This window comes from Carassius carassius, chromosome 10, assembly GCF_963082965.1.
Source record: "Carassius carassius chromosome 10, fCarCar2.1, whole genome shotgun sequence".
Classification (NCBI taxonomy): Eukaryota; Metazoa; Chordata; class Actinopteri; order Cypriniformes; family Cyprinidae; genus Carassius; species Carassius carassius.
Genome location: NC_081764.1, coordinates 14,318,593 through 14,379,540, shown reverse-complemented (window position 1 = coordinate 14,379,540; position 60,948 = coordinate 14,318,593). Strand labels below are relative to the sequence as shown.

Genomic DNA, 60,948 nt, shown 5'->3' with positions numbered 1-60,948 from the left:
GCCACTCTTAGCTATACCTTATCACTTTTGACAGTTTACAGTTCTTTCTTTTTCTTTTGTTAGAAGATGTTAAATTATTAAGCAGTGTCTCATGTAGGTTTTTCCCCTTGTATTTTATGTGGTGACCACTGGGAGGTATAAATATATATATATATATATTTATTTATTTTTATTTATTTTTTTCCTGACCTGATGTATGTTGCAAATTTGAAAGTAAAAGTTTCACGCAAGTTCTGAAAAGGTTCCATGTCTTTATTTAAAAAGAAAACTTGTTTTATAAAGAACACTGCTTTCTCATATAACGCAGTGAAGTGGCCCGTGCATAGAATTAATAATCGATTCTCGAGCCATCGATATCAATTCAGCACCACCGCCATGGACAGCACCTGGTAACGTCGCACGTAAGCGATTATTTTAATGATTAACGTTAAACAAGTTTAAAACTTACGTACAGCAGTGATATCGTGAGTGATATCTGAGTAAAGAGGTTAGGAGAACTTCCTGAGAACCTTTTAACGTTCCCTGTTGATTAGTTAAGAACGTTTTCTTAGAACGTTTGAGGCTCCCAGAACGTTCCCCCAACCTAAAGGGAACATTCTCTTTATGTTAAGAAAACTTTCCTGGCTAACCACCAGGGAACGGTCCCAGAACGTTCTGGGAACTAAAAATTTGTTAGCTCGGATAGGCAATGGGAACACGGAGACTCTACACCTGTGTAGCGCGGTGAGCAGGTGGATCCACAAAGGTAAAAGCGTTGTTTAGTTTACCCAGAAATGTGTCCGATCACTTGTCACTTTCAAAATGCTCAGCAAGGGGTTTTCCTTTGTATTTCACACGCCAAGGAACATAAAAAGTTCCCAAAAACAGTTGTTGTTAAACGTCTTAAGTCTGTTAAATGTTACGCGACCGAACTTGAATGAATTGCATACTTCTCAAGATACTGTTGCTGAAACAAAATGGCATGACTGTTCTTATTGAACAACAGTTAAATGATCACTGACATTCATAATTGTTAAATCTGGCGTAAGGTGTCTTTTATTGTGATTTTTATTTATTTATTTTTGTATAGGCCTAATAGCAAATATGCCTATCAAAGGCTCGCTATTAGGCATAAAGCAGTATGCGTTGTAATCTTACATTCGTTAAAGAGTCAACTCTCTCCCACCAGCCGTCCTATAGATAGATCCCTCATTAAAACCCGTTGAATCTGAACAATTTCACAGTATCTCTAGTCCAAAACAAATAACATCCAACAGCTCCACGTGCGCGACCGTGACCCTTAAGACAGATGCAAAGAAGCACGTTTATTTTAGAGATATGACCACGGTAACTGTAGCCTAGATGCATCGAAATTGTGCACCCATTAGCAAAAGCAGTCGTGTCATGTAATTTATTCCTGAAAACGTGAAAACGCCATCTAGTGATAGACTTAAGACATCATTATCATCATCATCATCATCTGATGTGCAATAGGCTAATTATAGAATGCGATCATAGCCTATTTATTTTCTTAATCATCTCCTCGGTGTCTTTTCAGATGTTAGCCTTCGAATGTTTTTTTCAATTAATATTATGTTATTATAATATTAATGTTATAGCTAATTATTTTTGAATGTCCAATTTTCGGTTTAGCTTTATCGTTGATAAATACATTATAGATCAAACTGAATTATCTGAAAAAGATTTTACATACCCTATGAGTGCTATTACAAATGCGTTTGTATATATAACCATTGAGAGAACAACACCTAAAACAGCAACGACCTAATTTGGGCAAATTAGATTAAGGCTTTATTTCTAACAGTGAAATGCAGCAATAAATTACTGAATGTGCTGTCGAATTCCACTGTGACAGAAGGCATCAAAACAATGTGCTTACAAACATTTACTTTAAGGAATACGAAAAGTTGTGAAGGCCCTGTTAGTGCTTTTCAGGAGGTCAGTCTCAGCAGCGTCTTTAGCCTGAAAGTGAATTCAAGAAGCGGCTCCTTTTCTTTTCCCATGGGTATAACTTAAATATAGCCCCAGCTCTTGTGCACACACCATCTACCATTTGCTGTTTGAGTAGAACTGATTAGCTAGACACAACTGTGTAAGAGGGTTGCTTTAATAAGAACAACTTCCCAAACATTTTAGGTCGCAGTGCATTTTCACGTGTAAATGCTTCTCGACGGCTGTTGACCTTTTTATTTGGAAATAATGCTGATATTTTTTGTAACCTACATTGTCGAAATTGTAGAATTAAGTAAGCTTAGTTTAATTTGCAATTAATATTCTGATTTTGGTAATGGTTAGAATAGCCATTTGTCTTTAATGCAAATTTAAGGAGGGATGGCTGAAACCGTTAGTGATGGTTGTTTTGTTTTGCAGCCTGAAACTGAGATGCTGTTCTGATGAAATTATTGCCTAGAGTTGAATTTACATAGAGATAAAAGAACATTTTCGTATGTAGGCCTACAGTGTTTTTTATAACCTAAAGAGAACCTAAAAAAACATAAAAATGTCATGTTATTAATTGTATAAAGGACCGTTGATATAATAAACCATTTCAAAATGCCTTAATCGCAAATTAACCGTCTCAAAATATAATCATGATATTTCGTTTATTTTTTTCATTTTAGCTAGCCAATAACACTCATAAATGAAAACATTTATTGTTTTAACATTTCTTCTATTTTGAGATGAAAACTGTATCGCATACTTGAATATTTAAACCCATAATATGACTCGGCTAATATACGTATGAATATAATTTATAGCCCACATTTCTTGTGTCTGATTACATTCCTGTAATTGAAAACATATATTTGATTTATTAAAGTCGATTGTGCCTGAGATGCATTGGATTGTTTTCAAATTTATTAACAAATGAAGTTGATTTACAACACAATATAGCTACGTAGAATACATATATTTAATTTTTTATAAACATAGCCTACTTTTTCAGTCTTTCAATAAGAACAGTTTAATATTTCATATTGGAAAACAAGGGGGGGGGGGTCATTTTAAAATCGCTTTCAAAATGATAAGAAAATACGGGAAAAATAAGGCTTACTCAGCTATAGCTAACTTTAAGCAACGAAATGAAACAGGAAAGAAAAAAAAACATGTAAAATAATTTCTTTGTACAAATATTTACAAACATTACCTGTACTGAAAGCATTCTTTTTGATTATGAATTTTCTTTTTTTTCCTCAAAAGTCTTTACATGGCTACATTGATGCGGACGAATTGTCCAGTGCTGCCTATAGTTCGTGCTGTATCGTCTTTAAAATATATATGTCTAAAAAAATAGTTTGATTTATCATTGAGAAGGCCATTTAGATACCGCTGCTGTGGACACTGTCGGTAAAAATTGTCCGGAGATGATATTTGACGGGACGCTGAAAATTGGTGCAATGGCAGATGTCCGGGTTAAAGACAGGGACTGTGCGCTCAGTAAGGCAGACTGTACCGTCACGGGCGGGCGCAGGAAAGTCTGTGCGCTCGTGGAGCTGCTGGAGACCCCGATAATGTTTTCTATGCTGAACGATGGTCGACTGGATGGCTCGGATTTGATTATTGACGCCGTGCTCAGGCTGTTTAGTTGTAACTGGAGACTTGGGCTTAGTTGAGAGTTAAATGCTTTTCTGTTCAGTTCTGCGGAGGACAAGAGAGGCACTGCCGGAGGGAGCATCGGACCCACCGGGGGAATGTACGGGTACTGCAGAGCAGCTGCAGGGTGCGAGTAGGCGGCCGGGTGAATTCCATAGTGGCGTCCGTAGGGATTCCCAATACTATATGCCCCAAAACTCTGCATCATGAGGGCGGTCTGCTCCCTGAAAATGTCCTGCTGGTGTCTCTTGAAGCGTTTCCTCCTCCTCAGAAAGCTGCCGTTGTCGAACATATCTTCCGATTGGGGGTCGAGCGTCCAGTAGTTACCTTTGCCCGGGTTGCCTGGTTCCCGTGGGATCTTGACGAAGCAGTCGTTGAGGGACAAGTTATGGCGAATGGAGTTTTGCCAGGCCGGGAACTTCTCCCGGTAGTAAGGGAAGCGGTTGCTGATGAACTCGCAGATTCCGCTGAGAGTCAACTTCTTCTGCGGGCTCTGGAGGATGGCCATGGTGATAAGGGCGATGTACGAGTAGGGCGGCTTCACCAGGCTGTTCTTGGGCTTGCTCTGCACGGGACCGGGGGAGCTTTCCTGAATATCCCCCTTAGACTCTCCCTCACCGGCACTCTCGCAAGGACTGTCGCTGCGCTCCTTCACCTCGATCTCCTCCACCTCATCTCCCCGGTCCTGCATGCATTGGCTCTCGCAGTCGCTGTCTCGCTCCATCCCCTCGTCGCCCTCCCCGACCACGTCGATATCCACATCGTCAGCTGTGAGCACGGTCTGACCGGACATGTTGCTGGCACTGGTGCCTCCAGACAGGGTCATCACCGCTCACTTTACTTCTGGAACAACCCAAGGTAAGAGCACGGTCCGATCAGATGACGACCGGTGGCTATAAATGCAGGTCAGTCCCGGCCTGCCAGGAAAACTTAAATTTTAGAAAATATTTCTTCAGTCCAAAGGCTTCTTTACACCTCTTCTCCTTTCCACTGTATTTCCTCGAAACCTAAGCGTGGTTTTGCACCGAGGAATCAAGATGACACATGCTTTGAAAAGCAGGCTTTAAGGACTGTCTGATAGATTACTTTTCACTTAAAGATATACTATCAGCCGCGTCACGTGATCCGCCGACGTCAGAGGTCGAGCTGTTATACCGCTGAGCTGAAGTTGTTTCATGGATTTGTCAACAAAGGGAACAACAGTAACATCGCCTCTGTTCGTCCGTCATAGACCATTTAGCGGTGGTGGAGGGGAGAAAATCGGCCTGCGTGATTGAAATCATCTCCAGAGCTGACGTGCTTTCACTCGCCCGCGCTAAACGCAAACTTAACTTTTCTTAGGTCAATTATATTGAAAGCTGCTGAACGAAAACGTCTACAGCTAAGTTAATTGAATCTCTTGCCATTTATATTGTGTGCTCGAATACTGCATGGTTAAACGAACAATTTTAAATATTTTACTTGTATTACAGTTCTTTATAGAATTCAGTTTGGGAAAAAAGGGCTACACTATTGTTTCTGTAGATGTAGCAACACTGATTTTGTTACGGTTGAAATAAGTACAAAAACAATGGAAATCTCTAAATAAAGATCTTTGTAAAGGTGCTAACGACCCTCATCATGGCTCGTGTTAACATATGAATTAAGTAGGAAATGAGCGCGCGGGTAAATGCATAGAATCCATTCACACGCGCACAGGTGAGCGACGCATGTGGGATATTCCCAAGAAAAAGAAAGCGGAGAGGGAATATGTAAACTCTTATAACATTTCCTGGATCGTTTGAGAAAACGCTTCTCAGTGTGCTTCATGGGAACTGCAAGGTTTAATTAGCCTATACCGTTTTATTTGTTATTTGTACTTGGTCGCTTTTGTTTCTTGTAACATCTGAGAGATTAAACATTCTATGTGATTGTCCCGTTTTCGTCAGTGTACAGAAAAAAAGTTCCTTGTTTAGTTTCATCACGTATTTAACCACATATTTAACCACATATAGTCTTATCGATCTACAGCTTGGAATATCTGCCCAGCTGTAATGAAAATAAAGGCTGATGTAATTGACGCTCGAATCAATTATTCTCACCACCATTCTATTAGAGCTTACAAAATAGACTAGCCTATATCAATTTCGTAATGGAGAAAACTGCTAGAACTGTTAGAAAGCAAATTGTAAAGCTCCATATCTTCAGTGAATCGCTTATCTCTGTATTTTGGTGCAGGTTTTGCAGCACTGCTCTCAAAATAGCCAACTGTGCTGCTATATATGTTTCTACTGAATCCAACTATTAATTATTGTCAATAAAATAATCATAATAATTATAATGGTGATAACAATAATACAAATTATTATTATTACTTAGTATAAAAATTATATGCTTTTTTGGTATAAAGTAGCCTATAGGGAATTAAATACTGGTTATATTATATTTTCAGTAGCTATATATATATTTCACTTGTTTTTGTTTAAATTTAATCTGCAAATAGGCCACCACCTTTCACCTCGACCTTTCCTTGTACTACATCTTTGAAGCGTTTTTTTTTTTTTTTTGCATGGTGAATGAATGAGATTAATTGAATCATGTCTTATTAACGGTGTTAAAGAGCTCAGACAAGCATACAGTGGCCCGTGTGATGTCCCGTTTATCAATACGGGCTACTTAGAAGATGAAGTCGGAGCACCCTAAAACCAATATTTGCTAATAATTGTTTAATAGTTTAGGGCCTATACACATTTCGTTGTTACTGTAGTAGATACATATTTTGAATAATATTATAGGAGTCGACTTAGTTCAACAAACTCCAAACATCTGCTGATTAATTGCTTTAGATTGTAGCCTAATTGTGATTGTAATTGTGCTATTGTTTAATTCAAAATAGAAAAGCATGCTTAGGTCGGTTGTTCGCTTGCGTTGTAGCGCTGCATGTTGCAGAATGATGAAGGGTTTTGTCAGCGGCTTAAAATGTAAAAGGCCATATATCTCGAGTCGGTGCGCACTGAAAGACATTGTGGATGATATCGCCCAAAAGGAGATCAAATTCGTCCTCTCTGTGATCTTTTGAAGCTCTGTAAATCCGGCTTTATACCTTCGCAGTTTGTTAATGAAATGCACATTTAAGCACACATGCACGGCTTAACCCGACAAAACCTTTTAGAATAATAAGCTAACTCTTTCCAGCATGAACCTATTAGGGAGACGCAGGCATAGCAGGTGACGGTGCGGATACAGTGGCTGAATGTGATTACCCAGCAAGGTCAGAAACAAATAGCTTACAAATAGCAAAGCAGGATCGAATTTATGCCTAATTAAATCGCTGAAATAAAAGAGATAGAATGGAAAATTGAAGGGCGTAATGGGGAATGTGTCCATTCAGGGGAGAAGGGATCTGCTGAGCAGAGGAGGAAAGGATGTATAACCCAGATGAACACTGAACTTGAACTACGATTGTGCCTCGCATTTGAAGGGTATATGAATGATGCACGGACTCAATAAAATAAATGGTTTAATACATTAATAAATAGGACATTTCACGATTTTAATAAATTAAACATAGGATAATTCTTGTCAATATTGTTTTAAATCCCTTTAAAGGTTTTTGTTGTTGTTGTTGTTGTTGTTGTTGTTTTGGAAAATGTCTATTATCAGCATTTTGTCCTGACTCGTACTTTATCTAAATCGACATATGGTACTGGGTGTTTGATTTGACATGCTGTTTGTATGCACAGCAAACTACACTGTTCAGTCATAAACGTGTCATATAATTTTGATAATAATACTAATAAAAAGATTGTTAAAGAATAAATGATTCTGTACTTCGTTGTAATGCAATTTATTTCGTTAGCGTCTCATCTTTTGCAAAACTGGTAGTGTAAAAATTAGTTTCTTTAGTATATAAGCACAGTTGGGGGTAAGCTTGTACAACTGTAATAAATTAATTGCTTTGTTAGCGAGCTATTATCCCGGTGTAACCAGGTGTGGTGTTCATATTTTTGTTACCCCATAGGTCTGGTGGACCCGCTGCAGTTTTGGGTTTTTCATTCAACACAATCAAAAATTATATGTTAAAATACTCAGCAGATGTTTAACAACATGTGCCCTTTACCTTTGTTAGATCACATTTTATTAATTAAATGGCGACAATCTTGTGCAGAAATGGAAGGGGCAGAAACACAAACTCAAACTCTCTCTCTTATTAGCTCGACCCGAAGATCCTATGTAATATAAATGTGAAGGGGGTGTACAGTGAGTGGTCATTGAACATTTGTTCTGATCTAAGTTCTTCACAGTAAATGAAAAAAGGCAAATGAGTCTGAGTTTGAAAAATACAAATAATTAATAGTATAATTTTTCTTTTGATAAAAAAGTCAAAACGGGTTCCACAGACCCGAACGCAAGGGTTAATTACGGTTATTGTGCCAGTTATTTTACGTCAGCTCCGCATTATCAGCATGTCAGATTTAATAAAAAGGAACAATTTGCAGGAAAACTGTTCCTCTCATCTAGAAAGGGAAGTGTCCACGTCATACTCTGGTTAAAAAATGACTTTTAATTTAAATGCAATCCTTAATTGGATTTTCTACGGTCGACACCGTGATTCCCCAAGGCTATACCCACCAGAAGGCAAGGTCTCCGTTTTTCTCTCTGAATTCACCATTTTCCCCCTCTTGAAGAATCCACTCTATCACCCTGCAACTTTCTGTCAAACAATATGATCCAGCTCATTTTTAACATGCTCCTTTGTAGTAACATCCTGCAGGTTCCTATCATTACAGCCAAACAAAAAAATCTGTGTTATGCTCCGCAAATTCAGTTGAACATAACATAATTCTACAAAATGGTAAATGACAACGGTATCAAAACACTTTTTTAATGAGCAGGTGAAAATCAATGGACGAATAACTAAGATTTGAGCTATCATCAATGGGGAATAATAAAAAGGGTGTCAAAACAATAAGGACCATGCATTTGAAAATTAATATGAAATCATTAATATTGGTAATCTAATTGTATTTAACACCGGACTGCTGTATGATTTTTTGTGATGTAAAATATTCCATTTTATAATTACATTTCCTGAACAAATGTTTTCCACACAAAATACAGAATTCCATAAAATGTCTTGATGAATTCAAATGTATCATTTAATGAATAGCCTAATGCTAATTTTATTGTTCTGAAGATTATAATTTTTCTCTTTCTGCAGCTGGAAGTAGAATTAAAAGGGTTGCACGTAAGTAACTGCCACAATTTCCTAACTGATTTCCTCAAACCTAATTAAAGAATTCTGGTATCAGTTGCCTATCAGTACGGAGGATCTCTGGAATAAAACTCATTCCCCTGTATGATAATTACATTTCTGCTAGTTTGTTGTTTTAGATTAATGTGAAGCCTATAATAATCCTTAATGCATATGTAATTTAATTAACGTAGTGCATTTTATAGTTTATTTTACAAAATTATCTTTTGATATCGCTTTATGTTTGATATGGTGGGATCTGGCCCATGATGTCGAGGATGGGTGCAAAGATGACGCCTTCAGACAGATTAACATGCCAATGCGCATATAGTTAAGTATGTGTGATGTTACTCGGTTTGTAGGCTACGTGTCATTGTTATTTAGATGAAGACTGAAGTAGCACATTAGCACGATGAGAGGGTGTTATTTAGGTCTTGTCTTAATAAAACTAGTACGAACTTCCTACTTAACGCAAGTTCGTTTCCTTTTTCACGTCTAAATTGTATTCTTTTTTTCTGATAACCGCGTTATTCTCTCACCGAGAGGAACACACAATATTCCCAATTTCCATTCGTTACAGTAATGGTATCTTTTCATATTCAAAACATATTAACCTGTACCTATTAATATAAAATCTAGTCAGTCAATTTTTCACGTTAATTTAAAAGACAGTCAGGGCTTGCCCTTGTAGAGTTGGTTTTAAATAATATTTTTTTTTCTGTAGGCTACTTACTATAGGAAAACAACTGTGAACTTCGATAAAAGATTTATAATTATTTATTTGTTATAAATTTAATTGTTATATCTTCCTGACTCCTGATCTCAATCAGACTTTCCAATAGTGATGCTTCAATCACTTTACCCATAGCTTTAGAGCTAATTACCTTGCTTGTTATTCAGTCAGAATCCGCGGTTAAGAAAATCACCGCCACCACGCGAAATGACGGAGTTATTGAGTGGTGTCACATGGGACTCTTCTAAGACACATTGATAACTGTGGGGAGCTCCATATTCATATAATCTCGCGAGAGTAATTCGCTATAATTAGCTATGGACTGAAGTTACACATTATCGCTGTAGTCATGTCCTATTCCCCTTTCTATTAGTAGTAAAAAAAATATTCGAATTCTCACATCATAAATTTGGCACACTGTAAATATTTTTTATCAGTAGATTATTCTGTTATTTCTATTGAATGTTGGCTAATTCAATTCAAAGTAGTCTAAAAAGTGGGATGAACTCATCACTGCAGGTTGTCCCTTTTCCATTACTTTGGCTTTAGGCTACTTTTAAGTAACTCTTAAATTGTCAATTTTTTATATATATATTTAAATTTTAACTGTTTCCATCCTGATCCTCCAAGATTTTGATTCCATTGATGCAGCATTGTTGTGTATTATGATGTTCACTGAACACTGTTTCCAGAAGGAATAGATGTCCAGAGTCGATGCAATCAATGGCTTCAATTCATTAAGTCTACTCAAGTGTATGTCTTAGGTGGGCTATGGCCCTTGTCATTAGCTAATAATTCTTCCATTTGAGTCTCACAACTTCTCTTTTCAACAAATGCCTCGGGCAATAAATACTAATGAAATATCTTTGTCTAATCTGATTTTGCTGGTACACTTGCAGTTATGGCTGAAGTTTCCCACGAGATGGGCTGATTGAAGGGTCTCAGATCCTATAACTGAAGGGGGAAAACATTCAGAGCATTTCCATAATTACCCAATTGGCAGCCTAATGACCTTCCAGAACAATAAAAAGATCTCTTGTTAATTCCATCTTTCATGCTGATATTCACTAGATTCCTATCTTATATATTGAGAGTTCACAAGATAACAAGTGTACTTTCTTTTTTTGTGGCCAGAGAATGGTCCATTCAATTATCCCCTGCACATCTCTAGCCAGCAAATGAAAGAGATCTGCTTGTCGCCTTCATCTCAAAGTTAGGTAATTTATAGCCTTCTGGGGTTATAAAGATGGGGTTTCGAGCATTTTGAATGGTGAGACAGAAATGAAGAGCAGAATAATTAAAAAGATCACACGTCCCCTGCCAATGTAATTATGACCGCCTTGCAGAGTCTGCGTTCAAAAAAGTAGTCTTCTGTTCTTTGGGTTTTTCATATGTAGGCTACAGTTTATATATTTAGTTATTGAAATATTTTAAGACATTCCTAAATATTGCACGTAATGTCTGAAGAAGTTTTCTCAGCGTGGTATAGCCTACGTAATTAATGTGATTCTCATAACTATAACATTAATATTTGTGTGCTCCTAAAACACGCCAGATTGTCAGCGCCACAGGGAATGCTTCACAAGAGCAGTTAATGTTGGTGCATTTGCAGGGAAACTGTGCTACTGCTAATGATCTTGAGGTTACGATATTATTTTCTGATAAGACATTCAGCCATCTACAGTTGTATATATTATAAAGATCAACAAAGAATATAGAACCAATGTATTATGTAACTGTAAACTACAAATGTCTGTTGACAGGAGGGGCAAAATAGCTCATGTTTTTTGCTGACTGACAGCTATTCACCTGATATTTGTAGAGCAATATGATTTAGACAATTATTGATAGAGCATTATATGATTTTAAAAAACATTTTTTTTTTTTTTTTTTTGCTGATTGATTACCATTTGTTTAAATATTAATATAAACCATGATTAATATGTGCCTACCATATGGTTGAACTACAATAACTTTTTTTACTTAAACTTTTTTTTGGTTATATTTGTAGTAAAACCATGGTTAATATTCCTAATGGTTTTTAAACTTGACATAAATAAATCCTGCTAACTGCATTGTTTTTAATGGCTTTGTTTGCAGTTTTAGTGGCCCATTATATGTCACACCCGATTAACAAGAAGTCTTAAAAAGGATCTTTCTCAGCTCAGACAAGGTGGATGTATTGGATTGTACTGGATTGAGAACTCCTTGTATACAATGCTAAATCTGAGGAAAATAACTTGTTCTTTCTAAATTTACACCCTTGGGGTGGGATAAATAAAGAAAATTAAAGAAAACAATTATTCTTTGAATAATTTTTTTAGGTGGATGGAAATTGTATGGAACAGACTGCTGATATTAAATGCAAATACCACACCAGCAGTTCATGGCAACACTGGACTGATTCACTATAATGTGCCATCTGTTGGTCAAAATGGGAAATAAGAACAAAAATGATCTAAAGGTTTGTATAAATCTTATACATTTGTAGGTCTTTATTTAGTAATCTTTCTAATTTGACAAAACAAAATTCAATTCAAGTTTATTAAAGCAACTTTACAGAAAATTAAGTTTCTACAATATTTAGTAGTCCTGTAGCTTATCAGTGGTGACTGTCAGTTTATGTACATATGGCAGAAATATACAGAATAATAAATTAAAAGACTATCAAACAGACGATGAACAATATTAACAGCAATTATTATATGATACAATCAAACTTATGTTGTTTCAGGGTTAGCATCATCTGGGGTCCTCTGAGGGGTTCGCATCATCTCTTCTCAAGTGTTCTGGATCCAGATTGGAGCTTGTGTAAATCCTGGTTTTCACAGGATGTCAATCCCATGACAAAAACAGAGAAACAGATAGAGACATAATTAGCATAGCTGCTGTTCCAACCAAGTAAAATTAATTTGTTTAACCCAAGCTTAAGAACAATAATGCGCATTTGATCAGATATAACCAATGTCCAAGATTATGAGATGCATTATTCAAATGCTTGAACAAAGAGATGTGTCTTTAATCTAGATTTAAACAGAGAGAGTGTGTCTGAACCCTGAATGTCATCAGGAAGGCTATTCCAGAGTTTGGGAGCCAAATGCGCAAAGCTCTACCTCCTTTAGTGGACTTTATTTTCCTAGGTACTACCAAAAGTCCAGCGTTTTGTGACCTTAGGGAGCGTGATGGATTATACCGTGGTAGAAGACTAGTTAGGTGCGCAGGAGCTAAACCAGGGCCTTATAGGTAAGTAATTATATTTTTGTAACAAAACAGAAAACACATTTTTAAATTTCAATGTGCATGTTTCTTGTATTATCCTACACTGCTGCACATATTTCTCATAAACACTAATTTCTTAAAGCAAACTTTGCTTCACTCTCAAACCTCAGTATGAAAAACTAGTGTAACTTTGTGAATGGCTGCTAATGGCCTTGTGCTGGTTGCTTTTTATGTTGTTAGCAGTTGAGTGGTCTTCTGTTTAGTGCAGGAACTTGTAGGGAATCAGGCTATTTGTATTATTTAAACACATAATAAAATCATCAAAGCACGGTGGCAAATTGTCATTTGGAAGTCAGGAACCTTGCCCTGGAATCCCGCGGCTCTCAATATCCCAGCTAATTGCTAAATGACTAAAGGGACCATGTGACTTCACTTGAGATGGGGCTCAGAACAGCAGATTTAATTATCATGTTAGAATTCTGCATGAAAACAATCTATACTAGAAATTAGAACTATTCCTGTCAGATGACTTGCATCTGTGAGTAATTCTATTTGGGACAACCGATCCCCTTCTTTGAATGTTATCAAATGTTTACAAAGTGCTTAATCTGGTAAATGGAATCAGTGAGGCCTGCAGTAATTGTGTGCCGGCGTCAGCACCCAGGATTCACCGCCCTGGATCCCTTGATCTTTATGAAGGGCCCAAAAAGGCAGATCAATACATGCATTGATAAATAAATCTAGGCTTTAAAGAACCAAAATGCCATTTTTTGTTTTCTATGTGTGGGCTTCTTTTTTGTAGAATCATCACTTTTCTGTGTCACCCACAGGTAAGTGGTCTTTTCTGCCTGCTAGGGATATATGTGAACTGATGGTTTGTGTCCCATAATAGAATTTCATCACTATTTTGAATTGTGTTAGTTGTTCTTTTGAGCTTCTTCTATATGTCATGATTATGTATATCACAGATAGGCTATGTTCTGAACATATATGTGCAAGCTCAGTTAAAAGATGAGTAGTTTCTGTAATAAGTGCGCTTTTTGGTCTTTAAAATTTTTGCTCTACAAAGCTTTCATTCTTTCCCCAGTGTTGCTCTTCTTTATCATCCTGCCTTGGGGCAACAATGTAGAGACCCCCTTCTTCTACCACTTTAGTCTGTGAAAACTTAATTAAAAATTTGCCTGGCATAAGTCAGTTCAGTTAGTGCTTACCTAAATTCCTCACTGGGCCATTCTTCCATTCTATGGACAACCATCTCACACAAAGAAAGCTAGTGAAGCATAACTTTGAGGAAGTTACATATATTTTGGCAATGTAATGCTGTTTTGTTCCAATTTATGTGCCAGATGTTCCTTTTTTTTTCTTTTTGGCACTTGATGCTTCACGGATCTCTGGTTATCGCATAATCTCCTTATGCTTCTAGCTTTCCACCGATCAATTCAATTTCAAAAGCAAAAATGATTATTTGATTATAAGTGCATGTAAATATTTTCTATTAATTATTAATTATAAAAAAAACTGATTTGATATGAACTCAACTAGGTGAATGTAACACTGTGAATAAGAGAAGGAACTATTGCACACTTGTTTATTGTACACATCACAGAGTCACAAGGTCATTAGAGTGTGAACAGAGTGAAACAAAACAACAGAGGTGTCATTGTTTCTCACTGAACTCTATCACTATTTAGATTTGACACCGAGATTTTCACAGTTTGCTTGTAGCCGTATTTAGTGTTATTCATAGTTTGAGCATCTACAGCATTTATTTTTCATTTAGATACGCATATAAGAATGTATCTTACAGTAGCTTCTGTTTCGAAGTAGAAAGTTCCACAGCTCTGAAAAAAGGTGTAAACTTGACCATAAGGACAGTGTCCGCTTTATAAATTGTAAAACTTTATTTAAGTTTGCTTGTAAAATTTCATGAGGTGCTGTGGCTTTTTTGACACGGTCCTTTTCCTGACCTGAGACTGCAGTTGGATTACTCTCTCTGTTACACTTTGAAAATATTCATTACAAAACCATCAGGTCTGTCAGCGATGTTTGTGTTCCTCCACGGAAGGTATTTGCTTGATATTTCCAGGGCTCCACATGGGGCTGACATAGAGCTCTAGTTTCACATTAAAATTAGGATGAGATCAGGGGAACAAGTTACAGAGGTCACCACTACAACTGACAAGCAATGCTTCTGGGCAGCAAATATCCAAAAACACTGCATCGCAGAAAACTGTAGGCATTTAAATTGGCTCATATTTGAGGAGTCTATGTGTAAGTTTAAGAGCACTGAATTCTGACTACACGCATGCTAAATGACAAACAGAAATGAAACCATGAAATATCAGACAAGTATATATGGGTAGAGATAGAGAAGAGGTATTCTGTTTAGTTGGCTGTCACATTTGTAAAAATATTGAAGCAATAGACTAGATTTAGTGACCAAGACCTTGTATGTTGTGTATTCATAAAAGGTTAATTAATTTTCTGATTATTATGATACATGGACACAGATGCATTTTAGTTCACATGATCATATTTTTAAATTTGATTGAATGCCCTTTTTATTTACATGTACAGTATGCATGTTTTTACTCTAAAAAAACAGTAGTACTGTTGAAAAGTGGGCACACTCATTCAAAAGTGTCTTTCTGGTGACATGCAAGACTTCAAACCTCATCCTCTGCAAGCTGGCGTTCATCTACCCCCATTTTTGAGTGCAGGCCCCACATCTCATCCCACAACAACAAATGCATAGAATTGCAAAAGTACACCCTACTTTTTATTTCTGTTTCAGTAATCCTCTTGATCTAAGTCAAAATAAAGAAAATATTGCTACTTCTTTCATTCTTATTTTTAACAAGCACTATATACTAATATTGTGCTATAGTGTAGTATGTTTTATCAGTGCCCACATTTTTAAATGAAAGATAGTTTCTAGTAAGACGTTTTGGGGAAAAAAGTGGACATTGTATGTTCTTCTGATGCCATCATTCTTTTAGATAAAATTTCCTGAAACTCCAAATTAATTAGTAAATGGCATTTAGAAGTTTTTGTGGCCCATGAGAAAAGATGGCAAATTTTAAATTGTGTACTACTTTGGGGGTCCTAGGTACTATTTCCACTAGGTGCAATGTGTTTTTTTTGTTTTTGTGGACACACATGGCTCAATCACAGAAAGATGGCCGACGTGTGTTAAGATTGGAATTGTTGACTGTGAGTTGTTTCCCATTCCTAGTGGGATCATTTGTTTTATCTGTTGAAGGTCTTTGTTTCCCCAGTGCTAGCAGGACCAGATTAAGAGGTGCACACTGGATGGATGACTGCCGGCTGAATGAAAGATTGGCGTAGCTGTCTGCTTATTTACTCTTAGCCTGTCAGAGCAATAAACCCATTGGAGGTTTTATGTGCTTGTTGTGATGTTTTCCCTTTGTTTTTGTGTCTCAGTGTTGCTCCCCAGTGAAATTGATTAGTGAAATTTCAATGATATTATTTGTAAGAAAATGTATTTAATTCATTTGTTAAACACTTGGAATTTTGTCTATGTACAAAGAGCATCTTAGTCAACTTGTCAGATATCAGACTGAGGCAGAAAAATGTTCATATTTGTAGAACTTATTGATATATGCATATTCATAATGACTATTCATAATATTGTGGGAGCTTTGGTGCAGTGGTTAAAGCATTGTGCAGGTTTGAATCTGCCCTACATGTTTTCATTCCATTTTCTATTCATCTACTCATTAGTCTAACTATCCAATAAAGCGGCCCAAGAAGAAGCAAAATGTGTAATTTTAGTTCTTTGTAACCTCCTTGATCACTCCTCAAACATGTCCCTGATTATCTTCACTTCACCAAAATTACAAGCATTAAAAAGTTCTGAATGTTTAATACCTTTCTGGTTGTTTTATGAGTATGTTTAAGAAAATATCACGATAATGTTGGCCATTATTTGAAACTGGATACATAGTTTTAAAATGTATTTCATATAATAATATTAATTCATTACATGCAAGTTTTAATTTCATATAAATATAGCTGGCTGATATGGCTCAAGTTACCCCTAACATGGGGTAAGTTCGGCCACTGGACCATCTTAGTTTAAGAAGTCATATTTCTATGGCCCTATATTTATATTCTATATTTCTATATTTCTATGAGGTTCTGTTGTTTTCTGAAAAGCTGAGATGGAGAGCAAACAAGAGCCTGGAAGAAATCGAGACAGACAATTCAGAGGGGGTCGGTTGCCACCAACATTGTGACAAGTGTGAAACAACTTCCCAGCCTTGTTTATCGCTGGAGAGCAGCATGCCTTTAGGACGGAGAGGTCCGTGTTTTGGACAGGTCAGGGGGCAGGACTGTGCCAGATTAAATACTTCAAACAGCTTTAGATTGCCTGCTTTGACATACACATACACAGGGGTTAGGTCAGTAAATAGATATTGATCCATGTAGGTACTTTTTGAGAAGTTGTTGTGTGTGACATCTGAGAAAGATAAAAATAAATGATTGGAAGGGTGATCTTTTCTTTCACCCTGTCTTGACTTGACCCTTGCAGCCTAAGGCCTGCAGAGAAGGACTGAACAATAAATTAAAAGAGAAACAGTATTTATGGTATGAATTTGATGTTTGATTGGTTTTCTACTGTTGAAAAGTTTGTGATGAAATTATATTTTCCTTCAGCACGGATGAGTAAAATTAAATAAAAATAACAGTAACATTTATTATGTTGCAAAATATTTTTATTTCAAACAAATGCATTATTTCTAACTTTCTGTTAATCAAAGAATCCCGAAAAAGACAGGGTCACAATTTCCACACATCATTAAGAAGGCACAACATTTTCTTTTTAGCTATGATATGAAATCAGTATATTAGAATGACTTCTGAAGGATCATGAGACACTGAAGACTGGAGTAATGGCTGCTGAAAATTCATCTTTACCATCACGGGAATAAAATAATAAAACTATATTAAAATATTTAAATATTCTTTTTAAATATTACTATATATTTTGTACTTTTTGACTGTATTTGTGTTCAAAAAGATGCAGCTTTTTTCATTACTGACTTGAGATTTATTTCCCAGAAGATGAATCACTACATGTTCTGTCAGTGGTTGTGGTCATTATACATCCACCACACTGCAGTCATCTCTTACTCACACAAACACTCAATTCTTGTGCCTGTGAGCTGGTGTTTATCAAGTCTAAATGAAAAGAGACCAGTTATGTCATGCCTATATGACAACCGTTTGACATGATATGGAGTTGGCAACAAGCAGCAAACTCTTCAGACTCTATTCTAAGTTCATTTTGAACAATTAATCCAGGCTATGAGGGATCTTAAGTGGTAACAGCAGATAGGTTATTAAACTCTTTGTATTATGCTTTGAGAAATACATATATTCTTGATTCTAAAGAATTCTTGGGGTGAAGAATGCACTAATGATTTTAATAAATAGCATGTTTAAAATACGGCATTTAATTAGTTCCTATATACATTTTACTTATAGGTTTTCATTATGGTAAGTTTAATTACTTTTCCATTTAATTCCATTTATGCTTTTTAGACTTTAAATGTACTGTTTGGGACACTGTTAATTGGTTATATTTAATGGAACGTTCTTACAGTTGAGCCAAACCCTTTTGAGAAGATTTGTTGCATGATGAGGAATAAAATTCTGGCCATTTTAACTAAGGTGGTGCAGAAAGGAAATTACAGACAGCATGTTATAGGTCACCATTAAGGTTTTTTATTCTTTAGTTGGTAGTTCTTTAACATTTGATGGCATTTGAAATCTTAATCACGTGTTAAGTTGAGGCCATTTGTATGTTAATGGTTCAGTGGCATGCAGTCCATGGATGTGTGTGGATGAGCAACTTTTGAATTGTCACACTGGGTCATTGACTGCCGGAGAGTGAGTGAGTGAGGGTGGCGTGGGTGTGTGATCTCACAAAGACCTATAGAGCTTTCTGTCACCTCTCTACAGGGCTGCTGTTAATTCTTGTAAATTATACTTATCAGGAAACAGTTAGCAGAATATTGTTTTTCTAATGGCTTCCATTGTGTTTCATTGTGTTTCTTCATTCTTCATTCATAGCTGCCTTAAAAGAGTAAAAAGACTGTTATGCTATAAGTAGGCAAAACTCCTCACTGCAAATCTCTTAATTGTCTTGTTTTCCAGTTTTAAAAAAAACCCTAATTGATACATTAATGGTAAAAGGGGGAAGTCATGGCCTAATGGTTAGAGAGTTTGACTCCTAACCCTAAAGCTGTTGGTTCGAGTCTCGGGCTGGCAATACCATGACCGAGGTGCCCTTGAGCAAGGCACCGAACCCCCAACTGCTCCCTGGGCGCAGCAGCATAAATGGCTTCCTACTGCTCCAGGTGTGTGTTCACGGTGTGTGTGTGTTCGCTGCTGTGTGTGTGCACTGTGGATGGGTTAATAGCAGAGCTTGAATTCTCTGTCACCATACTTGGCTGAATGTCAAGTCAATAAAAAAAAAAACAATTTGACAGTTAGGAAAAATAATTTCTTAATCTATTTTCTCACATCACATCATCATCATAAGCAGCATTTCTCTTAACCCACTGACATTTTTTGTTTATAACAAAAATTATTGTAATTGCAGTATTCTAAAATTTTTGACATTGACATTGTGTATTATTATTGTTTTTATTATTATTATTATTATTAGAAGTAGTAGTATAATTATTTTGTAGTGTATCACTTTACTTCCAACAAAATCCTGCAAATGTAATTGCACACAGCACCTTGAAAAGAAAAGGTGGAAGCTGGGCATGTTTTGTACAAATGTTTAGCGTATTAGCATACACAACTGTAATTAAACCATAATTAGGGAGAAAAATTAGAGTCTGATGCAATGAGCCTCAGTGTGCTTGCCTGTTTTTCGGCATCTTCTTGTTTATCTGGGGAATAGAGGTTATGAAATAAACATTACTGAGTGGTGAATTGTTATCATTACCTTGGAAAGCAAATAGGTGCTGTGCGATTAGGGGTGGCGGGATTCAGTGTGTGTGTGTGTGGGGGGGGGGGGGGCATGGTACAGAGCTGAAGGGGGAGTTGGGATAAATGAGTGTGAGAAATGAGAGTGGAAATTAGAGGGGGATTAGTGTTGATGCTAATGAAGCAATTAAAGAGTAAAGCACTTCACTTGGGTGCCAGGTCCCACTATCTACTCACCACCTGATATCAGATCCTGCTTCACAGATATGGTTTAATGGAGAAATTAGGGGAAACAAATGTGTTTGCGTGTGTCTATTAGTGAGCCACTTTTCACCTTCGCACTACACACCGCATTTAGGAGAGAAAAAGAAATGGAGAGACTCCTCCTCGGATTGTAGTGATTGGGAAAAAGTAAGGAAGGATGAAAGGGGGAAAAAAGGAGAGTGAGACCGGGTCTTCTGTGCTGACCCGTCGGCTGTGTCTTAATGAAGACTCTCTCAAAGTCAACAGTTCAGAAAGTCCTTTGTCCTCCTAAAATAGTCTTTAATTTTTAACACAAACTTGCACTTAGGTATGCATGAACTTTGCTAAAACCCAAAGACATGTGTATAACCCAGGGGTGTAATGGATGGCGGCCATGTGCTCTGTCTAATGTTGTCAGGTTTTTCTGCTGGGTCCCTGATTGTGGAGGGCCTGATGTAAATTTAATTTGGACTGATGTATGGGGGGGAGGGGGTTACGAGATGGCCTTGTTGTGGCAGTATGGATGGGCGTGTGTGTGTATGTGCGAAGAAAAGGTTCAGTGAGGCCCAATGGACTCTTTTGGAAGCAGCTGGATCCTTGTTTCCCTGCCCTGTCAACAGAACCTCCTTAACCAGGATTGATAACGTTGGTCAGCTTGCTAATCCACAAAAACCCTCTCTACGCAACGTTTACCCCACACAATGTGGAGGGGAGGGACTGTTGCATTTGGTTACCAATAGGAGAGCAAGGTTTTACTGCTATGAGGCAAATCACACCCTTTTATTCTGTTCCCAGGTCCCTCGCTCTCCTCTGCCACTTATCCTCCTCCTTTTCTTTACAAATGAACTGAAGTCAATGTTTCTGTTCTGCTTATTACCATCGTTATTATTCCTTTTATATGCTTTTGTTATATCCATTGGAATCTGATTGTCTTGATCATTTATCTATCTATCTATCTATCTATCTATCTATCTATCTATCTATCTATCTATCTATCTATCTATCTATCTATCTATCTATCTATCTATCTATCTATTCTTTCTATCTATCTATCTATCTATCTATCTATCTATCTATCTATCTATCTATCTATCTATCTATCTATCTATCTATCTATCTATCTATCTATCTATCTATCTATCTATCTATCTATCTATCTATCCATCTATCAGAGCGTCCTTTTAGTAATATTTAACCTAAAAATAGAAATAATTTTAGTTGTATCTGGTTCGTTATTATTATTGTTATTAATATTTTTCAATCAGACAGCTTACTGAGGTGTCAGTAAACATCTATTCTTCACAATTGTGCTTCTCCTATCTTTTCAGGGATGTTTATTTATATATATATATGTACACACACACACACACACACACACACACACACACACACACACACACACACACACACACACACACACACACATATATATATATATATATATATATATATATATATATATATACACACACACACATATATATATATATATATATATATATATATATATATATATATATATATATAGTCACGATTTGCTACTGTGAAGAGCACCGAGCGAGGAATGAGAAATAAATAAATAAATGAACAAAAAAAAAAAACAATTAAATAAAGCAAAATCATGAACACAAATAGGTAGGCTATTTTTCCATAATTCGATTTTTCAATATCTAATGACATCACTGTCACACTAAAGTACCATTTTAGTGAACCTGTGAGATGGCAGTGAGCCCGGAGCTTTCACCCTTAGATTCCATTTTATTATCCTTTGTGTTTAACTAAGCATTGAATGAACACTGGAGCTAATTCCAAATTCCCTGTCATCATCATTTTTAGCGATAGATGTAATAGATTCTCAGAAGAGGCTCATAGCAGGCCAAAATGAATCGTGAACATTATTCATCAGTTGGAAAGGCAAGCGTCCCTAGATCCAATTATATATATTCATTAAGTGATAATGATATCATGGTCTTTTAACTGGGAAGAAAAGAGTGTAATTGAATAATAACAGTTGTACAGTCCCAAGGGAGAGGCCTCGGCGGTGCTCGAGGGACTGACCCCGCGGGGCGGAGTAGTTGAAGAGGGGGATTGATGGAATTCTATTACCCTGCTGATAGATTTATTATGAAGAGCTGAGTGGACTTGCTGCTCCACTTTGTCACTCACACTAATCAGCCACTGAAGGTTTGGAGTGAGGGATGAGAGCGTGTGCACACGTGTTCTGACTCTCCCGCTTCTGACAAAGACAAGGTTAGGAGAGGATGACAGACATGCTGTCGTCCCCCATCTCCCCTCCCCAGGTTTGTCCTCTTGTCCTCTGGTCCTGTCACAAATGGGCCAGCTGAGCTTCTCGACCTCCTGGGTGAGCCCTCATTTGTCTATTAATGGTCGACATGTGAACCAGCATAAGGACATATGTCAAGTAGAGCAACAGTCTGCCGGCGAGACGCTGTGTCGGCGAAGGACAATTTTAAATGCTCGAGAAAAAGTTTAAGTATTGGGACAACAGAGACATTGGCTGTGCACACACTTACACTGACTTACACAATATGTACGATGACTGTCGTCCCACAATCAACATTTAGATTGCTCAGATCAATTTGTTGATTGCTTTTGTGGTCTTCAGCTTGAAAATGTTTTGTTGTAATCTCTTTTGTTCCCCCCAAATTTTTGAATGAATGATCTCAATGCTAAATATAGGTCCAAACCATTCCATATGTGTTTATTTTTCAGTATTTTAAAATTTTGAATTTTAAACTTTTCCCTTTGCATTTTTTATAAAAATGATAACTTTTTTTAGTTTTTAGTCTGTGTCATTATTCGGTGTATATTATAATTTCTAATTTATATCTATGTTTATAGTGTATTATTTATTCATTTATTTGTTTGTTTTAATTTGTATTTGATTATAAAATAGGTATCAATATTGCAATTATATTTATATAATTAATATAATATCATGTGTGTGTGTGTGTGTGTGTGTGTGTGTGTGTGTATTGTGACACGTGTCCCGAGCTCTCATCAGCGTCGCCCTGGAAACCGAGCAGTCACCCCCGCTCCATCAAGTGCTGCCTTCTTAAGCACCCGTCTCCATCTCGAGTCCACTATACGATTAACCGAATAAGTCGGTTCCCCATCCACAAGACGCGGCGGCAGGGGAACCGGAGTAGGCGGATTAATACGTGCATAAAACACGGGTTTAATTTTGGACACATGAAAGGCGGGATGTATCCTCCTATACGCTGGAGGTAGTTTGATGCGGACTGTCACCGGACTAATGATTTTGGTGATAGTAAACGGGCCAATAAATTTGGGAGCTAATTTATTAGAGAAGGAACGCAGAGGAATGTTACTGGTAGAAAGCCACACCTTTTGACCCACGACGTAAACGGGAGGCTTTGACCGGTGGCGATCGGCCTTGGCCTTAGTGCGCACCTCTGGACAAATGCGTGAGCGGAGGGGACCGCGACTTCAGATTCCAAACTGGGAAAAACTGGTGGCTGGTAACCTAAACTGCACTGAAACGGAGAAAGGCCTGTAGCTGACACTGGCAACGAATTGTGGGCCTGATCTAGGACAGTGACCGCTGTCTCCTTGGCTGTAGGTAATTTGGGCAAGGGAATGAAATGTGCCGCTTTCGAGAATCGGTCCACTACAGTCAAAACAACCGTCATGCCATTAGAGGGCGAGAGGGCGGTAACAAAATCTAGTGCGATGTGGGACCAGGGTCTCGAAGGGACAGACAGCGGCTGAAGAAGCACATCAGGAGGCCGCTTAGATGACTTACCACTGGCACAAACTGAGCAAGCCCAAACAAAATCACGGACGTCACGAGCCATATGTGGCCACCAGAATCGTTGTTTAACCAACCCATTAGTTCTACTTATCCCTGGGTGACAAGCTACATTAGAACAATGACCCCACTGGACAACCTCGGACCTTAACTCCTCCGGCACAAATAAATGGTTCGGTGGACAACCAGACGGAGGCGTTACCCCTTGTAAGGCCGTCTTGACTTTCGACTCGACCTCCCATACGAGTGCTGAGACCACTAACTTCTCAGGTAAAATACACTCGGGAGTCACCGGGCGGGCGGAGGGATCAAAAAGACGTGATAAAGAGTCGGGTTTGACATTTTTGGAACCCGGGCGGTACGATAAAGTAAACTCAAAGCGACCGAAAAAAAGTGCCCACTGAGCCTGCATGGAATTGAGTCTTTTGGCAGTTCTAATGTACTCTAAATTCTTATGATCAGTCCAAACAATAAAAGGTACCCCTGAACCTTCCAGCCAGTGACGCCACTCCTCTAATGCTAATTTGACAGCCAACAACTCTCTATTGCCAATGTCATAATTACGTTCAGCAGGAGATAATCGATGAGAGAAAAACGCGCAAGGATATACCTTATCGTCCGAAGCAGCATGTTGGGACAACACTGCTCCTACCCCCACCTCTGACGCGTCGACCTCCACCACGAACTGCCATGTGGGATCAGGGGCCACAAGGATGGGAGCCGAAACGAAGTGGCTTTTGAGGTTAGTGAACGCAGCCTCAGCTGCGTCCGACCACCTGAATGGAGTACTGGGAGAGGTCAAGGCTGTCAGAGGTGAGGCTAGTTGGCTGAAATTGCGAATGAAACGCAGATAGAAATTGGAGAACCCCAGAAACCGCTGTAGGGCCTTACGGGAATCTGGAGATGGCCAATCTATCACAGCCTTAACCTTGTCAGGGTCCATACGTATTCCCTCGGACGAGACGATATATCCTAGGAAGGGGACAGACTGTGCATGGAATAAGCATTTCTCTGCCTTGACAAAAAGCCCATTCTCAAGTAACCTCTGGAGCACTCGTCTGACGTGTTGAACGTGTTCCTGGAGAGATGAAGAAAAAATCAGTATGTCATCCAGGTAAACATATATAAACTGATCTACCATATCTCTCAACACGTCATTAATGAGTGCTTGGAAAACCCCGGGCGAGTTGGAGAGCCCGAACGGCATCACCAAGTATTCAAAATGCCCTCTAGGGGTATTAAAGGTGATTTTCCATTCATCCCCCTTCCTGATGCAGACCAAATGATAAGCATTACGTAAATCCAATTTTGTGAATACGGATGCTCCCTGCAACCTCTCGAAAGCTGAAGACATGAGTGGTAAAGGATAGATGTTCTTTATCGTAATGTTGTTCAGCTCTCGGTAATCAATGCAAGGTCGCAGAGAACCATCCATCTTATGCACAAAAAAGAATCCCGCCCCCGCTGGAGAAGAGGAAGGACAGATGAACCCAGATGCTAAGGAATCAGAAATGTATTTCTCCATGGCCTCCCTCTCAAGAATCGAAAGAGAGTATAACTTGCCCTTAGGCGGAGACTTACCTGACACTAAATCTATGGCACAGTCGTAGGGACGATACGGAGGAAGAGAAGCAGCACGGGACTTATTGAACACTTCCTTCAGGTCCAGATACTCTACGGGCACGTTTGGCAAAACCATGTTCTCCTTTTGAAAAACAGAAACAGGGACAACAGGACAAGCAGAAACCAGACAAGACTCATGACAACTTTCACTTCACAATGTGACTGTGTTGGAACTCCATTCCACTCGTGGATTATGTTTAGTTAACCAGGGGTGACCTAACACAATGGGAGCAACAGGGGAGTCCATGAGAAAAAAGGATATGGTTTCGCGATGATTTCCAGAAGTGAGTAGTGTGATGGGTTCTGTGTGGTGTGTGACGTGAGGCAGTTCCTGGCCATTGAGTGCGGTGACATGGATGGGGAGAGACACAGGTAGGACAGGAATGTTCAGGTGATGTGCAAGGGAAGTATCAATGAAATTACCTTCGGCTCCGGAGTCCAGAAGGGCGTGACATTCGTGAGAGTGATTCTTCCACCGCAGTTTCACCGGAAGGAGGGTCGATGATGTTGTTGAGGACTTCCCAGCAGTGATCCCACCCGATAGTAGCCTCAAGTTTACTACCGGGCTGGCTCTTTTACCGGGCATGAGTAGATGTTGTGTTCAGAGCCTCCACAGTAAAAATATAGTCCTTGGGATCTCCACCGTTCCCTCTCCCTCCGGGACAGCCGAGCTCTATCCACCTGCATGGGCTTGTGGTCGTCGACGGGACCGACCGCGTTCTCTCGACTCGAGCCCCTAGCTGGAGAGATAGTATGACGCGTTGGACTAGGCTGGCGACCCAGGCGGTTAATCCGTGCATCAACTCGTAAGGCCAAGTCGATTAATGTGTTAAGTGTGGGGGGCAGCTCGAGGAGGTAGATCTCCTTTTGAACACGGTCGGATAACCCATGCAGGAATCGATCCCACTGCGCAGCCTCGTTCCACTGGCACGCGGCTGCCAGGGTGCGGAATTCGATGGAATAATCCGTGACAGATGACGTGCCTTGACGAAGTTCTGAGAGCTGGTGAGCGGCCTCCCTGCCGGCCGCGGCTCGATCGAATACCCTCCTCATCTCCTGAGGGCGTGGAACGAGGCACAACACGGATGTTGATTTTCCCACACCGCCGTCCCCCATAGGCCGGCCTTGCCCGACAGTAACGTGAGCGTAAACGCCACTTTGGATTCCTCGGTGGCGAAGGTGCGGGGCTGCAAAGCGAAATGCATAGAACATTTATTCAAGAAAGTTCTGCAAAAGGCTGGCGCACCGGAGTAGCTTTCAGGCGCCGGAAATCGCGGCTCTGGAAGTGATCCTGGGGGGTTTCCCGGGGGACGGGAAGTGCAGGCGGTGCGATGGGCGCAGTGGGAGAGGTGAGCTGATGGATCTGCTGGGTGAGCTCGGACACCTGTGCCACCAGCGCTTGGACAGCGCGTCCAGTGTTCGAGATGCTCTCCTGATGCTGATCCATACGTTTCACACTGTGGTGCATAAAGTCCATGGTTGGTGCTCGCTGCTTCCATAGTGGTGAGATCGTTCTGTGACGGTGGGGTGAAGGAAGGACTGGAAACAATAGTGATTTAGACGATTTAATGAAAATAAATAAACAAACAGGAAAAAGACAATGATGCTGGGAAGACGACAATCCAAGATGGTGGTGAGGTGGTGAGGAATCCGGATGGTGACGGTGAGAAGGCAGCAGTAGAGGATGGCACAGGAACTGCGGGGAATAGAGCCGAAGGTAAGTATTTGTGGCTGAGTGGAAGTGCGTAGAGTGGACGAGGTTCCGGGAAAACATGAACATCCAAAACGCAGACAACACTGAAGCCAAACAAACAGGGTAAGCGACATAAAACAACGATATCACAAACACAAGACATGAGACAAGCCAATATATAGGGAATGAGTAATGAGTGACAGCTGCTGCTAATGACAATTAACGGAGACGCCCACAAACTAATCAGTGCAGACGCGAAACACACAGACTTCACCACAAAGTTATCAAATCTATCTATCTATCTATCTGTCTTGTTTGCAGAGAGCAGTGTGTGACCGCCAGCCCCACCGCACATGGGAAAGCACAACGGACCCACACTACTGTATTTATTAATAAAATCCACCCTTCGGGGAACTCACCTGTACCTCCTCGTCGTGTCCTTCTTCACCCCGCCACAATATGTATAGAATATTAATTATTTGCTTTCTATTTATATGTGTTTACACTTTTTTTTGATACCTCAAAACATTTTTTTCCCACCAGTTTATATTTTTGCCATTTCTATTCTTGATACAGTCTTAGGTTGTAATTTATTTTCTGTGTGCATGCACACATATTTTTTTTCTTTGTTAATATGCTGTGTGTGATCCCTGATGCTGGATTTCGATTGATGGCAACATCTCAAGCACTTCATTATCATGACAACAGCTTTTGAGAGGCCTTCCGAGTCCAATTTCTTTTGCCCAACTTGCACTCTTGAACAAATGAGGATAACACAACACCCCTTGAAGACTTAATGCTCAAGGCTCAGAGGATAATGATTATGATTAGTTGTGCTTATGTGCTTTATTTCAAGAGAGGTCCATATTGATACATCCTTGAAAAGCTTGAGGACATCCCGTTTGTTTCCATTGTTTTACTCAAAGATATTTTAACCAATTAGCAATTTTTATATCTCTATATATATTTTCACAAGCAGGTTTTGCTGTTCCAGGACATATTTTGTTGCCAAAAGGTTAGCAGAACATTTGAAACTAGCATTTATGGAATCTTCCAGTATAATAAAGAGCATTTCCTTTAGTTGATCTTCCTCAAAGGTGGTTTGTGCAAACTTTGTCTGTTTTTGTTTCAGCTGTGTCTGTAAGACATTAGTGTGTGAGTGTCTGTGTATGATGTTTCATGCAGTAATCACTGACAGGCCAACCAACACCTCCCAGGAAAGTGGAGCCCATCTTTCAAAACCTCAGTTTAAACATTTGTTGCCTTTGATAAAAACATAATTTATTTTCCACTAGCTTTATACTGCATGAAGATAAATATTTTGAAGCTCTAATAGGTATAAATAATTTATTTATGGTAAACAACAAAGCTATTCAGATGGTTCACATGGACACTCAGCTTTTAGTTATGAAACACTGTACATTTCAACAGCGTATGATAATGTTTATGCTGGCGGGATTGCAATTAACATAGGAAACACGCAGTATACTTGCATTCGCGTGAATTTGTGAATGCTGGTTCTGGTTAAAATGCTATCAGTGCTCCAGTTTTTGCTTAGTTAAAATGAGGAAAAACTTTAAAAATAGCTGGTACTCCGATAGTATAAGTCAATCAGATCATTTCCCGTGTTGACTTGATGTCATACAGTTGCTCTTGACTAATACTGGCAAATGAGATTTCACTGCTGAATAAATAATTTACAGATGTCCAAATCTGTTTAATATGCCATCTGTCATTGAATTGATGATGTTCAATTATTATTTCCCTTGCCTGTTTGATCCTGATCCCTATGGTGGTGTTTAAATTGGTCTCTTCATGCATTTTTACTGGTTGAGAAAAGGCCAAGTGTAAATGAACTCCAAGATGAGTTTGTGTTGTAATTTGTCCAGTGTTTTTCTATATTTTTTTATATATCATCTTCAATACAATAAGAAAACTTTGAGTTACCTGAAAGGCCAGGTTTTTTTTAAAACATTGGGGCCAGAGTTAAGTTTCATACCCAATATGTATTGCAGCTTAGTCTTTGTGTAGAAATGAACACATATGGGATCTTTTTCTCACTGGCTCTAGCTTGCACCTCGCTCAATTTTTACATCCTCTGTCTACCCAGCTGAAGTGGATCAATACTAAAGAATGGCTGTGCTTCGATGGCATGTAATCATCTTGTTGGCTGCTTTGACACTGATCCTCCATTATAAGCCAATGAAGCATGCTGGACAGACATTACATGGGGATTGTTCTCACTATTGTCTGATGTTGAACCATACTGCATGATGTTTTGTGAGTGAAAGAAAAAGGAAAAACGAGATAATTTAATTATTTTCATTATATCAATGTATTTGAAGTCATTAATTATGAACTGTAAAAATACTATTAGTGAACACATAGAGCTCAAATCTCCAACTGTGGATGATAATTTAAGTCTCATTTGATCTGACAAGATTAGATCACCATGGGTGTCTATCACTCTTCTGAACTCTCCAGGTGCATTCCTCCAGTCATTCTCCATGGAGCCTTAGTCCTGTGCTGCGCCAGCAAAATATAGAGCCCCTAACCTCACCTGAGGGCACAAGACCAAAGACACAGTAGTCTCAGTGTTGGGACCTCTGAGATTATCGACTACTCTGACCCTTCTCACACCATGTCTGCCTGACCCCAGGAGTGCCCCCAACTTCTTCCAAATCTTTTTAACCATACATAACCACCCCTGTCCCATCCATTCAATCTGGCTCTCCTCCTACAGGGCTCCATGCTGAAAATGCCACAGGACCAAGGATAGAGCCTTGTGGGACTCTGTCTAGAGCTCTCTGAGCACTGTCACGGCTGTTTGCTAGCTCCCTGCAGGCATGTTGGTGCTTGGTGCTAGGTAATGAGATTTAAGCTCTCTAATGGGATATCAGTGGCGTGGGAGGGCTTGGAGAGCAATGTCTGGTTTACACTGAGCAGAAGTTAATCATGATAGTAACCAATTGTAATTTAGTCATCAATCTCATTCCATCAATGTTTTTGGACATGCATAAATAGCCACAACTTGCATTGACTTTAGTCAAAATCATCCATTATAAAACTAAATGGTTTGATGGTTGGTATTTCTTATAAAACAACAGGAATGTATTACAGTCAGTGTCTTTCCTTTTATTCATAGTTCGTTAGTCTGCACAGTGCTTGGCAACATGCAATAGTGGACCCTGCTTTGTCTTCGTTTGGGACCATTTTCACTGACTGAACAACAGAGTTGCTGAAATGATGACTTATTTTTGTAGGCCAATCTGGAAGTTAGCATCACCTAAGTTACTTCCACAAAAACTCAATATAATTTTTCTATTGACCTTTGAATTATTGCAGACAATAAGCTATGTGACCAACAAATATTTATGATTGTCAAATGTTTTGTTCCTCATGATTTTTTTAACACATAAAAGTCACAAATGAACACAACTTTTATTAATTTTAAAGCCAAAATATAATCTACAGAAGTATAAACTTAAACTTAGTCTATAAAAAAAATTATACCATGGCCACATGACTTCAACTCCACCACCATTAAGTTTCAGACAACTCTTTCAGTCTTTATTTAAATAAATAAATAAATACATTTTCCCTGACAGTTTGGTTTAGAATAGGTTGCAAGAGCATAACTATAAACATAATGAGGCTGTGAAAGTGGACTAGCGAGTAGATTGGTTTTCCTGTTTGGCGTGATGACATTTAATGTCTATCAACCTCTGTAGCCACTTATTTAGCCACTTATTAGCATATCCCTTTTTCAAGAGATAAAATTAAGTAAAAGCTGTGTGCTAAATGTAATAACAGCACTCTTGCCAGTGTGATATTGCTTAATTGTTTTATCACTTTCAATGGCATCTCTCAGGGCACAAGAGCAAATGGCAAAGACTGGCATACATGCCTGCCTGTAAATCCTTTTATTCAGATGCCATTTGTCTTCTGCAACAGCTCAACCTCCTTTTGACTCCTGCAAAGACATGATCCACATTACAATTGCAAGATGAGTGACACAGAAATATCTGGCCATCAGGATAAAGTAATGTATTCTCCAGATAAGTACCTGCCCTGAGGTGGGACCCCTCTCTCGCTTCCCTAGACTGGTAGCATTGCTCCCTTCAGGTATAAGCAGTAACAGGCTTTAATGTCATTTAGCTGCAGGGTGGCCATCTCCTTATTGCCTCATGAATCCTTTTCCAAATGCCATAACATTTCCCGAAAAGCCCCCACTTTTTAAATCCAATAATTAGAAATGTCTATTTAAAGTTTACTGCTTCCGCACCAATATCAATTAAAAGCCATTTGAAGGTGATCAGTATCAATTGTCAACAAATTAAATCCATGCAGTAAAGGTCTGCAAATGTAAGGAAGTGCATTCATCTTTTGAGGAAAGGCTCATGAATCCTTAGGACCATTCTTTTTTATCTGCTACTATGCAATATAAATTTCATTAAAGCTTCAGTGCTGGTGTTCCACACCAAAAGCAATCAGGTAAACTGAGTAATTTAATATGCTTTTCATTATAGTATGGACACTGTAGTTGCAACAAATTTGGTTTTGTCGGACAGAAAATAAGGTAATAGTAATAATGAAATAGAAAAAACACAAAAACAGCAACAAAAAACTACCCCCCCCCCATATATACACATGACTACTGAAAAGGAAGAAAATGTCTTGTTATACTTTAATATATTACTATTTCCATAGTTATTTTATTAGAGAGCATTATTTTATTAGGGTTTGATAATGATCTGTCAAGGGTTGCACAGGAAGTTGATCATTTTTAAAAAGAAGCAAAAACCTTATTGTTAGGGATCCACCATCTGTTTTTCAGAGGCTTCTTTTAACATCCATCTTCTTCGGGCAACACAATAGTCTCATTGATGGCTGATTAGACACTGATTGGCAATCAATTATATATCTATTGTAAATCATTATATTTTTTCTCTGTTGATGGGATGCTTGAATATTACATACCACATGAATCAAATTATAATTTGGCAAAATATGAAATCCCAAAGCTTGGGATGAAATGTGGAGTGGATATTCTGATAAAATTTTTGTCATTGCTATGGAGTCATGTTGCTGTGAGTTCTGATTTAATTAGATGCCCAGATGCTCTTGCCTCACATTTGCAGTTCATTCAAATAGTAACAAATTCATAGTGTGTCAATGCATGGTTTGGTGTTTTTCTAATTGATATTTTTTGCATGAGTGCTCTCCCTTCAGTCCTGTCGTGTCTCTGTCTTAGGGTTTGCACTGAAGCATGGAAAGTGCAGTCCGAGGTGTCACCTCTAATAAAACATTTATATCCACAGGGAAAAGCATGTCCAGTGCCGGCAACCAGAGCAAACTAAGAACTGGCAGAGGGAAGTCCTTTGGAAGTAAGTGTTTTGAAGGCGGGAAGCAATAGTGTTCATTGTCTGGAAACATTCCCCCCACCTCCCACCTCCCATCCCACCGCATGGGGGTAAGCGTTAAAGTCTCACAGTGGTAGCAGTAACTTCAAAAGCCATCCCATGAATAGGGCTGTGTGACCCCTGCCCACTACCAGCAGCTAAATTGGTAGATAAAGAATCAGGGTAATTTGTATCAACTCAATAAGTTACTATGTGGCCAAACAGGAAGGTCATGACTTCATGCCGCAACTGTGGCCCCATGGCAACTGGACATCAATGTAACATCAGTTCTCAAAACACTCCTGTTTCAGTCTCCATACACTGTCAACAAGGAGTGATTGTGCAAATAATATCAGGCCTGATAGTGGTATAGCAAGAGGGCAACGGGCAAAGGAGGAAGTGCCGCTATTTTCTGGGCATCTGCATATGTTTGTTTGAGAGAAAGGCTTTCAGCGTGAGATCATAGCCGGATGGATGCAGAAGGGGTGGGTGGGTGCGGCAGAGACAGACATGACCTGCTTCACCCCTCAAGGGAATGACAGGGAGTTGTATTCCCCCTCGGTCCCACTCAGTTTGCTCAGATCAACCAAAATTCTCTGAGCATTAAAATCAATGTTGCCATTGTTAGGCCAAACAGTGCATTCTGACCATGGCCAATGCAAAGAATTCCCAAGGCCTTGTCTCGATGGTCCACTGGGACTTACAGATTCGATTATGAGAATGTCCAAGGTTATCTTTCACCCCCTCTGAAGAATGGGTTTCCTTGTTCCATGCTGGGACAATGGAGTTTCTAAGTGCCATGAGAAACATGCTGAACTTTGTGCAATAATTCAAGCCTTTGATTCAACAAATGTTTTTGCGCCGTCCTCCACATCTGCAAATACCTCCGCATTTTGTTTGCTAAGGCTGAGAATAATGTGGCTTGGAGATTTTCTCATCCTGTAGGGTGCATGCATCTCTGAGAAATGATTTTCTTTTGAGAAATAGGAAGTGGGGAAGATAAGAAAAGGCACAGAAGACAAAGTTAAGCACGTACGTAAGTTTTGCTATTTAGCTTTTGTTGTTTGAATTAAAATAAAGGTTTCCTTCTTGGCTGTCACAATCTATTAGAGGCAACCAAGAGCTGCTATCACTGCGCAGACTGGCTTTCCTGGAACTGGGAGTGAAGCTGACGGTGTGTGGAAACTAACACGGGCACTGCGCTGTGACCGCGTCACCTGCAATCAGCGCCAGCACCCGGCCAGATTAATCATGACAGTAGGCAATATTTCCAACATTATTAGAAGAGAAACCTAATATTTTGGGACATCAGGGATCTGGGTTCTGGTGTCCATCAAAGTGAGTGCCTTCGTTTTATGCTCCATGGATGGGTAACCTCAGCACTTAACCCCTTTTAGATATTTCATCTCTCTCCTCTCCTGTCTTTCAAAGCCGAGCTCAGCCCACCTTGGAGAATAAGAGATGTCTGGCTACAGTTATGCATTCAACCAACCCGTAGTATCCACACCTGTTATTCTACATTTTTCCGACAGCAAAATAAGTGATTGTAAAGTGATCTGAAATGAATGTCCCCACATGCTGAACACCTTTAAGGTGCTGGGCGGCAGACCAAAGGACTGCAAGCCGTGAATACAAAAATGGCAGCTGATTGTATGAATAAATTTAAGCACTCTAAAGAAGGAAGCTGTCCATGTGCAAATAACTTAAACAGCAAATGACATTCATCTCTGTCTATGCATCTGAAGCATTTTACAGTAACAATTAGAGTTGTAAACATTATTTAATGCATTGTGAATTAATAATAATAATAATAATAAACACTGTATTTATTGTTAAAATAATTTCTAATGTGATGTTAATGCCAAAGTTAATCAGTTGGATCTTATTGTGAAGTAAAAATTGGCATTCATTTTTATATGTAATTCTTTTATTAAATTATAATTTTGTTTTTAAATAATGCTAATGTTAAAATATTTATTAAAAAAAGTGTCAGTTGAATTTGTATCTAGCATGTTCTTGAGATTTGCCGTTTATTTAATTTTCACTTTTTTCACTTTGTGTTTAATCTATGAAAGGTAATCTATTCATTGATCTGTCTCTCTCACCACATAGTGCAGCTCCATGGCTGTTTTCTAGCCAGCACATGTTTGATTTGTCTGGCACAGGACGCTTTGTGCACCAACGTGTGACTGTTCATTAAGGAGACTTAGTGTGTGTAATATACCATAGCGTTTCCCCATTTATTTAATTTGTAAGGCTCTGACATCAATTGTTGAGCTTCGTTTGCCCAGTCGTGGCATCAGATGTCAATGTTAATAAGGTAGTGGTGCTGTGTATGTGTGTGTGTGTGTGTGTGTGTGTGTGAAGATGCGACCACATGTGTTCTGGGTTGTGTTGTGCTAGGTAAAGCTGTAAAAATGCTTAATTTCAACTCCAGTGTCTAAAAAGATCAGCAAGTATAAAGAACAGAGAGATAATACAGAAAGACATTCATTGCAGGCCATTTTGCCTTTAAAAAATGTGTTGAATGTAATATAATCTCCATTTCCTCAGACATTTGAACTGTATCTATATGTCTGGCAGACTTTTGCCTCTTGGGCCATTTCCCACATTCTTGACCGGGTGTTAGGACAAGACATTTATTGACCAGCCTTTTTGGTCACATATTCTGTCCTTTTAGATTTCTATCAGCCTTTTATGCCGAACGGGCTCGCGTTTTAAAACTAAACCTCATTTGAATATTAGGAGACAAAAGGATGGTCTAAACAGCAAACAGCAGCCTTCTATGTGCTGGAAAACATGACTTCATGACACATCCACATCTCAAGCCTGGACTCTTTTATCATTCACACTGGCTCTAACCATAAGCGCGTATAGAATTTGATTAAAATGGACAAACACAATGGCAAAAGGTCTGCGGTGCATAGTGTAGACAAAATGACATGACTCAGTTCTCAAACGTACAGGGTCACAATTAAGAAGCTCTTTGTCACGGACAAAAAACACCATGCTGGTGTTGTCCTCTATGAGTTCAACCCACCCACTCACAGGTCCAAGCAAAATTCATGTGACAATGAAACCCATTATGCTCTTGTTATGGCAACTCCAGAAAGGATGTTCTAACAAATAAGATGGCAAGATTGTACCTTAAAAAGGAGGGAAAAGTGGTATAATTCTGTCGTTGAGGACTGATGTATTTGTACCCACGCACTTTGAGTCACCTAACAAAAGATCCAGTGTTTTCTATTCTCAGCAGCTGGGCTTCAACAGAAAAACTTGGAATGCTTTGTAGGCTATGGTATTCTTTGTGGAGTTTCTTGAAGTATGTTTTACCATACGCCTTTGCACGGGCTGTCAGACACAGGAGTTGCAACAGGCTAAAGAAAGTTTGAATAGATTAGCAGAGTTATTGCAATTCTGCAGCCCACTAATGGTTTAATCAGTGGGCTACAAATAGAGAATTTATTCTGACAGGCCAGAAAGGTGAATTCTGGTTTAATGAGAAGCTCTGTGTGCATGGTCTTAACTTCTGCAGGGATAATTGATGCACTCTTCTTCTTGATTTTATTTTGTGGAAGCTGTATTTTTGTAAAGACACTAATGCAATTGCACATTTAATTTGAGTTTAAATGCATTAGTTTGTGTGCATCTTAAGCAGAGATTAATTTATTTGATTAACATGTTTTTTAATGACTACTACATTTGGAGCCAATGCATTGTTTACAAATCAAGTCATTTTCAAAAGTTTGGGTGTAGTAAGATTACTTATGCTCACCAATGCTATGTTAATTTGATCAAACACAGTAAAATCAGTAATATTGTCCAATAGCTTTACATATTAAATGTTTTATTTATTTTTATTTATTTTAACATATACTGTGATTACAAAGCTGAATTTTCACCAGCCGTTACTTCAGTCTTCAGTGTCACAGTCCTTCAGAAATCAAGCTGACATGCTGATTTGGTGCTTAAGAAACACTTCTTTACATTATTAACAGTAATTAAAACTGTTTAATGCATGCATCTAGTTTACTATGGGAAGTTACCTTTGCTCTGTTTTATTGAAACTTTTATTTTTTTCTCCAATTAAAAGTGTGACCACAATGACGATTGGTTTAAAGAAATGTTTCACCCAAAAATAAAGGTTTCCATTTAAAAATTTACTCACCCTTCAAGTGCTTAAAAATATAGATGAGATTGTTTCTTCATTGGAACAGATTTGGAGAAATTTGCAAAAACATTATCACATAATCACAAACATTATCACATCACAAACATATATTATTTTAATCTTTTTGGACTGTTTTTGATTGTAAACAGTGCTAAACGTGCATATTCCATTCCTGATTCATTCAAGACAAAATTTCACTGGAGGAAGCATGTCATGTCATGTCGACATCTTGGATGGCCTGAGGGTGAGTAAATTTTTATGAAAACATGCAAAACTAATTTTGAATGTTTAGCTGAGTATTAGAGAACAGCTCCCCCACCCCAGATACACAAATCTATATTTATTTGTGATGCACTTAAACAGCTTTATTACTAGAAATACAGTGTAATGAGATATATAGATAGAAAGAGTGTGTGTGAGAGAGAGAATCCTCTGATTCAATAAAACAAATACTTGCACACAAAAGTGTGAAGCCTCAATCACTCTGCATCGAGATGTGAAAAATCACTTAAACTATGTCTGCCAGTCACACATGTACTCTTATGTGTGTCACAGAGGCGAAGGCTGTGGTCACATTTTGAATAATTACATTTAAGAGGGAAGAACCTTGCAGTGTCATATGCACCATACTGTACATCTGTGATGCTTGTTTATGAAAATAGGCAAGCAATTTCATTAACTGCTCATATGACTGCTCATATATATTAATACACACACACACACACACATATATGTAACTGGTATTTTAGTTCAAAAGTACCTTTTGCTCTAGGGATTTGACTGAAAAAATAGTTTAATCCTTATTAAAGGAAGGTTTTCATCCCTTTGAAGAAAAAAAAAAAGACAAGTATTATTTTTTTATGCAAAGCCAAAACCTTTAAAAAAAACTCCTCATCTTTACTATAGGTAGTAATATTACAAATTTTATGTATTTGCAAAATAAACTGTTGTGCAAGTCTAGGCTTAATAAATAAATAAATAAATTACACATTAAACATTACACATTACAAAAAATACACATTTTTTACAGACCAGAACCTTGGCACGATGGCACAAATGTGTTTGTCAACAATGCAAGTCAAAAATACATTCACTTCTTTCACTTGAACTTGGAAAGGCAACAAACAATGATAACTGTTTGTGCCAAAAGTCTGAATTCCTGATGTAAAATTTTTCATGAGTAAATCTTTTTTTGGTATGGCAAGTTATATAAATTCTCATTAATTATAAAATGATTTTTATATCATTTTCAGCCCAATTGGCTGCCAACAACTGCTTGAAATATGAAACAAAACAAGCCTATTTTAAAGTTGAGCAGGACTCAGTTCTTCTGCTACGTGAAGTAGGGTTTGTTTTAATATTGTCCGAAGAAATATACTAGAATGTTTTATAATAAAGTTAGATAGTCGGAATGATGGTGCAAACAGCTTTGAGAGACAATTGTGATTTGAAACAATAATATATGTGTAAGGTTGTGACATTAAGCAATATGTGTTGAGCGTGTGTATATTGTTTATACATACATACTTTTTTATATTGTATTCATTTATATTGTATTATATTTATTTTGTGCACACACTCGAAAAGCAGTTTCCTTGCTCATAATGTACTTTAATCACTCAGGTTTTACATATTCCTTCTTCTTGCTTTCTGCATACTCACCAGTGAGAGAAACCCTGCTTTGAGCAATCCCAGTTTTATGTGCTAACAATTTTGAATTGCGCTTTGCAAAATTAGAAGAAAGAAACGGTTGTATGAGTGTATAAGAGAATGTATCACTCTTTTTTAGATGATGTGTAAGTGCTAAGAAATCACAGCATTATTATGACTTTGTCAGCTTGGGGGTTGTAGATTAAATCTCTGAATCTAGTTGAGAGGCAAATTTAAAGTATTGCCCATTGCTTTGACTGGTCACACTAAAAGTGTGATCTCAATTTATAAATGCTTAGATCCAGTCATTTCAGTCTTTGCATCAAAAAAAAAAAAAACCCCTAGGAGAAACAATGTTCTTTTGAAAGAGAGATTAAACAGGTCAGTACTCGTGTCACAGTGATGCAGCTGTGGTGGTACACAGAAGGTATGCTTCACAGAAGGACTTTTGTTGAAACATTACTGTATTATGCTAATGTGATCACAGAGCGCACAACTCTAACATAATGTGGTTTCAAAACAGGTGGGCATTATACCTAAACTAATTATCATGTTTGGGAAACAAGTCTGTTGACGTGATGCAAAAAATCTGTTGGATTGTTAATCAGATTTTTGCAGAGCAAGCTTTTATAAGATATTTAATCTAAATACGAAACAGGTTAAATTTCTATTTCAACATATAACAAGGCCAAAGTTACAATGAAAGACCAGAAATGGCTGATTTTACCTCTTTGAGGCATGTGTCTTGTTTGATAGAAGCCTACTGAAAAGTCCTCTTTTTCTTCTTAATGACATAAGGCATCTTTTATATCTCATCAGGAGTGACGTGGGCTCTGGACAAACTGCTAATTTTTGGCAGAAGATCTTCAGATTTACCTTAAATCAGCCAGAGTCTGAATACATTTCTTTTGGATTCAACCAAAGGCAAGCATCTATTCTTTAATTTTATTTCCCAAACTCATCATCATGTTCTTGAAGATTATCTGAAAAGTTCTGATATTGTGACATGGTTTTATTGCAAATGCCTTACATAGTTAAGAACATTTTCTGTCACTCTAGTGAAATTGGACCCTGGATCAGCAAAACATCATTCAAAATCTTTGAAATCTTTTGATTTCAATTCATTCATTTACCATCAGGGTTAAAATGGTCAATTTTACATGTGTGTTATAATTCTGAAGTCTTGTTCCTCAAAAACAAAAAAAGAACAAAAAAAAAAAAAAAGAACAGATGACTTGGAATATGGTGAATGAATGAGTCAAACTGACTACTGTTGTAATTTGTACATTTTCTGCCTGTTACTTTTGTTGTAAAATGTTTTGGGGTAAAATATATTATACATATACACATATATAAATACACTCATGTATATTTATGTGTGTGTGGGTTATTTGTTACTTTTTTGGACATTTCCTTTAAAGGGATCATATGATGCAATTTTAACTTTTCTTTTCTATTTGGAGTTGTTACAAGTTTGTGCATAAATAAGATCCCTAAAGTTGCAAAGACTAATGAAACCCAAAGAGATATTCTTTATAAAAGTTAAGGCTCGTCCACACCCCCCTAAAACGACTCATTTAAACACGCCCCCACGTCTCTACGTCACTGTATGGGAAGATTTGCATAATGCTGCCCAAATGTTTACACAAAGAAAGAAGGCGTAACTTTTATTCTCGCTGTTGCTACCGCCGCCATGTTGTGAAGCAGCTGTGTGTTTCATTGAGAAAGCGAAACGTACTCGGTTACTAAACGTAACCTCGGTTCTCTCTAGAAGAGCGAACGAGTACTGCGTCTTAGCTAAGACGCTACGGGAAAAGTCTCTTTTCACGAAATACTGAAGCAAAAAATTATCCTTAATTTTGTATTTTTGTAAAGCGCATTTGCAGCAGTACACAGCCATAGGCGAGACGGCTCGTTCGCTCATTGGCTTGTTCTGCGGCAACTGCACAGCCTATCGAGCGCGGGCTGATGCAACATCAGACCAATAAGGGCGCTTCGCGCCCTTCTTGCCACTTCCCGCCGAAACGGGTGTGGCCCAACCTATAAAAGGAGCTCGAAAAGGCTGACTCACCTGATTTATTTCATCGCCGTAGCGAACCAGAGTGAATCGTGCGCATGGCAGAGAACGCAGTACTCGTTCGCTCTTCTAGAGAGAACCGAGGTTACGTTTAGTAACCGAGTACGTTCTCTTACGAGAGCTCTCTCGTACTGCGTCTTAGCTAAGACGCTACGGGAACCCAATGTAAAACGCCGTGCGCGCAGGGATCACACACCAATAAACCTGAAGCAACGCCCAGGATTTACAGTGCACAGTCACCTGAGGGACTCACAGAGAGTCCAGGACAGAAAAGGGAAAAAGCCCTCCGTCCCATATCTAGCAGCATCCGTAGATGCGGCAATATGACGTCACACAGCCGAGGCAAGGCCTGACCAATGTGGCAATGCGGGTCTTACGCAATACTGCCCATATAACAGTCGGCAGCGCATAGCGCTCGTGAACTCAGAATTCCCCTCAGGGCCCTGATTCGCCTATACCGACAGCAGCCTTGCTTGCAAGGTGGGAACCTCCAGGTTATAGAACCTGATAAATGTAGACGGCGAGGCCCAACCTGCCGCCATACATATATCCTGCAAGGAGATCCCAGTAGACCACGCCCACGACGAGGCGATGCCTCTTGTGGAGTGTGCTCTGACGCCCAACGGGCACTGAAGGCCCCTGGAAGCGTAAGCTAACGCTATGGCGTCAACTATCCATCTGGATAGAGTCTGTCTCGAAACAGCCATTCCCTTGGAACGCCCACCGAACGAGACAAATAGCTGCTCCGTCTGCCGAAAGGCAGCAGAGCGAGACACATAAGCTCTTAAAACCCTGACAGGGCAAAGAAGACTCGAGTCTCCATCCTCCCCTGACACCGGCAGGGCAGACAGGGCAATAACCTGAGCCCGAAACGGTGTGTTGAGGGATTTCGGCACATAACCGTGCCTAGGTTTGAGTATGACTCTTGAGTCATTGGGCCCAAACTCCAAGCACGACTGGCTCACCGAGAGCGCGTGCAAATCACCCACACGCTTCACAGAAGCGAGAGCCAACAAGAATACTGTCTTGAACGACAGATGCTGAAGGCTAATCGATTGGATAGGCTTGAAAGGGGGACCTTTCAAGGCCTCCAAAACCGCCGCGAGGTCCCACATAGGGACTGACGGAGGTCTGGGAGGATTCAGCCTCCTAGCTCCTCTGAGGAACCGGATGACTAAATCATTCCTTCCTATTGACTGACCGGACGCCGTTTCAGAAAACGCCGCGATGGCAGCCACATAAACTTTGAGCGTGGATGGGGCTCTGCCCTTATCCAACAGCTCCTGAAGGAAGGAGAGGACCTCCGTCACCTCACAACTAAGGGGTGAATAACCTCGAGCTGTGCACCAGCTGGAGAACACCGACCACTTCGAGGCATACAGACGTTGTGTCGATGGAGCTCTAGCCTGAGTGATGGTATTTAGCACTCCCACTGCGAGATCAGCGGGTAACCATTGAGTGCCCATACATAGAGGGACCACAACTCCGGTTGAGGGTGCCAAATCGAGCCCCTGGCCTGCGAGAGGAGGTCTCTCCTCAACGGTACCGGCCACGGGGCGACATCTGCTAACTGCATCAAATCTGGGAACCATGGTTGGTTCTTCCAAAGAGGTGCTACAAGCAGTATTGAACATCTCGTTTCTCTCACCCGTTCTATCACCTGCGGAAGGAGGGAGACGGGAGGGAACGCATAAAGCGGGCAGCACGGCCATCTCCGTGGCAGCGCGCTTTCGTTCTTGGAAAAGAACGCGGGGCAGTGAGCGTTTTCGTGGGACACAAAGAGGTCCACCTCCGCCATGCCAAATCTCTCCCACAACAGCCGGACTGTTTGCGGGTGTAGAGACCATTCGCCCGTAGGAACATTGCCTCTGGACAGCCTGTCTGGACCCAGATTCTGCAGTCCAGGCACATGCACTGCTCTCAGCGAGCGCACGTTGCGCTGAGCCCAAATCAGGAGGCGTTCCGTCAGCCTGTACAGGTTTCGGGACCCGAGACCGACCTGGCGATTTATGTAGGACACCACGGACATGTTGTCCGAACGGACTATGACGTGGTGATCCTTGATATGGGGACAAAAGCGCGTCAGCCCGTTCTCCACTGCCAGCATTTCCAGGCAGTTGATATGATGGAGCTTTTCCCGTTTTGACCATAGGCCAAAGGACGGTCTGCCTTCGAGCAGCGCTCCCCATCCCGAAGTGGAGGCGTCCGTCGACACCATTTTCACACTCGGGGAAGTCCCCAGGCTTACACCTGATCGGTACCAGCCGTTCGCTGTCCAAGGTGCTAGAGCCGCAACACAGCTCTGATCGACCTTGAAATGCAGCCGGCCAGACGCCCACGCTCTGCGCGGCACCCGAGCCTTCAGCCAGAACTGCAGGGGGCGCATGCGGAGCAGGCCCAGCCGCAGAACCGGAGATGCTGAGGCCATGAAACCCAGCATCTTTTGACAGTGTTTGAGCGCCACAGTCGCGCCACAGCGGAAAGAACTCGCTGCACGCTGAATGCCCATCGCGCGCTGTGGTGACAGCCGCGCCGTCATGGAACACGAGTTCAGAACTATACCCAGAAACAGGATCGTCTGACTGGGGTTCAGCGAACTCTTCACCCAATTGACACTGAGGCCGAGCTTCTCGAGGTGATCGAGTAAAACGGCTCTGTGGTCCATGAGCTCCGCTCATGATCGGGCCAGAACCAGCCAGTCGTCCAAATAATTCAGCACTCGTGTGCCTCTGAGTCTAAGAGGAGCGAGCGCTGCATCCATGCACCTCGTAAACGTACGAGGAGCTTACGGACAAGCCGAATGGCAGGACTGCAAACTGGTATGCCTGGCCCTCGAAGGCGAATCTCAAATATCGCCTGTGGTTTGACGCTATCTGTATTTGAAAATACGCGTCCTTCAGATCTATTGACATGAACCAGTCCCCTCTGCGAATCTGCGCGAGGAGCTTCCTGGTCGCGAGCATTTTGAAACTGCGTTTCATCAATGCCTGTTCAGCTGTCTTAGATCCAGTATGGGCCGGAGACCCCCGTTTCTCTTGGGCACCAGAAAGTATCTGCTGTACAGCCCCCCTCGCTTTGAGACACAGGCTCTACAGCCCCTTTGCTCAACAGTTTTGATATTTCGGCCCGAAGTATGTGTGCTACTTCTGTTTTGACCGTAGTTTCGAAGCGCGCTGAAAAGCACGGTGGGCGTCGAGAAAACTGTAGCGAGTAGCCTCTCTTTATAATGCCTAGCACCCAATCCGAAACCCCTGGAAGCACTGACCATGCATCTGCATGAATGGCTAAGGGCTGGATGCGAAACGCGCTCTGTTGACTGGGCAACGGCGGCGCTGGAGTGTGCTGCGCATCTGAGGCGGGGAGCGCGCTGATCACAGCGGGCAGATCGCTCTTCCTCGACCCCGTTCCGGCGCTTAACCGACTGGAGGGAGGCTGAGCGGGTCCCGTGGGACTCGATATATCTGCGAGTAACCGTGGGCTGCATGTGTGCACTTTTACCACTTTCAACTCGCTGTCTGCCTGTGCAGAATGTACGTGCATGGGCCTCGTTTTTACAGAAGCCCCGCGCCGTATGTGACATAGTGTATGTGGGCACTGGGAAATTGGCACGTTTACTATGCGGCGCGCTCGACCGATCTGTGTCGATCTTATGTGCGCTAGCCCTGTGTGCAGGGCTGTGCTTACATGTGGAGATGGGCACTGGGTAGTGGGCATCGTCACTGCATTTATAGCACCATCGGCCGTGGCCGGACGAGCATGCACGGGTTTCGTTTTTACAGAAACCACATGACGCGTGTGACATAGTAATTGTGGGCACTGAGGGGTGGGCACGTTTACTATGCAGTGTGCGCGACCGACTTGAGTCGACATTATGGGCGCAGGCCCTGTGTGCAGGGCTGTGCTTACATGTGGAGATGGGCACTGAGGAGTGGGCATCGTCACTACATTTATAGCACCATCGGCCGTGGCCGGACGAACGTGCACGGGTTTCGTTTTTACAGAAACCACATGACGCGTGTGACATAGTTATTGTGGGCACTGAGGAGTGGGCACGTCTACTATGTAGTGCGCGTGATCGACTTGAGTCGCTTTTATAGGCGCGAGCCCTGTGTGAAGGGCTGTGCTTATATGCGGAGATGGGCACTGAGCAGTGGGCATCGTCACTACATTTATAGCACCTTCGGCCGTGGCCGGGACACCAGGAATTACACCTTTTTCGGGAAATATCTGGGTAGCCGTGATAACGGTTTTCGTGTGCAGGCAAGCGGGCAACCGTACAGGCTTGCGCATTGCAAACAACGCTGAAACAGTCACAATCTCTGGAAACTGAAACAGCGGCGCGCTTAGGTGAGAGCCCGGCCGCAGCGGAACTCATACACCGGCGCTTCGATGAAGCAGCCATCGTGTGTAGTGCCGACGCAGCGTCATGCAGCATGCGTAGATGGCTTTCCCAGGATGGCTTCGGGACTCCCGGCCTCACCGTAATCCTCTGCCGCGGTCCCCGCGGCGCGGGGCGACGGCCAGTAGAGCGAGAACGGGGGTCTCGAGCTGCGTTGCTGAAGCTGTTGTGATAACGGCTTTTGTGTGCAGGCAAGCGGGCAACTGTGCAGGCTTGCGCATTGCAGAAAATGCTGAGACAGTCACAATTCCTGGAACTGAAACAGCGGTGCGCTTGGGTGAGAGCTCGGCCACAGCGGAACTCGTACACCTGCGCTTCGATGAAGCAGCCATCGTTAGTAGTGCCGACGCAGCGTCACACAGGAGGCTTTAGATGGCAACACCGCTTTTGCCGCCGTCCAGCAGAGGGCGGACAAAGGTGCATCGCTATCGCCTGTTCCACCGGCGGAAGTGAGTGGTAGTTCCTGTTTTTAGCATCATCAGTGTGGAGAATGCTAGTGAGACAGACGAACGAGTTCGTGCTGAATATGGAGCGTTCCAAGCCTTCGCCACCTCTTCGTGAATCTCAGGAAGAAATGAGGCGGGCTTTGAGAAGTACGCAGAGCCGAAGCTAGCAGAGAGCGCGTGTCCTCTTCCCCCGACGCGGCCCTGAGATCGACTTCCTCGGACGACGCGCCGGCAAACAGCGGGCGCTGCCCACCGGGAAGCGATGCAGGGGAGGCCGGTGAAGCAGGGCGAACCGGCGAGCTCGGTTGAGCTGAAGACGGTTCCAGAATCCGCTGGAAGCGATGCTTTTACGGCGCCTCAGCGCAGCGGAGAATGCAGGCTCAGAGAAAAAGGCCAGGGGAGTCCTCAGAGTCACCATGGCAACAGCTCGCAGTGGGGGCATCCGCCGTCAGCGAGCGAGCGCTGCATGATCTTCACCCAGGCAGGAGACACAGATGACGTACCGGTCTCCCTCGCTGAGTGGGGTTCTGACGAGCCGCAGGAAGGCATCTTAAAAAAGACGCGAGCTCTTTTACGAGTGTGTGTCGCAGGGCGAACACACACACACACACATAAAGAACAGCTTGTATATAACAGGATTGAAAGGATATAGGCGCCGGATAGCGCAGCAGGAACGGCAATGGAAGGCGGCGATGCCAGCAGCTTCAGAATGGCTCGTCCTGCTGATGTGCTTTCTCAGACGGCGCTTGCTTCCTCCGTGATCCAGCGATGCGTGAGCTTCGCTGAAGAGATGAAAAATCAGGTGAGTCAGCCTTTTCGAGCTCCTTTTATAGGTTGGGCCACACCCGTTTCGGCGGGAAGTGGCAAGAAGGGCGCGAAGCGCCCTTATTGGTCTGATGTTGCATCAGCCCGCGCTCGATAGGTTGTGCAGTTGCCGCAGAACAAGCCAATGAGCGAACGAGCCGTCTCGCCTATGGCTGTGTACTGCTGCAAATGCGCTTTACAAAAATACAAAATTAAGGATAATTTTTTGCTTCAGTATTTCGTGAAAAGAGACTTTTCCCGTAGCGTCTTAGCTAAGACGCAGTACGAGAGAGCTCTCGTAAGAGAACTACTTTGTTTGGCCTTCCAAAAGAAGACACAACTGGAAATCAGTGGTTAAGTTGTATTTACAACACTGTTCCAGAACAATCTAACCCAAATATTCAGATGTGTGCAATGCATTTCACAGAGAACTGTTCCCTGAAGCCTACTGCCGTCTGTGGCACAAAGGCTGTTTCTATAAAGTGGGACAATTCCAACTTTGTAAGGACAGTCTGGCACTTCTGACTCACAGCCTGTAAGTACGTTTTCATATTTAAATAATTTGCCACCTACGATCCAATATCAAGGTTTGAGCAGTGTAGAGTAGCGCTTGTTGTTGGTTGTTTCTCCGATCATAAATGCAGACATTTTATGAGATACTCAATGCGTAAAAAGACAGTACAAGTCATTATAATCTGTACATATGTCCTCACTGGATGCAATAAAAGCCTAATTTATAATGGATTTTATTGGTTTTGTCTTGTCATTCCGGAACACGGCATCAAAGAATGGTAAGGGGCGTAACATTTCCATCACACGCCTGAGGTATATGGTGTTCAAGCTTTGTAAAAATCGACGCGTTTCAGAAAGGCAAGGCATAAAGAAGCAACAATAATGTACAGTATGTGGAAAATAATTAGCTTTTTTTTTTACTTAAACCACATAAACACATTGCATTACACCATATACACAAAATAATGTTATTTTTAGCAACGTCATATGACCCCTTTCATATATTTTACGTTTGCCAAACGTGTGATGGAATCCTCCAAAAGAGTGCAGAATGTTACAAGAGTGACATTTTGGTGGTTTGGGATAAAAGAACCATACAAATTGTACTTCCATATGTTTAGTCTCTGCTTGGTCTTCTTGGTTTACCATTGTCTTCTCTAAATCTTAAGGGAGCCCTTAAGGATCTAATTTTCTAGTTAAATTCATCAACAAGCAGCAGCTGTGCAGTCTTGATTTACCATTTCTACCTTCATCCTGTCTTAATCAAAGAGCAGAAAAATAGTGTAAGCTCCCTCTCTCTGCCCCCCTCATCCTACAAACAGTTGATACAACATGATGAGAGATTTTTAAAAAGCAGCCTTTTGTTTGTGTCCTGGTGTGCTTTCGAATCCTTTAATTATGGGAAGTCGTAGTGCCATCAGAGGATAGCAGCCCCGTAGGCTCATCGTGTTTATTTGTTTTCACAGTGCTAGAAAGAAGTGATTGTGTTTTAATGGCCGGGGCCTGTGCTGTGCTTACCAATGCTCTAGCGCAAACTTCATTTTTATTACCTTGCGGAAAATATTTGCCCGTTGCTTTCCTGTTTTCTCTTTCTCAGCTTTGATCTCTCAGGATAAACCAAAATCCTTTGAATCCATGACAGTGCTATGATTACAGAATATGTAGAATCAATCCAATTTCACTGGAAAATGTAACAATTTGCGATTTCATGTGGATTTGTACAATGTGGAACAAATGTCACTGGTGAGCAGATCATATGAAAACATATGAAATCGTACAAAAAAAAACAGATAATAGTAAACAGATAATAGAACTGTTATTAATATATAACTTTGCACTTATATACCTCTTTAACACTTTAACATATTAAAAATGCAACTATAAGCAGTAGTGAACTCATTCCTGAAAGGCTAGAGCTACAGGAATGGAATGAGCTGACCAGCACAATCACAATTTAGCTGGTTTAATGCTAGACTGACACCCTTAGATGCAGGGTTAAAGTTGATGCCACCTTAGGGTAAAAAAGGAGAGTTATTGATGCCAGTTCTCCCCTGATGCCCCAGGGTACAGTCTCCTGGTCCCACACTAGCACACAAAAGCATCTCTGTGTGAAACAGCCTTAGCTACACATTTGGGGGTGAAGGGGCAGGTTGGACTCTGTGCTTAATTGCTTTGTGAATCACTTGTCTGAGATTTTCATAAACACTGCATCCTGAGCTAGTCAGATATTTAACACTATGACTAAAATCAGTCAAAGCTGAACTTATAGATTTTTAAATCAGGTCTTAATTTCCAGCAGGCCATTGTGAAGCCAGAGCGGTCATAATACCAGCCCCAGTCATCTCACTGCAGCCTCTATTTTGGCCACTTCTGCTGTATAAAGTCATCTAGTCTTCCGTCGTAAGAGAAAGTGAAATTACATTACTGCTTTACTAATGTTTAATTACATTAATGTGCAATATCAGTCGTTAACGGCCATTAATTATAAATGAAGATGTAATGGCGGCCATTAATATTTAATTAAAGAGCAATCAAGTGTTATTTGGCAGTGTTACAAAACTAGATACTAATAAAAGAAAGAATGTTCCCAGCCTGGCAAGACAATGGCCAGTCTGCCATCATATATTGCAGAAACTGAATGAGAAGGGCATGGATATATTTATTCAACCTTTCAGAGGTGAGGTTACCAGTTGATGAGCTAGGCTAGAGTTTATGAGCAATGTTTGTAATGAAAAGCAAAATGCTTTGTTTATGGTCACTGAAAAATTTAAATTCTGCCATTTACTCACAGTTAGACATGTATGCATTTCTTTCTTCTGCGGGATGCAAAAGATATGAATTTTTCATTCAAAAGTAGTGTCTATTTGGGGACAAAAAGGCTTTTACTGTGACATGATCCTTCAGAAATCATTCTGATATGCTTACTTGGTGCGCAAAATTTTTTTTCTTCAGTATTTCTAGATGAATAGAAAGTTCAAGAGAACAGTGTGCGATGACATTTATACTTTTTAAAGTGTTTAAGTGTCCAAATTTGTGCAGCCACTATACTTCATAAACACACAATAAGAAAGCAAAATTCAGAAACCGCAAGCAATGGCTGTACTTAATTCTCAAAGACGATTATTTTTTTATTGCTGTGTGTAAAAAAAAAAGAGCAGGAATCAAAATGCAGTGGGCTGTTTTAGAGACACAATTGAAGCCTGTTTGCTGTTGAGTTCAGGCCATGCTATTCTCATAGTTTGCGTTGTGGCCCAGACTGTTGTGCCGAAGAACACCCATGCAGCTCTATTGAGATGGTAAGCACTGCTTGTTTACTCAAGTTTTCCTTTTTTCCACATCCACAGTTACCAGTTAGCAAAACAAAAGGGCCTATGAGGCAGTCATTTGTCGAGTGGCCTCGCAAGCACACTGTTCGACTAGAGGAGGCTGGTTTGTGGTACGGCACATGTTTGCTAAGGTGGGTGTCACCATTGTTTTAACCCAGGACACCCTCCCTCTGTTCCTTGTGATGTCTTTGTATCCGTCCTCATTGCTTCCAGAGTTCCCCTCTCCATGCTGGAGTTTGAGAAGAGACATTGAGTAAATGTTTATTGGAGTTTATTGTTGCCATTTGATCCAGGATCGCACAAAGTCCACTTTACCGTATAATTATCTGTACATTTCTTTTGTTAAGTTGGCCATGGTAGCTAACATGTACTACTAAAAGTATATGAATCAACCCAAACTTGACTTTGGCTTAAAACGAAGAATATTTTGGGTGTTTATACATAGTCATAGTTATTTCACTTGATGACCATGCAGATAATACTTAGCAAAACTAACAACAAAATAAAGTTAATTAGCTTCTTAGCTTCTTAATTAGCTTAGTTAGGACTTTTGGGCTTTTAACCACCATGTTGAATGTGATGTTTTCTTCCACGAATTTTCCTACAAGTGGCTTGTCACCACCTCTTCATGTGGTGTATTTTAAGTTCAGGAAATCTTAAAAACATCTTGACAAAATAAGCAAAAAGTTAAATATACCCCAAACACTTAGCAGAATAATGGTGACTTACATGACTCTTTAAAACACAGTCTTCAACGCTTTGTCTTTTGGCTTTGCAGTGATAAAGTCCAAGATTACTATTCAAAGAACTGTAGTTTCACTTCCGTTTTCTCCTGAATTTTTATAAATCTGCTTGAAATGTCTGGTCTTTGCATCTATGAATAGATTGCAGATTAAAACAACCCAAAAGAAAACTAGAATCAGAAGATTTTTTCACAGAATATATTAGCATAAAATTATTACTCATCTACACTGATCCCGAAGGATGAGATTGATTACTAAAAGGCTTCTTTAATGATTGCATGAATGAAAGAAGAATAACTGTTTCACTGTTCATTTGCAGTTAAACACGCTGAAAGTTATAGACTAACATAAAAAAGATAAAACTTTCCATTGCTCCTTAAATTAAATATGTACAATTTCCACCATCAAACCATCCTGTACTGTGGCTGTGAAAGCGCATCTTTTAGATTAGTAATCAAATTCACAGCTATAATGTGTGTTGAATGCACTATAGCAAAGTGTTAGTGGAGGCTAGTGTGTAAAAACCCTCAGGTCATCAGTATGCATGCAGAGAACACTGCACTGTAATTAAAAACAATCCCCCATTCTATACTCACCCTGCAATATTTCATCCAATTTTGCCCATCTGATGGGTCCACCCCTGGAGTCATTTTAAGATAGGCAGTATTGGTACATATACAGCATATAGAAAAGAGTGCAGTGTAATGCTAATGTTAACAGCTAATCAAACAGACAGATAAAGATATTATGATTTTAGGTCAATGTATTTGTTTCTTTGTTAAGTGGTTGACCATTTTTTGAAATTACATTTCTTTCCTCACCTAAATGATATATTTTTTAGAAAGATAGTTTGAAAAACAGCACAACTACTGAAGCTGAAGCTATCCGTATCGTAGCACTGCCAATGGGTTTAGGTCTAAAAAGACAGGCACAAGGCGCTGACGTGACAATTTTACAGTGACTGTTAACAGGCAGTCAAGTTCAGCCGCCACCCCATCATTCTTACTCCCATGAGTCCTTATAGAGCAGTCGAGACAGTCATTAGTGAAAGCAGATATATTTTTCAATCCATTTTAGTTACTGGTTTCTAAATCCCTTACAGATGTATATATAGCAGTGAGGGGTGTCTTGCCATTATCTTTCTGTATCTGAAGAAAAACCACAGTTTGATGGTTCTCAATTAGTCTACGTGATGAGTTGTAAATTATGTTTAAATAATACATTGGATTCCTTGTGTAATACATTATTTATTTTAGTTACGTCTACCTGCTATGTCTAATATATTTAAAGGACATTTGTGTATTTTTCATAAGTGTTTTTTATTTTTATAATTCATTCACATTTATTTCCTTGAGTAGTGTAAACTCTGTGGATTTATAAAACAATGTTTTATGCATAGGTACAGTTGTGTAGGATTAGGGCTGGACTACTGTTTTTCTGACTGTATGTTTTTATTGTTGATTAAAATGGATTTTTATTGATTTTAGAAATTTTATTTAGATTTTTATTGGTTTTTGAAATAAAGCAGAAATGAAATAAATTATAAGATGAAGAACTCAAAAAAATAAATGAATAATCATAATTCAACTGAAGTACTAAACTTACTAAAACCGAAATTTAAAACTAAAACTAAAATGGCAAAAGCATGACATTTCTAATAGAATAATAGAATAATTAAATAAATAGTTTTAATAGTAGGATATATAAATAAAACAACATTCTTTCTGACCAATGTGTTAAGGAGACCTGTTTGAAAACATTAGTTTTGCAATTCTATTTGGTGCCACTGGGGGTGAAGAAATTATTCCCTTCACCTTTAAAATTGATTGATCCTGTGTTTTACTATTATCATTATTCACCGCTTTAACTCAAAACATCTATTTACATGCACTTTTGATTTTTCAAAAATTCTATTTAATTTGGTAAAGCAGTAAATCATACCTTTAAATTGTTCCAGTTTCATTTTGTGTGGTAGCAATAACAGACTTAGATAATACGATTGTTGCTCTGTTTCATCCAGCTGGTTAGCATGTTAACCTGACTATATTTGGCCTTGCTGTTGCGCACTTGCTCCGAAAGACAGAGGAGGTGTTTGTTGTATGTATTTTATCCTTCAAATATTAGATTACACATTTTGTCACATAAACTTGGTCTGAGCGATGGAGACCGTAGCTTGAATATGCTGTGGCTCAATTATAACTGCATGCAAATGATGATAGTCATTCGTCCTCTTGAGGATATATGATGTCTCTGAGCTCACAGATCGAGGAGCCTGCTGTATGCAAGGAGTGAAAATACTATGGTGACACATTTCCTAGAACTGATACATGCTCCCAGGAAAAACACTCATATGCCTTCCACTAATACTCCTTCCATTCTTGACTGCAGTGGGACATGTAAAGAAACGGTGGATGAGGCACGAGTCACTAGTCCATAGTGTTTGACGTTTCATCGGAATGCTAACAGTGTGCAACCTGACTCTGTCTATCCCACGTGTTACCCAAACAGCACAGGCACACCCTTCCATTCGACTCCTCACCCAACCTGAAACCGCATCTATTACGTGTGAATGTCTTCTTAGTCCCTTTAAGATATCAGTGGTGTTATTAATAGAAATACTGCATGTTTTCTCCTCCTTGTCTCCCTCCAGCTGTGCCAATAACTCAGTCTCCGTGTCCAGTTCTGTTTTATTTTAAGGGGCTTTTCAATGCGAAGTGTGATGAGTTGTTGGGTTTGAGAACTAATGTTCTCTGGGCAGAGGACATCTGGCATTCTAAACAATTTGAGATATGCAGAGCTTGTATATGGTCTGGTTAAACCAGGTATTAACATCCACCCAACATGTCAAACATGTGGTTTGAGTGATAAGATCAAAAAATATGTAGTCGAAATTTGTAGTGTAATTACTAACCTAATGGTTTCTTGGGCAGTAAAGACCACCTGCCAATCAGCCATTGAACTAAATATAAAGACTTCACAGAATATCCTCAGGATGTAGTGACACACAGTATTAATACGTACCAGTAATGTGATTTGGCTGACAACTTGTGATCATTGCTAAAGGCAGATGTTAATACCATTTGTACATGGGGGTCTATGACAACAAGTAGATCCAAAAATTATATTGAGATCCCTAATGAAGTCACCTTTGGGTTTAAAATACTGGATCTGCCCTCTTACACTCTCAGATAAAAGGTACAAAAACTTTCAGTGAGGTAGTTCCCTTTCAAAAGGTACACTTTTATAGCTTATTTACCCCTAAAGGGTGTATATGTTAGATGTACATGTTAGTAACCAACTTGTGCATATTTGTGCATAAATGATACATGCATTCATACCTTCTGAAATGGTACCACCCCAGTGACAGCTTTCCTGAGACTGTCTCTATAATTACTTTCAAGCCACATTTTGCCATTATTTACATTTATTCATTTAGCAGATGCTTTTATCAAAAACTATGTACAACAAGGCAAAATAAATAAATACATTTCCAAAACGTTCACATCCATGGCTCCTCAGTGGTAGAACAATATTAATTTATACTTTTTTTGTGTGCATGCTCTGTTAAGAATATTAAATTCTATTTACATGAGCACCATGCCAGAAAAGGTAATCTTTAAAGGTCCCGTTCTTCGTGATCCCATGTTTTAAATTTTAGTTAGTGTGTAATGTTGTTGTTAGAGTATAAATAATATCAGTAAAATTCTAAAGCTCAAAGTTCAATGCCAATCGCGATATTTTATTTAACAGAATTCGCCTACAAAAAGCGACCCGTTTGGACTACATTCCTCTAGTTCCTGCAGTAATGACGTCACTAAAACAGATTTTTGAATAACCTCCGCCCACAGGAATACACAAAAAAGGGGGCGTGGTCTTGTTGCGCTCCGACGGAGAAGAGGAAGAGCTGCATTTGTGTTTATCGCCATGTCGTCGAAACGCTGTTATTTTCATCTCGGAGTCCAATCACCTTTGTTTGGCCTTCCCAGGGACGCTGTACTTGGAGATTAATGGTTACAATTTATGTTTGACTCGGTTCCCGAAAATTATAATCCACATGTAAAACTATGTGCAGCACATTTTGGTGGAGCAGTTCCCTCTTTGTCTGGAGAAGTCATTGTTCATGGACCACAACCGGTAAGTATATTTTATTATTTAAGTTGGTGCGTTTAACAGTTTCTGTAACTTATTACACAAAGGGCAACGCTGTTTAGCTTTGTTAACTAGATGGTAGGGCTGTGCAAAAAAATCAAATGCGATTTTCATGCACATCTCGTCAGTAAAAACGCTCCTGTGATTAGAAGTACATCTCCAGCACGTGCGTTCAGATCAGCATTGCCAGGTTTTCCAAACAAATCGTGCCCACTTGCTTCTCAAAACTAGCCCAATCCCGTTTCCAGGAGGGCAGTGTGCGCTAAGCTGGTGTCAAATCACAACACAGGAACCGCTGGCACAATCACAACTCGTAACGTATTTCTGAAGGAGGGACTTTATAGAACAAGGAAGTCATCAGCCCGTTTTTATGACAGTGAAAACAGCGGTATACAGATAAGTGAATTGTGTGAAAAATACTGTGTTTTTAAACTGTTTTTAAAAATATTAAAATTTTGCTGTCATTTACCACTCATGTAAACAGAATCTAGTATTCTAAACTGAGCAGAGGAACATGCACAAAAAAGTATAAATTATACAACAGTACTAAAAGTATTGGTAATGACCAAAATATTATTTGTATGTTTCTGTAATGGTTAATCCCCCAGTATGTGTAAGCTCTTTAGTCACAGTAGTGTTGCTAGTGCTAAAATATAACTATTGTTGTACAAGAAAGGCAGAAAAAATAGTAAAGCACTTAATTTTAATTTTTTTATTCAGATGCCCATTCACAGTTAATATGTACAGTCTAATAAATGTGTGTATACCTAGATAGATAGATATAGATATTGCTTACTGTATGTGTATAATTCACTATGGATCAAAGCATATGCTAAAAGAATAAATGAAAATATAGATGCAAACACAACTGTTCTTTCACTACCCAGGAAATACATCCCACCCTTGCCACCTTCACCAAGACAGAGTGTACATCAGGGCAAGCACTCAGGGAGGAGAACCATAAGATGGATTGCTCATAGGCATAACAAGAGCAGAGGTGATGCCTCCAAAGGTGAGAACTGGCCGCCTTCTCTCATCCCTGATGTTCTAGGGTCATCCTCACCTTATTAGCCTGGTGAGACTTGGAAAAGGGGGTTGGTGCCCCAGATTGAAGAGGATTATTGAGAGCCTGTGAAAATCACAGTTCCATACGGAGAGACCTTCTCTGGGTAACAGGCGGGGGCAGATGGGAGGTGATCACAGGAAATCACAAGACCCCTGACACTGTTTGTGGTCCTGGAGTGTTAGTTCTCACCCATCATTGCCTTTGGTGCCATGGCCCACACTGGGGGAAGTTGTTTTAGCACATTCATAAAAAGCGCCATTTAGCATTGTCACAACAACATTTAAAGCAGTGCTACTGAAAAGGCACACATGCACTACAAAGCCAGATGAGGGGCATTGCACAAGTGTACATATGACTTTCAGGTAACTGTGAATGATTTCTCTGGGTACAAGTTATGGTGCTGATTACTTACATTTACATTTCTGCATTTAGCAGATGCTTCTATCCGAAGTGACTTACAGTGCATTCAGGCTTAGCTTTTTCTTTTCTTCTTTTACCAGTATGTTTTACCAGTACTTACAATGATTCAAACTGGGAGATGATAATGATGCGGCATTCATGCATTGACAACTTTGACTCTATGTTCCTTTCCAAAGGTTGATGTATGGCATCATTAGGATAACCTCAGGCCCTTAAAGACACTAATCTTCTTCATCTTGTCCTTCACACTTTCTTATTTTGACATTTAGAAATATATGTGTGTGCACAGTGCCTCTGGTGTGTGAATTGGTGATAGTGACTCTCACAGCAGCGTGCATTGTTTTAGCTGTTTATCTATTCACATATTATAAATGTAAAAAAAAAATATATATATATATATATATATATATATATATATATATATATATATATATATATATATATATTTATATATATATATATATGTATATACATATTCATACAGATTTTAAAAAGGATTTTAATGTAAAATGATCTAAATAAATATAAATAATATATATAACCACATTGTGGCTTGTGCAAAACTTGCAGCCATAAAATCATCTTTAGATAGTTTGCTCAGAATTAATCTCCAGATTATTATTGTTATGAATGTCATTGAAATCCATTTTTCCCAGTTATTCATTTTTTCATTTATTTATTTTTTTTAACAATAATGGTCAGATGCTAATCTCCTAGCTCTCTCAGCTGATCTTCCAGCTAAAATGTGCCCAAAAATTTCAAATCACTAATGCTAAGTATATGCAATATATATTAGTGATGCTTGCAAAAACCAAAAACTAGATTAATACATGTGCACAAACTATATTTATGAACAAAAACATGTAAAGCAAGCATGTAGCTAATTTCAGTTTCCCTTTCAGACCTGTCTGTATCCATCTAAAGCAGTGGTCTCCAACATGGTGCCCGCGGGCACCTGGTAGCCCGCGTGGAGTCTCTGAGTCGCCCGCCGAGCACGTTCTATAAATAGCCTGAATTGTAATCTTTCATTTTTTTTTATGATAATGGCATAAAATGAGAAAATAACTATTGGTGACATTTCATATACCATTAAAACATAATAAAATAATTTAATAATTTAAAATATTTAGAATCTGCACGTCTCTCTATCTCGCTCTTTCTGCTTCTCGTGCGCGCACCTCTCTCTCTCTCGCTCTTCGTCTGGCGCGCGCGCGCGCACCTCTCTCTCTCTCTCTCTCGCTCTGCGTCTCGTGCGCGCACTTCTCTTGTTCTCTCTGCGTATCGCGCGGCAGAGGAGCAGCGTTTTAATTTAGTTAAACAGATATTATGTTGCTTTTCTAATTTTACATGCAAGTATGTAAAGTATATCATTCAGTCACTATTTCATATTTATGCCGTTGTTCTTTCTCCCTTTCCCCCCGTGATTTTGTCTATATCGCGAATATAAGACGACCCCCATTTTTTAGGACAAAAAAGCCTATTTTTAGGACAAAAAAAACTTGTCTTATATTCGGGTATATACGGTAATTATATATTCAATAGTCATAATATTTAACAATATTACTGTTTGTTGTTGTATTTTTCAAATCTTGAAACTGTGTGTGTGTGTGTGTGTGTGTGTGTGTGTGCCTATATCAAACAAGTAGCCCTCAAGACTATTTTATCCCTTCAGGGAGCCCTCACTCACAAAAAGGTTGGAGATCCCTGATCTAAAGAGTCCCTTGAATTTTAAATATGGTTAGTCAGGGCATCGGAATGGTGGTGGCTGTAAACACACTGTACTATCAACCGTCCAGTCGGGTTGCACTGGGCAAATGTTTGTCAGATCATCTCTCTAAGCACACACACACTTGGCAGGGTCATTCAGAAGGTGTCCAACACTTAAACCAGAGCGCTGATACCGCAGTCATGTCAACGGAAGTGTAAGCATATACCCAGTTTTCCTAACAAGTCAAGGTGGCCGCAAAGTCCTCAGGCATCTGCCGACTCCAAACACATACCCATCCCTCCCACACCCAGAAATACAGACTTTATTTTCAGCATGTGTCTTCTTGATTATTCTAGCCACTACATTTTAGAAGATTAGATCCCCCTTGCTTAAGTGCAAAGCAACAGTGGAGAAAATGAGTGGCAGCGATGTGAAATGTGAAAGGCTGTAGTTTATACTGGGCCGACGAGGCAGTAGAAGCCAAGCGCTCTGGTTTCAGCGCCGCTTTGGTTCAAGACAGGAGCTCATGTCGGTTGCCTCCATCTGTCCGTCTGACTGTTAGTCAGCCTGTTTTGCTCCTGCTGAAGTGCAGCTAGTGTAAATGAGAATAGCAGACACGGTGTGTAAAGTGTTAAGTCAAGGCTACTTTACGTGATGAATAACGTTTATGTTTTAGTTGCCTACTTATGGTTACCAGGATTGCATTTGGCTAAAAAAGCTATTAAAGCTGCATGCCGATTTAATATGTAAGCAGTGCTAAGAAGTGTCGAGACACTTTTAGCCAGTTAGCTAAGTACTCTATAGTTGGTTTTGAGGTACTGTGGCTAAATTTAAAGCGCACTCATTTAGAAGGCCATTACATTGTTTTCACATTTTTAAATCAATGTTAAAAAGTAAATGCAGGTAAGTTGTTTCCAGTCTGTTAGCTAAGCACCATTAAGGTGGTTTTGAGGTACTGCTGGCTAAATTTAACACTGACTATTCAATTATGCCCAAATTTGTTATTTAGAAGGACATTTTTATGAAGACATTTTTTAATCAAATTATGAAGTCAATTCTTCAAATACCTTTTTTTTGGTCTATTTTGATAATGATATTAAGATATTAGTAAATACTAATATTTCATTAATTTCATAGTATATAGTATATAAAAACTAGAATTCATAAATTTTAGATATTAATTTTTCATTCAATGTGCAAGAATATTATTTTTAAAAAGCCACAGCTGAATTTACTCTGTTACACCAGGACAAAAAAACTAACAAAAAACAAACAAAAACAAAACATTAAATAAATAAATAAAATAACATCAAATTACTACAACCAAGTTCAGCCGAGTGATAGACATTTGACATTTTCCCGGCAACTGGTGGGTGTGTTGGCAGTTAAATATAAACAGCACAACAGAGTTTGTGGCATTGATTATTTGAGACAATCTTTGGAGAAGAGAAATAAGAGCTTGCCCAAAAGATAAATGATCTCTGTGTTGGTTTCATTTCCACAAAGGCCAGAACTCCTTTCTTTTGTGCTTCTAGTTGTATTAAAGTTTAAAAGTAAGTTGTACAAATGACCCGCTGGACTTCCTAAATGGCAATTTCAAAATGAATAACTGCGATATATCAAAGCTCAAGTTGCTGTGGCTGTTATGCTAGATTTATTAGTCTCTATTTTCCTCGCGTCAACTCAAGTTCTCAGCCTCCAGGGTTTAGAATGACCACCCTAGCAATAGTAGGTTATTCCTGTTAGAGTGTTAAACACAACAGATTAAGACTTTGCAAAGCTCCCAAGGTAGTATTAGACCACTTATCCTATTAGAACAGCGTTCGCTCATCTGACCCTCCCTCAAATTCAGCAGCCCTGTAACCCCAGATGCATCAAAGTGCTTGAACATGGGAGATTGCTGTGTCCTGAATTCCTGTAATAAACCTGTTTTTGGCCTACACATTTAGCCATGGCAGAGGAGATGTAAATCTACTCAACAGTGATCTGATGTGTGCACTAGTTTAGAGTGTGTGCAAGAGGGACCGATAAAGGGACAACGACATCATTCCATAAAATCATCAAACATATAACATTACTACCACTTGATGTATATACTGAGCTCTGTCTTGACATGGCATCAGTGGGGCCATACAGAAATGAAACATGACTGGGGTCAGCTTAATGATTGGTTAAGTGTTATGTGAGTATGCTCTGGGACGTTACTAAAGATACCAAAGTTTCGATATCCACACATGTTTAGTCAGATATTTCATATCTACATAGTGCCCATAGCTGCAGTACAGCTCCCCTGAGCTTTGCACACTGTGGCTTGCAGTCAAAATATATTGCAATATAATTTTTTTTTCTGCTCATTTATTGATCTGCAGTATTTTGTTTAACATCATGTTACGTGTCCCTTTATATGGTATAAATCAGCTGTTTATGAATCATCCACTATGATTGGCAGAAAACAGAAAATAGGGTTATTCATCTGCACTGCATGTTTACAGTTTGGTAGTAATGGTTTATATAATTTTTTGGTAACACTTTACAATAAGAACAGTGAACAACAATGTTTTTACAGCATTTACACTACCACTCAAAAGTTCAGAAAAGTAAAAAAAAAAAAAACTAAATTTATGTTATTGAAAGGAATGTCTTATGCTAACCATGCTGAATTATTTGATCAAAATACAGAAAAAGAGTAATAGTGCGAAGTATTATTACAATTCAAAATAGCTGTTTTCTATTTTAATCTATTTCGAAATAAAATTTCTTCCTGTGATTACAAGATGCATTTTAGCAGTCAATACTCCTGTTTTTAGTGTCATATGACCCATCAGACATCATTTAAATATGCTTATTGGGTGCTCAAGAAACACTTCCTGTTATTATGAATGTTGAAAACAGTTGTGCTGCTTAATATTTTAATATGTTTTTTTAAAAAGGATGCATCTTTCAGAATTCTTTAAATAGGAAGTTCAAAACTCCAGTATTTATTTAGTATAGAAATCTTGTGTAACATCATAAATGTCACTTTTGATCAATTTAATGCATCCTTGCTGAATAAAAGTACACATTTTTAAAAATAAAAATCTTATTGACCCCCAATACATCAATGTTAATTTATACAGCTTAGGAGATGTATACATTGTTTTTAACCTAGAAGAATAAATGCTGTAGAAGTGTTATTGTTGTATTGCATTATTGCAATTAGTATTATTCAAATACCATAATAGTAACACAATGGTCTTAGATTCAGTTCTGAGGTAATGTACAAAGTGTATATATTTAATACAGTGTGTTTTGGAGAAAAGTATGGACCAAATACATACATTAAAAGTCATCTGTACCTAATGTCACACATGGCGTGATTTGCCTATGTCAGTGCATACTGTATATAGTTATGTGTATACAAGGGCAGAACTTCTAAGCTTCTCAGTGTGAGCTGTTTAAATAGTGAAGGCTTAAAAGCTAGCGAACATGGCATGCCTGG

General features: G+C 39.6%; 1 protein-coding gene across 1 annotated transcript; it reads right to left on the bottom strand.

Moving 5' to 3' along the window:
* Positions 1 to 2,899: 2,899 nt before the first annotated feature.
* LOC132151834 (forkhead box protein D3-A-like) lies at positions 2,900 to 4,678 on the bottom strand. The gene has a single exon (XM_059560245.1). It carries the CDS (start codon positions 4,418 to 4,420, stop codon positions 3,305 to 3,307), a length of 1,116 nt encoding a protein of 371 aa, XP_059416228.1. The 5' UTR covers positions 4,421 to 4,678; the 3' UTR covers positions 2,900 to 3,304.
* Positions 4,679 to 60,948: the final 56,270 nt, after the last annotated feature.

What these genes read in the sequence shown, in the direction of transcription:
- LOC132151834 (XM_059560245.1), bottom strand. Translation starts at nt 4,420, where the DNA reads ATGACCCTGTCTGGAGGCACCAGTGCCAGCAACATGTCCGGTCAGACC.